The sequence below is a fragment of the Carassius gibelio genome, chromosome A11, assembly GCF_023724105.1.
Source record: "Carassius gibelio isolate Cgi1373 ecotype wild population from Czech Republic chromosome A11, carGib1.2-hapl.c, whole genome shotgun sequence".
NCBI classification, from domain to species: Eukaryota; Metazoa; Chordata; class Actinopteri; order Cypriniformes; family Cyprinidae; genus Carassius; species Carassius gibelio.
In genome coordinates this window covers 22,832,061-22,904,149 of record NC_068381.1, presented here as the reverse complement: position 1 = coordinate 22,904,149, position 72,089 = coordinate 22,832,061, and the positions used below count along the sequence as shown (strand labels likewise).

At 37.9% G+C, this 72,089-nt stretch overlaps 2 protein-coding genes and 1 long non-coding RNA gene across 3 annotated transcripts; all 3 read left to right on the top strand.

Annotated features, from left to right (window-relative positions):
- The first annotated feature begins 22,462 nt into the window (after positions 1-22,462).
- LOC128022699 (uncharacterized) lies at positions 22,463-26,118 on the top strand. Its single transcript, XM_052610496.1, has 8 exons — positions 22,463-22,573; positions 22,732-22,764; positions 22,866-23,331; positions 23,470-23,606; positions 24,673-24,892; positions 24,972-25,036; positions 25,158-25,283; positions 25,387-26,118. Exons 1-8 carry the CDS (start codon positions 22,535-22,537, stop codon positions 25,834-25,836), a joined length of 1,536 nt encoding a protein of 511 aa, XP_052466456.1. The 5' UTR covers positions 22,463-22,534; the 3' UTR covers positions 25,837-26,118.
- A 5,748-nt stretch (positions 26,119-31,866) lies between these two features.
- LOC128022692 (uncharacterized) lies at positions 31,867-45,601 on the top strand. Its single transcript, XM_052610487.1, has 12 exons — positions 31,867-31,994; positions 34,241-34,347; positions 34,712-34,874; positions 35,026-35,107; positions 35,241-35,351; positions 35,443-35,475; positions 35,576-36,041; positions 36,180-36,316; positions 43,517-43,736; positions 43,817-43,881; positions 44,001-44,126; positions 44,230-45,601. Exons 2-12 carry the CDS (start codon positions 34,245-34,247, stop codon positions 44,878-44,880), a joined length of 2,157 nt encoding a protein of 718 aa, XP_052466447.1. The 5' UTR covers positions 31,867-31,994; positions 34,241-34,244; the 3' UTR covers positions 44,881-45,601.
- A 459-nt stretch (positions 45,602-46,060) lies between these two features.
- On the top strand, positions 46,061-49,526 carry LOC128022721 (uncharacterized). The gene is made up of 3 exons (XR_008185977.1): positions 46,061-46,237; positions 48,746-48,864; positions 48,968-49,526. It is a non-coding gene; the product is annotated as an uncharacterized LOC128022721 (long non-coding RNA).
- The last annotated feature ends 22,563 nt before the right edge of the window (positions 49,527-72,089 follow it).

The window sequence follows — 72,089 nt, the reverse complement described above, 5'->3', positions numbered from 1 at the left end:
CCAAAACACAGAAACTGCACTTGTTAAAATTACAAATGACCTGCTCCTTGCGTCAGACCAAGGCTGCATCTCATTTCTAGTCTTACTTGATCTTAGTGCTGCGTTCGACACCATAGATCATGACATACTCATAGATTGATGACAAGCTCTAAGATGGTTTAGATCCTACCTGTCCGATCGCAACCATTTTGTTTATTTAAATAGGGAGTCATCTTATTTATCACCAGTAAAATATGTAGTGCTACAAGGATCCGTCCTAGGTCCCCTTCTATTTTCAATATACATGTTGCCCCTTGGTAATATTATAAGAAAATACGGGATTAGTTTCTACTGTTATGCTGATGATACTAAACTATATATCTCAACGAGACCAGAATCAACTTCTAAATTATCTGTGTTTTAAATTGTGTTAAAAATTTAAAAGATTGGATGACCAATAATTTACGTCTATTAAATTCGGATAAGACAGAGATATTAATTATTGGACCAAAAAACAGTACACAGAATCTAGTACAGTTTGCAGCTTGACGGATGTACTGTTACTTCCTCTACAGTCAGAAATCAAGTTGTTATTTCCCATGTTACAAAGACAGCATTCTTTCATCTTAGAAGCATTGCCAAGCTACGAAACATGTTTGCCTGTTTCTGATCCAGAAACATGCATTCATGACCTCTAGACTGGACTATTGTAATGCACTTCTAGGTGGTTGTCCTGCTTCTTCAATAAACAAGCTACAGGTAGTCCAAAATGCAGCGGTTTGAGTCCTTACCAGGTCAAGAAAATATGATCGTATTACCCCAATTTTACAGTCTCTGCACTGGCTACCTATTAAGTTCTGTATCAGTTAAAAATTATCATTACTTACCTATAAGGCCCTAAATGGTTTAGCTCCAGCGTACCTAACTAGCCTTCTACCACGCTACAACCCATCATGCACCCTAAGGTCACAAAACGCTGGACTTTTGGTCGTTCCTAGGATAGCAAAGTCCACTAAAGGAGGTAGAGCTTTTTCACATTTGGCTCCCAAACTCTGGAATAGCCTTCCTGATAATGTTCGGGGTTCAGACACACTCTCTCTGTTTAAATCTAGATTAAAAACACATCTCTTTCGCCAAGCATTCAAATAATGCACCTCAGATACAACTGTGGCTGTTCTGATCAAATGCACATTCTTATTCTTTAGCTTGGGTTAAACTAAGTCATTTTACTTTGTTGGAACAGCAGCTATATTAATGAAGTCTCTATGTGTTTCTCTGTTTCTGCTGGGATCTTCATCCCATGGTAACTAGGATTTACACAAGCTCCAGTCTGGATCCAGAACACCTGAGAAGAGATGATGCTGACCCTCAGAGGACCTCAGATGATGCTAACCCTGAATCAACAAACAGAACTAACAATTATTGCTACAAGTGTGACTGCATCATATAATAATTGCTGTTAATAATGTTCATCATCTTGTATTCATTTTTCAGAAAATTCCTGGCATATGCACATAAACTGACAGTCACCACTTATAAGCTACTACTAAATATTGTAGAAACATAATTTTCTGTAAAGTTGCTTTGAAATAATTTGTATTGTAAGAAGCGCTATACAAATCAACTTGAATTGAATTGATTTGAACTGAATTGAATTCATGCTTTTGAAAGTTGTCATGTGACTTGAGTGTGAAAGTGCTGGAAGAAGAGTGTCACTGGTGGCGATAAATAAGTGTTGAGTCATGCAGACACCACTGTGGTTTCACCTAGCACCTCACGGGTTAAAGTTTTCTCCAGGAGAATTACAGATACCCTTCATAAGGCCTCACAGGTTAAAAAAAAAGCTTCCTAAAATCGGTTATGAATGAAACAGCAAAATTCAGATCCTCTCTGCTACAAGGACACGCTGGACACGTTTCCATTCAAGTGAATTAATATGACTTTTGTTGAAAGGCAGTCAATGAAAAGTGCAGCCAACTGCTTTAGTGTAGTGATGTGACCGTCCTCAAGGATACCAAATGCTTCATACACTTATATAGCTCCAGAGCTGCAGATGAAGCTGTAAAGCCAGGCCTGTGTTTGCAGCGGCGCTCGACGCCAGCTCTGCACCTACACACGCTTTATTCTTCAGCACTCACACACTGTCTGCTTGTATTCACTGCACGCTCTGAGACTTTGTTCTGTCTGTCCTCAATGCTTTCAGGATGCAGACAAAAACATAATCAAGTGGCTGACGGAGAACGGGCGTCTGGTGAGCTCCAGCTCGTTCAAGCACAGCTACCCTTTCTGCTGGAGGTGAGTGCAGACACACTTTAACTGGCTTCAATCTGCCGCCACACTTACTGTTGGTCTGGGAGATCTTGAAGGAGAAATACAGCCATTTCCATTAAAATTGACCACTGTTTTAAAAACAAAACTATTCATAACATATAATAAACCTGAAATTGTATATTCTGAATATTGTTGGCTCAGTGACGAATTGTTTTTTCTTTTGTTTTAAAGGTAATTTCAGAGGAAAGCGTTGGATAAATGCATAATTGTAAATGAAAGGCATGCAGTCTCAAATCTTGTGTGAGAGTTAAGTTAGTCATGTGCTTTCACCACAGTGACCAACAGAAAGCTGATTGCTTTGAAAGTGACTTCTGTGTGAGCTGTGCTTCATTTTCCTGAAAATGTGCTAATCATGTCCACACCTTTACTTCGGTCACAGCAGCTTAGACACAACCTGAACTAATTATGTATTGTTCTCATGTTTGGTTGTAGTGTACTTTTTTTCTTTTCTTTTCTCCCCCCATAAAATAAGGGTAGTAACTGTATTGAGTTAGAGAGTTTAATTATTATTGTTTGGTGAAAAACTAAAAACATGCCTTGATTAACTAAACATTTTTTTATGTATTTTACAACTGTTTAAATCTACTCGACTACCATCAGCACAATCATTTAACATTTACAGGGGTTGGACAAAATAATGTGAATATCAATTATTATGCGGTAAATATCATTTCTGTAGGTTACAGTGAAAAAACAAACGTTGTGATTGTTTTTTTCATATTTTCATTGTCTGTTTTCTTCATGTTGTATATCTGTAAACTCCGGGATGCCTGTATCTTCACCAAACTAGACTTACGGAGCGCATACAACCTGGTCAGAATTCGGAAGGGAGACGAGTGGAAAACCCCCGCTGGGCACTATGAATATTTGGTAATGCCGTATGGTCTAGTAAACGCCCCTTCAGTATTACAAAGCTTCATGGAAGAGGTTCTCAGTGAGTTCCTGAACCGTTTTGCCCTCGTCTACATAGATGACATACTCATTTACTCTCCCAAAGAAAAGGATCATCAGTGTCACGTCTCCCAAGTGCTTCAACGACTCATCGTAGACCCCTCATCTTCCATGCACACTTCTCCGTAGGAACAGGTCACCCCCGGGTCAATAAAACCCTCGCTTCATTACAACGCAAATACTGGTGGCCAAGAATGCAGGAAGATGTCCAGTAATTCATCCGAGGGTGTGCCCTCTGTGCCATGACAAAAGTTCTGCGACAGCTACCTACTGGGAAACTGATCCCCTTGCCGGTTCCAAATCGCCCTTGGTCCCACATTTGAATGTATTTTGTCATGGATCTCTCAGTTTCAGATGGTATAACCTGTATACTAGTAGCCATAGACCGATTATCTAAAGCATGCAAACTAGTTCCCTTGAGAGCCTTACCCACAGCCTTTGAGGCAGCAGAGCTCCTGTTTGAACATGTGTTCCGTAACTTTGGAATCCCGGAGGACATCGTATCGGATCAAGGACCCCAGTTTATCTCCAGGGTATGGCGTTCGTTCTCTGGACTACTCAAATGTTATCGTAAGTCTCACTTCCGGCTGTCACCCCCAAACAAATGGACAGAGAGAAAAACGATCCAAGATATCAGTCATTTCCTTCAAACCTTTTGCCATCAAAATCAGAACCTCTGGAACCGTTACGTAGTCTGGGCAGAATATGCACAAAGGTCACTCCGACAGTCATCCACCAACCTGACCCCTTTCCAATGTGTTCTGGGCTACCAACCTTCTCTGTTCCCCTGGTCTGGTGAGCCATCCGAGGTCCTCGCTGTGAACACCTGGTTCCAGAACAGTGAGAGGGTTCGGAACCAGGCACATCTCCAGCAGGCTGTAAACCATCACCAATATTTGCCCTTACTTACCGACTCAATACCGGATACACTCCACCTTTCACTTTTCTCTGTTAAAACCCCATCACTTACTTGTCTCTGTTCCCTCTGCAGACCTGACTACAACCCCCCATTACCACCCATTGACGCTGAGCCCATCTACACAGTGAGAGAGATTCTGGACTCCAGACGTCGTGGTGGGCGGCTAAAATACTTGGTGGACTGGGAAGATTATGGACCAGAAGAAAGATGTTGGGTGCCTTGTCAAGATATCCCCGACCCCAATCTGCTCACAGAGTTTCATGCCCGGAAAGACCTGTTCTGCAACCCCGAGGCAGGCCTCCACGACGTCGGAGAGCTAGGACCGCTGGCGCAGACCCTGGAGGGGGGGTAGTGTCAGGGATCAGACAAGCCCGGTCTCAGCCAATCCACAACGCTCACGTTCCCCTGAGTTCTAACCAGCCACACCTGCTTCGCATTAATCATCCAATCAGAGCACTATAAGATACTCACCCCAACTTCAGTTCTCCGTCTCCGTCTCAAGCCTCCAACAGGAGCAGACCCTACACACTTGTCTCCTGAGGTGCTGACACATCACTGCCAACCAGACGTAACGTATACTCACCCTTTTGTACACTAACCTGTGTCCTTGCTCTGCTGCCCCCAGGACCCCGGAACACACTTTCGTTACCTGTGATCCAACGGTCTCTGAAGTCTCCTGTGTTTATCCCGAGCTGGAATTAACTTCGGCATCTGTAAAGGAAGAGAACAAATATGAGCGATCTGTGACTGTGGCTGTGACACTCCTGAATCAAACGTACTCATCTGTCTAAGATCCAGTCCACTATGTTCATCGTACTGCCCACATTTAAAACACAAAGTATTCAACGAGCACTTGAATCACAAATAAACACTGTGTACTGAATTCACCTACCTTTGACAATATCAGTGCAGTATATAGGGCCCTATGAAATGGGTTTGATTTTTATCCAAATGCATTTTCTTTCTGTTTTATTTTTTCTGAATTATGTATTTTTTTCTTAGGCTCTGTTTTAATGGTTAAATTAAATAATGTTAATCAAAAGCATGTTCAATTCATTGGAATCATGAGACCTAAACAATTTGACAGCAATGTATTGAAAGTTTAACAAATCACATTTTAAGGCCCGTTGAGTTTTTTTTTTTTTTTAGTTTTTTTTTTTTTTTTTTTTACAAACTTTTGTGTTTTCCATTAATTTTCTGGATTCCATTTTAATGGTTTCATAAAATGTTAATAATCAGAAGCATCTAAGATTAATTGATAAATTGTATAAAATATAATTTATTATTTGATTTATTTCAGAAATGCTTTGTTGTGTATTTACCTTTTTCTGGTAAATAGATTCTGATAAATGATATTTTTTTGTAAATTTTCCTTAGAAATTATGTTTTAATAATTGTATTAGTAGTAGGAGTACTTTGATTACATTTATGTATTTCTGTCACAGTTTCTTCAAGTTAAACCTAATTTTTATTTTGACACCTGTTGCAGGTTTTCTCAAAGGAAAGGGTCAGATGCTCATGAAGTGACTCTCAGAGCAGTTTCGGGGATGTTTTTCATGTGTTCATGTGCTCATTTAGTGAGACGACACATGCTGAAATCACTGCGAGGGTCACTCACGCTTCAGTACGTGTGTAGTAAACGAAACAGTGGCTCTACACCGTTCATCCACACAGAGACACACTGAACATGCAGGATTCATATTTAAATAGTATTTTTGGCACTTAATGTTTATTGTGTTTTGATTTAAGTCCAGAAGAAGAATACTCTGCAAAAACTGAAAGTGACTGGTAAGGAACGTTGAACACTAAGAAGGAGGATTGTGTTTAAACAGAGATCCAATGCAGAAAGTGACCACAAACCTCAACATTCACCTGTTTCAACAAAAACAGCCACAGAGAGCTTCACAAAGCCAGTCTCTGAAGCAGCTGGAAGATGTTCTGATAGACGACATTCCAAGGTGTTCACTTTATCAGAAATCCAGAGAACTTGACTTTAAAAATATTGAGCCTTCCAAGCCTTTCCAAAACTGGCGCACTCATCTCTGTGACCTCTGCTGTACGAGGAAGAGTTTCAGTTGATATGCTGGTCTACAGAGAGGGGCTTCACGGCGCAGGAGTGTTAGCATGCACTGCTCAACATGCTCCTGAAAGTGGGTCAGAGGTCACAGTCTCATTTACCCCTCTGATGCTTGCGCCATCAATAAATCACTCTCCTATCGACTCTTAAGAGCGCTGCCCATCCCTCCACTGCTGCCCATGAACATTATGGATATTGAAGGGGTTTGTCAGTGTAAATGCTCCGCAGATACTGATGGTCCGAATGCTAATGCTGAGTTTTCCAGAGGTCAGACATGCTCCTCATCTGTAATTGTAGACCGCAGTGTCAGTGAGCTGCCAACAAACCACAACACTGAAATTAGCAGAGAGGTGCGAAGGACCGGTTTAATAAAGGTCAACCAACAAAAGATGCTTTTTCTCATCCTCAATGGTTATCGGGTAAGAGTAATCACCGGAAAAGCAGAAAAAGTCAATTAAAGGTGCTGTATGTAATTTTTTTGGGACTGTACTACAGCATAAAAACACCAGGATGTGTTTCCAGATATTTAGGAAACATGCTAAATTAACATATTTGTTTCTCTGAAAATCAATGCTACAGCCAAGTAATTCTACTTTGAAACGTGTGTCCTGTGTTGGAATGTCTGACTCTGCCCATTGCCACTTTACTCAATAGCATTTCAACTCTCTGGGTTAACAGTTGGCAGAAAACAGCACACATATTAAAAAGAGGAAGAATCAATTTATCTGTTCACAGTGTAAGACTCGTCGCCTCTCAATGTTGAGTCTGAGGAGGAGGGGCAGGAGAAACAACTCGCTCCATTGTTTTGAATTTGGACTGCAGTACCCATTTCAGCCACTAACTCTCAATAGAACAGACTGCACCTTTAAAAGCTGTTGCTTAATCACTGCATTGATGGAAAGAGATGTATAAAGTACTAGAGAACCATACTTGAGTAAAAGTACAAGTGCTCTATCAAAAAAATGACTTGAGTAGAAGTTGAAGTGCTCTTTAAGCACCACACTTAAGTAGAAGTACTAAAGTATTCAACATTTTTTGTACTTAAGTATTGCAAGTAGTCTATTTTAAAATTTACTACTCAAGTACTGAAAGTAAAAGTAGAAGTATTGTGTTATGTAGCTATTAAAGAAAGTAGTCAAAAGTTTGAACATATTGTTTTTACTATTTCAAATGATTAAGCTAAAGGACAATCACAATTCCTTTGACTGTAACTTCTTGTAAACAAAAAACGGTTACTAGGGTTAGCCCAATTTGCAAAATGATGTCATTAATAACTTACCCTCATGTTGTTTCAAACCCGTAAGACATCAGAAGGTCATTTAGAATTTTTTGAAGCATCGAAAATACATTTTGGTCCAAAAATAGCAAAAACTACGACTTTATTCAGCATTGTCTTCTCTTCCGTGTCTGTTGTAAGACAGTTCAAAACAAAGCAGTTTGTGATATCTGGTTCGCGAACGAATCGTTCGATGTAACCGGATCTTTTTGAAACAGTTCACCAAATCAAACTGAATCGTTTTAAACAGTTCGCGTCTCTAATACGCATTAATCCACAGATGAATTAAGCTTAACTTGTTTAATGTGTCTGACACTCCCTCTGAGTTAAAACAAACCAATATCCCGGAGTAATTCATTGACTCAAACAGTAGACTGACTGAACTGATGTGAAGAGAGAACTGAAGATGAACACCGAGCCGAGCCAGATAATGACTCGTTCACGAGTCAAGAACCGTTTCTGTCAGACGCGTCTGATTCGTGAACCGAGGAGCTGATGATACTGCGCATGTGTGATTTAGCGTGAAGCAAACCGACACACAGAGCGTCTGGAACCGAACTGATTCTTTTGGTGATTGATTCTGAACTGATTCTGTGTTAATGTTATGAGCCCATGTGCAGTCAACGCCAATGACGCCATTGCATCGAGCGCAAAAGAATCGGTGAACTGTTTTCTTCAACTGGTTTATTGAATCGAACTGTCAGAAAGAACTAACGTTACTGGTCATCCGAAAACCGATGCAACCGGTTCTTGACTCGTGAACGAGTCATTATCTGGCTCGGCTCGGTGTTCATCTCTCTCTTCACAGCAGTTCAGTCAGCACGCGCATCGCTTGATTCGCTCAATGATGTGCCAGCTTCATCAAACCTCTCATCTACAGTTCTGGCAGTGGTTTGTAATGGAATGATTCGTAACATTATTATAATTGTAACGAGTAACGATGCAGCACATAAAAAAAATATCGGAGTAAAAGTATTAAACTCAGCGAAAATATGTACCGAAGTAAAAGTGGAAGTAGGAGAAAAAAATAATACTCTAGTAAAGTACAGATACCGCCTTTTAGTACTTAAGTACAGTAGTGAAGTAGTTCTACTTCGTTACTATACATCTCTGTTGATGGACAGATAGTCAAAACAGAAAGTACACGTAATAGGTAGGTGCTAATAGAAAGTTGGCATGCATCAATCGGATTCTGAAGTAAACCATTGGCTAGCTAATCAACATGCACTGGTGCGAGTCATGATCATTACTGGACATCTCCCAAAATATCAACTAATGCCCGTTTTAGTTCATGAACAAACAAACAAGCTTACTTTTTCAGCTTCTGACCATTTTAACCCCATTTATTTTCTTCGTAGGCTTTTAGGTAATCAATTTCCCATTAGATACAAAACAAAAATGGAAATGGAAAGAAAAGGTACTGGAAGAATCTACTTTATTCCATCATGAAATAAACTGAAACATTGTGAGTGAAGGAATTGAATCAGCAACTGTGGTTTCATTTGCTTAGTCATTCATTATTTATATTAAAAACAATATTGTGCATTTTGGAAGATGTTCAGAAAGCAAAAGCCATTTGTAATATGTATGCCATCCTTTATTTATAATACAATAGATATTTGAATGCTTTTACTTTTAAAATGATTAATCACATAGAGGTTTCTGCATTATTTTCTATGGGGAAACAATGGCTGATTTTTTACTTCCAGAGCACTTTCCACTTTGCCATCTGTCTTTGTTTGGTAGTGCTGCCATACGAACATGCACTTTAACATCATAAAAGTTCATTTTTGAATACTGAAAGAACCTTTCTTTGGCAGGTTGGACATGCCGCTGATCTATAAAGCAGTGCCCAGCTGGTTTGTGAGGATGGAGCACATGGTGGAGAAACTTCTGGACAATAACAGCAAATAATTCTGTATGTGACCTGCATGCAGATCAGTGCGGACAAAACCTCTCATCGAAGTTCGGTTGGTGTTTCCTTGTGTATTTTAATGGCATATTCCGTCTCGATGATGTGTTACATGGTGCATTGTGGGAGCTTAGTTTCATAGACGCAGTTTCAAAGTCATTTGAGTGACTCATTAAAGAAGGTACTGGAAACCTCTTGCTTTTGTTCTTATTTCTTATTCTTATTCTTATTTAATTTCAGGGTCTTCAGTTTCTGGACAATTGTTCATTTTCTGAAAAAACTACCTTTTTAAAACTAATTCATTGATGTGAGTCCCACATATATTTTTTAATTTTATCCAGGTTTATTTCATATTTTGTTATACAGTTTGTCTGGTCAGAGTATTTCTGTCTGTCACATATTTTGCATTCTAATTAGCCTGTATCTCCTGAGTGCAGAGTTTAGTCTACATTACACTTTGCACTTTCAGGAAAGGTTATTTTGAAGTCACGCACCAAGTTTGATCCAGTTCCGCCTACAGTGGGCACAATAACTGAAATATGTTCATAACTCATGCACATGACGGCAGGGTGCTACAGCGCTCGATTACTGCACTGTCCTCTGACCCTAAACAATGGCACTTCCTCTTGTTTTTAATGTATGCACAAAATCTCCAGCCTCCTGCATGAAGCTGTGTTTAAGTGTGTGTGCAGTAAGTGCTGTCTGTGGTCTCAGCACAGGTGTTTGACAGCTGCTCTGTCTGCTGTAGTGTGACGATGGCTCTCAGATGAACCAGGTGCAGAACACACACACACACACACCACTCCAGAGTCACTGTAAAAGCCCATGTGCTCCAGATAACGGATGACGAGTTCAGCAAGGTGCTCTGGGTTTATGTGGTTTAGTGCATGACAATATTTTTTTAGCAGTGTGATGATGGCTGTCTAGATCTGGTGGTTCAGGGTGATTCTGTATGTCAGGGACTCTCTCTCTCTAGAGGGCTTTCATTCAGATTAATGTCTTATGTTTGTAGATGTTTGCACTCTTATATACTGCTGAAGCTGCTTGGAAGCCAACATATCATAAGATCTGGACTTGTCATAAAAGCATCATAACAGTCATCCATGTGACATGTTTCCTATACATGCCAAGTGTTCCTAATTCATATGGTGTGAGGATCTGAAGGAAACACAAGTCGTTAACAATTGAGAACGCATTTCTTCTGTTGACTTACTGTATAGCTGTGGGAGACGTCCTGCACATTCAACACTCGTCTGGAGGGCATCTAACCTTCCCTTACTGAGGGACGGGTTGTGTTAAAGCTTTCCAAGAAGAAAGAAGATAACAGGAAGTGTGCCATGAAATCAGTTAGTTTTAGTCTAATTGATGGTAAATAGAAATATTCATATGATTTTTCAAATACGAATTATCCTTGGTGTACAGAAATGTATTTTAATTAAACATAACTATTATAATGTAGTCTTATTAGTGAAATGACTTGTAATTTGGAGGCATGTTAATCATTTCTGTTAAGAGGTCAGAGATGGATCCGGGTGTTGGAATGGGGAGGACATTTTAGGTATTTCAGATCTGTGTATTTGTTTGAAAATGGTTTAAAAGTAGGAACCGTCGTTGCCATTGTAGATTCAAAATGTGGATAAAAATAACCAAGGCATGGTTTTCCATACTGCTTTTGAATTAAAAGAAGGATTTATTGATTGATTTAAATAATATATAGAAATAAACAATAGTAATTACCCCAGTATGTTAATATTTTAATTAAAACAATGTGTCATTTTTTGGTAACTTAATTGGGAAATAAATTATCTAGCAAAAAAAAATTTGCTAGAGAGTTGGACAATAAAAAATTATTTGAACAAACATTATTTTGCTATTTACAATATTACTTAGTTTGATATTTAGAGCAAATCATTCATGGAGCAATCCTAGTGAATATTCCTCCCATTAGCTGAAAGCAGTGTGAACATCTGTCTCAGACAGTGGGGATGGTCTTTAACTGCGTGTTTCTCTTAAGAGCTCAACTTGTGGGATGTCAGAATTAAGTTGTTGGTGTATTTGCCTGCTGAAAGGAGCTGTTGGAAAAGAAGGACAGCGACCTGCTTCCTGAAAATAGCATCTAATGAGTGCGTCTCTGGAGTGCCACCGGCTCCCAGAGCGGAGCGGAGCGGGGCCAGAAAGCACAGCTCTCTTGCTCTCTGCCGAGGCGGCCATATCTGGGCCACATTACCTGAGACCAGCCAAAACGAGGACAGCTGCCCAGCCTCACCGCTCACTTTTAGTAACACACTTTACGGTGAACTTCTCTGCATACCTGGTGAAAATCAAGGTTGTCCTGCTTTTCGGCCAGTGTTAAGTTCACATGAAAATGTCCCTGTTGTTATCTGCTGGATGATAAAGCAGGCGAAAATAGAAAATAATCCCACAGACTTTCTTTACAGCAGGACAAATGCCTAGTGCTACTAACTAACCACCTGCACTGATCATCAGCACCAGATCTGCACCCGGTCAAGAACACCTTGTGCTGGTTTCTGCTCGGAGACCGTTCTGGTGGACATTAGGGCATATTCTCTCTCAGCAGTCCATGTGTCGTAGTTCAGCCGGGTTTAGGAGACTGTCAGGCAGACGATGTTCAGTGTTGGTTCTTCATTGGTGTTTAGGTGGTGTGTGTGTGTAGGCTCTGACTGGAGCTACAGTATGGGATCTCCACAGAGACACCGGACCCTCACCTCATCACAGCCTCAGCACTGCAGTGTGTATGTGTGTGTGTGTGTGTGTGGCTGCGTTCACCAACTGACCATCCCGTCCCGCTGTGGGAAGGGGCACCTCAAGAGGGTCTCGGAGGTCTTAGACCGCCCAATCGACTTCATGGCTGAGGGCATCGATCAGACCAGAGGATGGTGAGGAACAATTTAAAGTAAAAAAAAAAAAAAACACTAAATAGAATTAAACTTAGTAAGCTTCTGATGGCAAAATCAGCCAAACAGCCACTTATATCTGATGATGTTATGAGTTACACACATTATCTGTCTTTGTACACAATTTTGACTAATATGTAATTAGTATACTACTTTACCTAAAAGTGACTTAAACTACATTTGAACTGTTCACTGGTAGTGTTAATAGAGTTTTATTTTTACTCCAAAATCTTCTTACAGTGAATGTTGAATGTCAAAGAACTGGTGTTTTAGTGTTATCAACATTGCCATTGCATGCACAGATAGTGAGAATGTGAAATATTGTTGTAACGTTTGATCAGGCTCCAGTCCACCAGAGGGAGCCTTCACCTGAATATTGAACTCTGCCATTTCCTGTTCCTGCCACATAATTTCCTGTCTTGTCATTTCCTGTCACCCAGTACATAAGTAATTTGTTTGCACTGCCATTTTGCGAAGTATTGCCAGTTCACTGCCTTAGTAAGCGTAATTTCATTGTTCCATTGTTGATACTTGTTATGATCTTTGCTTTTGCTCTTTTGACTCACGTTTTTGGATTACTGTTTTGGATTTGTCTGCCAGTGGATTGTTTTGCCTGTGTTTTGACCCAAGCCTGTGACCTGACCACGAGTTGTGAATCTTGTTTGGATTTTATGCTCAGATCCTATAATAAAGACCCGCTTATGGAATCAGTGTAATTAAAATTGTTCTTCACACGTATCACACATAACCCGCAGCATTTCCCAAAAATGAAAACATTCCTTTATCGTGATATTCAAATAATAAATTTTCACAGTTGTTTTGATGTAATTACAGGTTCTTCCATAAGTTCGCTCCAGTCACTTCCGATTATCCGCCATGTTGAATGGATTCTTCTGAACGTCAATTAGAGCAACAATGTGACGTCTACTCAAAGAGTCTACTCAAAACTGTTCAGCCACGCAAAAATAAAACAAAATTCCTCATTCAGAAAATTTAATTGTTATAAGTTGCTACGTTACATCAACGATTTAACAGACTTTTATTGCAGTGTTCTTAATCGTTGTAAGTTAGTAGTACTGTTCAGACCTGTTGATGTGTACGTTTAGCATGTACAGTTTAGTCTGTGTAGGAATGACCGTGCAATAGTGAACAAAAAGGTGACCTAAACATGGAAACATCGAAATCAACTGATTTTGTTCAAGTGAAAAATATTATTGACCATCACTGAACCAAACTCACACTTCAGTTTACACAATTTACACAGCCTACTGTGTTCATAGTGTTTAATTAGCAATATTATTTCTGATATTAAATATTAATATTAAACTTATTTAAAAGAAAAATTGTTTGATATGTGTAGCATATTTTTCTAAATATGCAGCAAAAATGCTTGAAAACAGTCACATTAAAATGACTTAAATTATATTTTACTAACAGTATATGTAGTATATTGTAGATATACTCTGGTGAAATTCATGAAAACTTTAACATTTACTTTTGTTTTTCAGTATCTACAGTGTGTATGATGGTCTTTCCTGGCTGGTGCATTATACAGAAAAAAAAAAAAAAAAAAAAAGATTATTTTTCAAGCTACATAATCTTAGAGCAATTCAATCCCAATCATAGTGACATGTTTTAAAGAGTTTCCACATCCCACAATTCACACATTAGCGTCTGGCGAGTTGATTGTGCCCTCTTCTTATATGCTAATGGCACTAATGCCTCCACATTCAGCACCACTATCACCTGGCCCTTTCCCAGCAAGCAGATACTTGGACATACAAGCAAAGCCCAGAAAAGAAAGCAGGTCCATTTAAGTGTATTTTATAAATTAAATGATACAAATAGTCCTTAATTATACTTATACTTATTAAATTTGGGTTGAAACTCAAAATTGTAATATAGAAGCTGTGTGTATTTAAGGCATTGTATAATATTTGAGTGTAATTTAACTTAAATGTTGATTTATGTAGTTTAGTAAAAAAAAAACGATTATGTATTTTAAGCAAATTTCCAGAATGTGTTAGTTCATGGCCAGTTTAGCAAAGTTTTTTTTTTTTTTTTTTTATCTATCATCCAATAGCATAACAACACTGAACAATTGTACTTATTTGTTCTGTAAATAAATGTGCAGATTTATTTAACTCCAGATTTTTTAAGATTCATCAGTGGGCTTTAGAGGGGTAATGTTAGGCAAAGATTGAACTCACAGTGACCTGCTGTTACCTAAATTCTCTAACTTTAAAATATAAAACGTAAGTTATGAATATAACTATGGATCTGTGAGACCGAAGGATGACCGTCACTATGGTCTAATAGGATGATAATCTTCGTTCCGCCTTCTCTCGAGACCTTATGTAAACAAAGTCATGCCCATGACCCCGGAAGCGAAATATCACGCGCTATAAAAGGCAAGTTAAACTTCCGGCTCGTTCTCTTACCTTGAACGCCCTAGTATTCCGAGCGACAAGGATGGTGACGGTCATCCTTCGGTCTCACAGATCCATAGTTATATTCATAACTTACGATCTGTTTCGACCTCACTCTGACCGCCACTATGGTCTAATAGGATGACTCATATCAACAGGGTTGCGAGGAACTACAGACTAGGAACTATTAAAACCTCGCTGGGCAGCTGACATCAAAACTGCAGTGCTAACAGGCATTGCGCCAGTTACCTCCACCCTGTAAAATTTAGAAAATGTACATGGTGTAGACCATGATGCTGCAGCACAAATCTCCTCCACCGAAACTCCTTTTAGTGCAGCCCATGAAGTGGCTACACTTCTGGTTGAGTGGACCAGTATTCCCATAGGAACTGGTAACCCTCTTCCCGTATAAGCCTGGGAAATAACCAACCAATGCGACAAATGTTGTTTAGAAAACAGCAACCCTAATCTGGCCCTACCATAGCAAACAAAAAGAGTAAAATTTACATAGGTGCGTAATGCCCTTACTGGACAAAGGTTAAGCAAACTCTGCTGATCTGCCTGTGAAGGGGGTTGAAATTGAACTATCTCCAGAACTTGATTTCTGAACTGAGGAATAAGCAATTTTGGTAAAAAGGCAGGGTTGGGCCAGAGCATTACCCCTGTGCCATCTGAAGAAAAGCTGTCTTGAGAGACAAAGCTTTTAAATCTGCCTCCGCCATAGGCTCGTACGGGGGCTTAGTGAGACAGTCTAGTACAAAAGGCAAATCCCAATTGGGTACCCACAAAGTGCGATTAGGACATAACCGACAAGCTCCCTTCAGAAACTGACCTACCAAGGGATGTCGGCCCAATGGCTGGCCATCCACTCCCCCATGGGATGCTGAAATGGCTCAAGCATAAACCCTAATTGTACTGGCTGCCTTTCCTTGATCCAGTTGAGCTTGTAGGAATCTAAGGACAAGTGGCACAGAGCAGATTATTGGATCAACACTCATGCCTAAACACCAGTCTGAAAATATTCTCCACTTTATGGAGTAATTAGCCAGAGTAGATGGAGCTCTGGCATTGTTCAGTTTTTCACATACCGTTTCATCTAGCTGCTGAAGGACGGACTCTGCAGAGGCCATACCCACAATTGCAGTGCCATTGGGTTTGGATGCCATATCTGCCCGTTTATTTGGGATTGGAGATCTCCTCATGTTGGAAGTTGCCACGGAGGACCCTGTATCAGCTGAACTAGGTCCGGGAACCATGGTCTTCCATGAGGGAGTACCATCCCAGGCAATGGTTCGTTTCCCTGGAAGCAAAGAGATCTACCTAAGCTGTCCCGTATCAGGTCCAAATTTGGGCTATTACCTCCGTGTGCAACCGCCACTCTCCTTGGGAGAGGCCCTGTTTCAGGATTACCTTTCTGTGCCGGTGGAGGAACGCATTCCTGACCAGGAGGTAATGAAGGTGATAATGAGTGACAAGCTTCAACTCGATCCATCCTCTGTGCTAAACTCTGAATAGCAGTCAGGATCTGTAGTTGAGTGTCTGTGTTGACATCCTCTGCTGGTGGGGCGGGAGTTGGGCGTTAATCCACTTTAACCACCTTCTCATGGCTTGAGCTGTGCGATTCATGGCAATCACGAGAGTGTCTGGGAGAATGCTTATGATCACGCTTGTCCGATGAGCGTTCCCTCGCCCTACCACGCTCAGGTACAGAACTACATATTCTATTAGCGCGGTGAAGTAGTTCTCCTCTAGGCAGGTCACAAGCCACACTGCAGGGATTATCCACATCCTCTCTTAAATGAGCCATCCCCAGGCATGAAGGGCATTCACTATGCCCATCACGGGGGTCCATTGCCCATCAGTCCCACTGACTGCGCACAGTAGTGAAGGGATTACCCAACTCACGCAAAGGAAAGAAAGGCCTGCACTTGTACGCAAACGTATTTTAGCAGGCCTCTATCGAACACCAACAGCTGCGAACAGTGATATAAAGTTGCACTGTTTTTTTTTTTTTTTTATTTTATGAAGTATATTCACTAGTTACAGGTGGTACTCTGAAATAAAACAGAAATAACCCATAATATTGAATGGCTAGTATGTTAGAAACTAGCCTTAGAAAACCTGAATTAATACAATAACTAACTTCAATTCTTAATTACATATAGCGTGAATTGAGTGTTTGTATTGAAATATTGAATGGTTAGTATGTAGAACCCTCAATATCACAATTATACATTGCAAAAAATAAAAAATAAAATAAAAACACCCCAATTCACAGGCACAAGGCACCTGCACCACTTTTGGGTGATGAATTGAATGGTGAATTAACAATATTAATTTGAATCCTACCTGCACCAGGTCTCTAAGGCGGAAAAGGTAAAGAGAACGAGCCGGAAGTTTAACTCGCCTTTTATAGCACGTGACGTTCCGCTTCCGGAGTCATGGTCATGACTTTGTTAGCATAAGGTCTCGAGAAAAGGTGGAACGAAGGTTATCATCCTATAAGACTGTAGTGACATAAGACTGTAGTGACGGTCAGAGTGAGGTCGAAACAGATCAACTTTTTATCCATTCAGTAATGATGCTCTCAACATTCACAATGCTATAAATGCTAGATAAATAAAATAACATCATAGCATTAAGTCAGTGTAATACTTTTATTAAGTCAGGCATTTGATGAAAACACTACTGGGTATTTTTTATAGGTACTTTAGAAAAAAAACAGGAGACCTTCTTTTCCATAACATGCACCAATCCAGCATCAGGCTTATGGTCTGTGGTCTTTCAGACACTGGATAATATCACTTAAAAAATATAATTTCCCTTAGGGCTTAAATGACCCTCATCATTTAAATATAGCTCAGGCTTGTCAAAGACTATGTGTGGATGATGGACAATGCTCCCATAATTTGAATTGTATGAAGTTTCATAATTGCTGAAAAATGTATGTTTATATGATGTTTATTTAATTGTTAAATTGGCACTCTTTAACATGGACAGACAAAACTCACAGGTTTAAATGTAAAAGCTGGTCCCTGAAATAAAAAGTAAATTGAAAGATATTCATATGAATAAACACTAACACTTAGGGCCCTATCATACACCCGGCTCAATGCAACACAAGTTTGTTTGCTAGTTGCAGTCCGGCGCCATTTGCATTTTCCCGTCCAGTGCCATGTCGTTTAATTAGCAAATGCATTTGCGGTCCTACAGTATTGTTCAAAATAATAGCAGTACAATGTGACTAACCAGAATAATCAAGGTTTTTCGTATATTTTTTTATTGCTACGTGGCAAACAAGTTACCAGTAGGTTCAGTAGATTCTCAGAAAACAAATGAGACCCAGCATTCATGATATGCACGCTCTTAAGGCTGTGCAATTGGGCAATTAGTTGAATTAGTTGAAAGGGGTGTGTTCAAAAAAATAGCAGTGTGGCATTCAATCACAGAGGTCATCAATATTGTGAAGAAACAGGTGTGAATCAGGTGGCCCCTATATAAGGATGAAGCCAACACTTGTTGAACATGCATTTGAAAGCTGAGGAAAATGGGTCGTTCAAGACATTGTTCAGAAGAACAGCGTACTTTGATTAAAAAGTTGATTAGAGAGGGGAAAACCTATAAAGAGGTGCAAAAAATGATAGGCTGTTCAGCTAAAATGATCTCCAATGCCTTAAAATGGAGAGCAAAACCAGAGAGACGTGGAAGAAAACGGAAGACAACCATCAAAATGGATAGAAGAATAACCAGAATGGCAAAGGCTCAGCCAATGATCACCTCCAGGATGATCAAAGACAGTCTGGAGTTACCTGTAAGTACTGTGACAGTTAGAAGACGTCTGTGTGAAGCTAATCTATTTTCAAGAATCCCCCGCAAAGTCCCTCTGTTAAAAAAAAGGCATATGCAGAAGAGGTTACAATTTGCCAAAGAACACATCAACTGGCCTAAAGAGAAATGGAGGCACATTTTGTGGACTGATGAGAGTAAAATTGTTCTTTTTGGGTCCAAGGGCCACAGGCAGTTTGTGAGACGACCCCCAAACTCTGAATTCAAGCCACAGTACACAGTGAAGACAGTGAAGCATGGAGGTGCAAGCATCATGATATGGGCATGTTTCTCCTACTATGGTGTTGGGCCTATTTATCGCATACCAGGGATCATGGATCAGTTTGCATATGTTAAAATACTTGAAGAGGTCATGTTGCCCTATGCTGAAGAGGACATGCCCTTGAAATGGTTGTTTCTAGGGGTGTAACGATACGCGTATTCGTATTGAACCGTTCGGTACGACGCTTTCGGTTCGGTACGCGGTACGCATTATGTATACCGAACGGTTCGTTGGAGTAATTAATTATATTTGAAAAAAAAAAAAAGAGAGAGAGAGAAAGAAATATAATGATATGCGTTCAACAAGGTAGCCCAATAACCCAAACAACGTAACAGGCAACGCCCCTGACACTCCCGAAGAAGAAAAAAACACCATCTTATATGTTTATGTTAGGCTACTCAGCAGGCGCTCGCTCACTCAGTACGCGCTGAAGGCTCGTTGCAAAATAGCCAATGCGTTTAACAGACTAGAAATGAGAAGATCCCCCAATAACCAACAGGTCTGGTGTTTGGGTGCACTTTGGATTCCCTTTAAGCTATAATGGTGATGGCAAGAGAGTGGTGGATAAAAAAACAACGGTATGTCGCATCTGCAACATGACAGGGTACACCAGCGGGAATACAAAAAAAAAAAAAAAAAAAAACCAGCGGGAATATCTGGGATATATGCGTCAGTACTATCTGGGAAAAGACGAAAAAAAGGAGAAACATGCACGCAGCAAACTATCCCTGCAGCATTTAGACACTATAGCTTACAGGGAATCCAACCCAAACACCAGACCTGTTGGTTATTTTAGGATCTTATATTTCTGGTCTGTTAAATGCATTAGACATTTTGCAACGAGCCTTCAGCGCGTGCTGAGTGAGCGAGCGCCTTAGGGGCCGTTCACATATCGCTCCTAAAAACGCGTGGAAAACGCTAAGCACGTCTTTCTCCTCCTTTCCAAAGCGCTCGGGCAGAAGCGCTCATGAGGCGTCTGTCTTTGCTAAGCAACACTGACGTGCTCTCTCCATGAGACGCGGAAATTTTAGCGAAGGATAAATGGATTTGCAGCTCTAAAAATCGCTTGCAGTAGCTCTGCTACTAAATTTATTTCAAAATTGCAATCCATATACAACTATGATCAGCTGTTCCTTCATCTTGGCTGAGCTCTCAACGTTGTTACGGGAAAGGATGAAGCTGATTGGTTGGTTCTTGTCACATGACCCGCGGTGCGCTTGCGGCATTCTGAAAAGTTGAGATGTTTTTACATTTTGCTGTATCTAAAACGTATCGAACCGAACCGAACCGAACCGTGACATCAGTGTATCGTATCGAACCGAACCGTGAATTTTGTGAACCGTTACACCCCTAGTTGTTTCAACAAGACAATGACCCAAAACACACTAGTAAACGGGCAAAGTCTTGGTTCCAAACCAACAAAATTAATGTTATGGAGTGGCCAGCCCAATCTCCAGACCTTAATCCAATTGAGAACTTGTGGGGTGATATCAAAAATGCTGTTTCTGAAGCAAAACCAAGAAATGTGAATGAATTGTGGAATGTTGTTAAAGAATCATGGAGTGGAATAACAGCTGAGAGGTGCCACAAGTTGGTTGACTCCATGCCACACAGATGTCAAGCAGTTTTAAAAAACTGTGGTCATACAACTAAATATTAGTTTAGTGATTCACAGGATTGCTAAATCCCAGAAAAAAAAAAAATGTTTGTACAAAATAGTTTTGAGTTTGTACAGTCAAAGGTAGACACTGCTATTTTTTTGAACACACCCCTTTCAACTAATTGCCCAATTGCACAGCCTTAAGAGCGTGCATATCATGAATGCTGGGTCTTGTTTGTTTTCTGACAATCTACTGAACCTACTGGTAACTTGTTTGCCACGTAGCAATAAAAAATATACTAAAAACCTTGATTATTCTGGTTAGTCACATTGTACTGCTATTATTTTGAACAAAACTGTATGTGCGCCCATGGGCTTGCTGGTCCAAAAAAGAGGTGTGTTCAGGCACATTGCTGGAACATTGCTATTTTAAGGAGCTGAAAATAAAGAGTGTGTTTGTAGATAATGTGCCTCTGGGCGGGTCCATAGTGTTTGCGTTGACTTTGCTTATTACACACAGGAATGCGCATCACACAAACATGCCAAATATTAAAAACAAAAGGATTACAGTGTAAAAGAATATTATTGTGTAGGCTACATACATATAAAAATGCAATGATGGATAGTCATTGCGTGTATTTGAATTAGGCTACCTATTTGCAATTCAGTCTATTCCTACTTATAATGATGAATGAAATCGGCTATTGTACAAACGTGCCAATACACACACACACATATATATTAACTGACTCATCTCGCAGAGCTTTGCTGGATTCCTGCTTGTCCCGCAGATGATCTGTTCGCGAGCTATAACTTCACGCATGAGCAGATTGCTTTCTTCGCTTGAAATGTATTCAGCTTTTCCGCCAACAAATTCCGCCTGTAAATAGTGATCCGCCATGGCACAAGCAAACATTACGCCTATTACTTATTAAGAGAATAGGGACAACCCATTCCAAAAATTTGCCCCGGCGCCCGGACCGTTTTTTCGTCGTTAAAATAGCAAAAGTGGATTTGGACATGCCCTAAGGGCACCTGCGCCGTGCGCTTTACACTTTGTGTTCTGATCATTAAAATAGGGCCCTTAGAGGTTTACTTGTTTTGAAATGAGATCAACAAGAATCATAAACATCATACATTTTTGGGAGTATATATTTTCGTTTTCAAAACATTTTATACTCAAAATTTATTGAGTAGCAACATAGCATTTTTGATGACTGAATTTTCTGATGAAGTGAAATTCTTGTTTAGAGTTAACAATGTGAACTGTTGACTTGACTTTTCTTAAAAAAGGAAAGACAGTTTTGTTAAACATGTTCAAACATAGTTGCAACATTTGTAGAATAACTGATTACAAAATGTAGAACTTTCCTCTTTTGAAGGGAGAACATATCCTACAACATGAGGTAAGTTATACAGACAGCTTCACTTTAAAAAATGAGTGAATGTTCTGTGATTATAAACCAGTTGTTTTGGTTACATCAGGGTGTGATTACTGTCTGTATGACAGCTATCAGTATGAATGTGGTCTGTATGGCCAGTCGTCTGTATGATTAGCATCTGTATGACCAGCCATCAGCATGCTGGCCATTCTCTTATGCATTGCATCTCTACCTGATGAGTCACTCTATGTCTTATGTTTTTACTTAAGTTCTCAATATTTATTATGTTTCATCTGCCACGATTATAAGTTTGTGTTTTGACAGAAAGCAACCAGCAAAAGTGTGTAATTATTTAATGCCATTTGAAATGTTTCCAAGTATATCCAAATTTAAAACCAACCAGTTACCCGTATTGTTAAGCCCCTATTTAATCCTACTGAAATCTGCATGACTGTACAGTAATGGGGCAACAGTAATGGGGCTGACTGAGCCTTATCCAATCATGGTCCAGATCGCTGGGTAGGGTCGTATATATACTCTGGGTTCCTGACAGAATCTACATTGAAATATTTTTATTTCAAAGTATTTATTTGCCCAGAAAAGAGCACATTTGTGTGCATTTGCCACCACAAAAATCACTGCAGGGGAAGAAATTATGTTCGACTGCAGAGATCCTGACTTCCCATGGAGACAGGTAAGTACATTTCTATTTTAATATTTTTTAGTTCATATTTCTAAATTATTTCATGAAGCGAGGAGGAAACCTCATACCCAGTGAGGTTTATTTTAATTATTGATCAAATAATGTTTCCATACTCAACATATTGACATCATGCATGTAATGATTTTCAGAAAACCAGTACTTCCCTGTGCAGAGAGATCAAGGTAAATTTATAGAGATTTCCTTTTTCATTTGACTTTATAAGTGAAAACATGATTGACATGATTAAAATTATATTTACCTAATGCTTTTATGCCTTTTACAGGAATCCCGATGGAAGGATTCATTTGAAAACCTTGACCTAAAGCCTGGCATGATGAAAAATGATGAAATTGTTATTAACACAGAAACAAAGATTGCTGATGGATGCAATGCTGCTGAGATTTTCCCAGGATTCTTTCACAACTGCAAAGTTGCAGTGAAACGAGTTGCCAAACATATTTACAAAAATGAAATGGAAATGGCTAATTTCCTGTGTTCAGAAAATTTTAAAGCAGAACATCTTTTGAAACCCGTTGCGGTGTTGGAAGACACGTACTTTGCCTATTTCATCTCTCCTCTTTGTGAATACAATCTAATGGAGCTGATTGAAAACAAGGATTTTCCTGAAAGAGAAGGGCTAACAGAGCTTCGAAGACTGGAGATCTGTCAGGAGTTATTGCAAGGACTTCAGGAACTGCATTCTTGTGGAATTTTGCACAGAGGCCTGAAGCCTGAAAACATTTTGTTTGGTAAGAACAATCTGTGGATTAGCCATGTATTTGATTACCCTGTAATGTGCACTTAAAATATAAATAAAATACATTTAAAATACATGATAACGTGATTGGAAATGCTACATTTTTACTAATTGTTTTACTTCTTTACAGATATCAACAATAAAATGTACATAGCAGACTTTGGAGCGAGCAGAAAACTGCATCTGACACAAACAACACTTTCTTGGTTAAGTTATGAAGATGTTGGGGGCGTGCAGTACAAATACAAGAGAGAATCAGATATCCAGGTAAGACAGGACTGAAAATGTACAAGTTGTTAACCTTCGAGAAGACCCCAGTGCACCGAATTGTTATTTATTTGTAGTAGATCAAAGTAACTTTGAGTTTTAATGTACAATAATGTAATTAACTTGGCAACCCTATTACAAACAATGTTAAGTACATGGATTACCAGTTAACAGTTGTGAAAAAGTGAATCATTAATTACTACTTTGTTTATTCTTAACTAATGCACAATTCTGGATCCTTAAAATGTTAAGTTAATCATTAATTACTAGTGTGTTCCTGGTTAATTAATGATTAGCTGTGAACAAGAAAATTATTAATCAATGCTTAACTAATGCATTAATCTGGAGCCTTTAAACGTTATCCTCTAAGTTTTATGGGCAACACTTCTCAATAAGTGTCATTTGTTAACATTTAGTTAACGCATTAACAAAGAGCTATACATTTGTTACAATATTAATTCATCTTTGTTAACATTAGTAAACATCTTTCGGTTGCACTTTATTTTACAGTACGTGTACTAACATGTACTTATAGTCTACTTACAGTGTATTTATCTAAGAAAGTTCTGGTAATACAAGGTAACTACATGGGTTAGGGTTAGGTTTAGGGATAGGTTCAGGGTTAGTACCTAGTTATTACATAGTTATTGTAATTACTATAATAAGTGCATAGTATGTGCATGAGGAACAGGACTGTAAAATAAAGTGCTACCCTTTGATTTAGTTCAAAATGAATAAATGTCTTCTTCAGCAGGAATAACTAAGCTTCTAGAGCAAAGACTTTATGAATTGCATCTTTTAATTTGGGTCTGGGTTTGGGTATAAAAGGGGGAGCAAGTCAACAGGTTTAATGTATGCAATGATAATATTTTTGTCTGTAACAACTATGATTAATAAAAGGATTAATTAAAGGATTAAATAAAATACATTTTACAAAAAAGAGCACTTATTGAATTGTCCTTAATGCCGTTTTCAGCGTTCATAACAATATTATTACAATTAATTGTATAAATTCTGTACAGTTTAGTTAGGTGGCATTGTTATAAATGAATCTTCTATTTTATAGGTAGCAGGATGCTTGGTCCATTACATCCTGACGGATGGGCAACACCCTTATCAGACAACTACACCCTACGCCAACGATCCACTTGGTGTATCTCTAAATGTCAGAATGGGTAACTTTAGTCTTCAATGTGATGAAAGACAAAACAATATCTTAAGCAGAATGCTGAGCAAATCAATGGAAGAGCGTCCTACTATTGAGGAATGCCTCCAGGAAGTCAAAAGTATGTGCAAAGACATATTGTTTAGTTTACAATAATCATTAATTATTAACTGGCTATAAATGTTGGTGTGAATTTACAGGTTTCGATCGCCAGTCTGATCAAATTGGAAGCACAAACAGCTACAGCAACAAGAATGGAAATAAAGTAAGTATCCTTAGGCAGTTTATTCTAAGCAATAGGTGTATCATTGCTAAACACGGGTCGGACAAAAGTAGACCTTAATCAGGTGTGTTACATGGATTCATAAACTCTTATTAATTTACAGGACAGAGCCCATACAGAGAATTGCTTTCCTCAAGCACAAGATGAGATGGACATCCCAGAGAATCTGTGCAGTGATGTGACAGATTCATATTCCCACACTAAAGAGGAATTGTCTGCATGTGAAATGGTAATTTGGGGTTTATTTACATAACCAGGGGGTTTGAATAATGCAGAGATTATAGCACTGTTATTCATTGCAAATTGATTTAAGTAATGTTTATGTATTGCAGAGCAACACAGAACAACTGGTATACCCTTTCCTGGAAATGTCAGAGGAAGCAGGAGACAAAGAAGAAGAAGAAATCAAAACAAAACAGGCACAAGGGAAAGTAGCAGAAGAAATAGCCATCCAAGGAAAACCGCTTACAAAGGCTTGGATGGAAATGCAAGGCTGTGCATCTCAACAACTAAATATGATGAAAGTCTCCTCAAACACACCATATCAACGCATCTATAATTTCTGTCTTTACTGTGAGAAGCCTAATACAAAAATCAAAAGACATCTGATACAGAAACATTCTAGAGAGGTTGAAGTTGCAAAGGCACTGTTATTTAAGCCAGGCTCAGCCAAGCGTAATCATTTTTTATTAAAAGTAAGGAACATGGGAAACTACCAGCATAATAATTCAGTCCTATCCTCAGGAAAAGGGGAGATCATTCAAGAAAAAGCATCACTGTAAGATGTAACACAATTTCATTTAAAGACAGTAAATAAATAATACATGCTGCAATGAGATGCGTATTTATTTGAAATAATATTTGCTTAAGAATATTGTCAAACAAATAACATTATTACTAAATAAAGTAAAAAATGACTAAATAGAATTAAACTTAGTAAGCTTCTGATGGCAAAATCAGCCAAACAGCCACTTATATCTGATGATGTTATGAGTTACACACTTTATCTGTCTTTATACACAATTTTGACTAATATGTAATTAGTATACTACTTTACCTAAAAATGACTTAAACTACATTTGAACTGTTCACTGGTAGTGTTAATAGAGTTTTATTTTTACTCCAAAATCTTCTTACAGTGAATGTTGAATGTCAAGAACTGGTGTTTTAGTGTTATCAACATTGCCATTGCATGCACAGATAAATGACATCTATAAAACCTAACAGACATCAATTTATAAAACAAGATTATATAGAATTATAATTTCACAACTCACAAAATGTTACTTTTGCCTTTACAGGTCTTTCTTTTTACTATCCTGATTGCAGTTTAATTTATAATCACTGTAACTGTCCTGTTACAACTGTATTTTGATTGAATGTGTAAACGATAAGATGTGTAAACTCATACTTTTATGAAATAAACTAAACTCTTACCCTTGCTTCCCGTTCTTCATTCGCCATGCTGGATTACTGATGTAAAGGCTTAATTTCCGTTCTAATTAATCCATATTGTGCAAATGGTACGTAGAATCGTGCTCCTTGAATGCACTCAGTGGCTTATGATATGATTGGTTGAATGGTAAGCTCGCATCTGATTGGCTAAAGAGTACGACAGACCCACGTGGGAAGAGAGCTCTGCTAGGAAAGTCTCAAGAACACACACACACAAATCCAAGTGGATTCGTAGTAAATGACGATTCGTACATTCAGACACTCATACATTTTAAACATTGAAAGGTTTTTGTGGACAGTTGTAAATCTACAAATTGTTTTTTTGCATTTGTGAAATGTATTTTATAAATATATAATTTTATTTTGTGCTTGTGAATTGCTGAAATGCTGAAATTGTGAAATGAGCATTGAGTGATACATAAATGATTGGCATAGACAGGTAAAAAAAATTCTGGAAATTATTTAACTGAGATTTTGTTCCAAAGACAATTGACACTGCTGCTTCATGTCTCTCTCTTTCATAGACAACTCAAGATGAAGAATTTTCATTTTGACTTCGTGTTCTTCTTTTAAATATTGTAATTTACGTTCATTGAACTCTATGGCAACTTTCTCATTAATGGTCATGCTTTTCCCTCTTGACCGGCTGTCTGGATTAGAGACTGCTGGATGCTGACTAATACTACTGCAGGAGATGGATGCTGCTGCATGTTGGTGCCGGCTGCTGCTGGATACATTTGAGCATCTTGACTGTTCCCTGCGCCCCCCAAGTCCTGTGTCAAGATCAGGTCATCTTTGTATGGAAAAAAATTTAGCATTACATTCGACTTCAACAATAAAGGTCATTACATAGTTTTTGTTACAAGACATGACTTGCATTTAATTATGTTGGATGGGATATCACGTGTTACTGTAAACGAGACGTGTCCTATCAAATTAGTCTTTGAAAGATTCCTCACCTGAACTGTCCAAATGGTCATCATCTGGAATACCTTCCAGGGGTTGCTGATTTTCAATAATCCCAGACAACAAGTCCCCCAACTCCTCCGTGGAACTGGGAGTCCCCCACCTGTCTTGAAACGCTCTAGACGCGTAGCAGCAGTTATTTTTTTCAGGTTTATTTTTATACAAAAGCAGTTGTTTTTCCACAGGACCTTTACAAGATAATATATACTCTGAAGTAGGAGTTATATATAATATTGTTTTCTTTTTACATTTAATTTATGAAAACATTTATAATTTGTAAGAATGGGGCAACAATAAATCTTACCTGAACTTGTTGGAGTGTCCTTTTGGTTACTTTTTCATTTGAGTTGAATTCATTCAATATGGAAATCCATGCCGCCGCCTTCTTGTTTTCTGTACCTGAATCATGCTGTTTGTTTTCAATTACAGGATTGTTTGATACAATTTGTTTAAAAAGGGTCTTCTCAAATTCTCTTATGTTTTTTTAGCGTTTTCTTCAGCCTTTATCCATTTCTTGGTTAAGTGTAGTGACTCTTGTTCCACACACTCCTTAAGACAAATGAATTACAAGTATTCCATACCAGGTTTTTATAGCAACCTCTCCTTAGCCACATGTGCATGCCATTAATCTAATTGGGTTTCCAAAAGATGATCTCACTGGTCCTTGATTACCTTTATCTGAGACTCTGTAGTCTAGAACTAGTTAATACAAATTTAAGCAACATCTCAGAAAGTAAGTTGTTTAGTGTGGATTAATTTAAGTAGAATTAGCCTAGTCCTGGTTTATTTTAAGCCCTTAACGGGAAACTGGGCCTTAATGTTTAAGAGCAGTGTAATTAAAATAGTTTATCACATGTAAGCTGCAGCCATGTTGAATGGATTCTTCTGAACGCCAATTAGAGCAACAATGTGACGTCTACTCAAAGAGTCTACTCAAAACTGTTCAGCCACGCAAAAATAAAACAAAATTCCTCATTCAGAAAATGTAATTGTTATAAGTTGCTACGTTACATCAACGATTTAACAGACTTTTATTGCAGTTTTCTTAATCGTTGTAAGTTAGTAGTACTGTACTGCAGTACTGCAGATGCTGTAAAAAAAAATGCTTGAAAACAGTCACATTAAAATGACTTAAATTACATTTTAATAACAGTATATGTAATATATTGTAGATATACTCTGAAGAAATTCATGAAAACTTTAACATTTACTTTGTTTTGCTCTGTTAAGTGTCATGTTCAATTATGAATGAATGAATGCAGTGTGTTGGTCCTTCCTGGCTGGTGCATTATACAAAAAAAGATTATTTTTCAAGCTACATAATCTTAGAGCAATTCAATCCCAATCATAGTCACATGTTTTAAAGAGTTTCCACATCCCACAATTCACACATTAGCGTCTGGCGAGTTGATTGTGCCCTCTTCTTATATGCTAATGGCACTAATGCCTCCACATTCAGCACCACTATCACCTGGCCCTTTCCCAGCAAGCAGATACTTGGACATACAAGCAAAGCCCAGAAAAGAAAGCAGGTCCATTTAAGTGTATTTTATAAATTAAATGATACAAATAGTCCTTAATTATACTTGATATTATTTTATCATAAAATTTGGGTTGAAACTCAAAATTGTAATAAAGAAGCTGTTTGTATTTAAGGCATTGTATAATATTTTAGTGTAACTTAACTTAAATGTTGATTTATGTAGTTTAGTAAAACAAAAATGAAGATGTATTTTAAGCAAATTTCCAGACTGTGTTAGTTCATGGCCAGTTTAGCAAAGTTTTTTTTTCTCAAATCTATCATCCAATAGCATATAAAAGAATGAACAATTTGACTTATTTGTTCTGTTAAATAAATGTGCAGATATATTTAACTCCAGCTAAAACTGATGTTTTAAGATTACAACAGTGGGCTTTAGAGGGGTAATGTTAGGGAAAGATTGAACTCACAGTGACCCGCTGTTACCTACATTTTCTAACTTTAAAATACAAAACACGTACTTTTTATCAATTCAGTAATGATGCTCTCAACATTCACAATGCTATAAATGCTAGATAAATAAAATAACATCATAGCATTAAGTCAGTGTAATACTTTTATTAAGTCAGGCATTTGATGAACACACTACTGGGTATTTTTTATAGGTACTTTAGAAAAAAAACAGGAGACCTTCTTTTCCATAACATGCACCAATCCAGCATCAGGCTTATGGTCTGTGGTCTTTCAGACACTGGATAATATCACTTAAAATATATAATATCCCTTAGGGCTTAAATGACCCTCATCATTTAAATATAGCTCAGGCTTGTCAAAGACTATGTGTGGATGATGGACAATGCTCCCATTAACACAGAGAACAAATCACATCGTTCACAGACTTCCTGACTTTGTCCACCTTTCATACAGAAAATTAAATAAAAAAATTATTAATTATGGCTCAAATCTTTGGAAGTTACGTGATTGCTGAAAAATGTATGTTTATATGATGTTTATTTAATTGTTAAATTGGCACTCTTTAACATGGACAGCCAAAACTCACAGGTTTAAATGTAAAAGCTGATCCCTGAAATAAAAAGTAAATTGAAAGATATTCAAATGAATAAACACTAACACTTAGGGCCCTGTCATACACCCGGCTCAATGCAACACAAGTGTGTTTGCTAGTTTCAGTCCAGCTCCATTTGCATTTTCCCGTCCAGTGCCATGTCGTTTAATTAGCAAATGCATTTGCGGTCCTATGTGCGCCCATGGGCTTGCTGGTCTAAAAAAGTAGTGTGTTCAGGCACATTGCTGGAACATAGCTATTTTAAGGAGCTGAAAATAGACTGTGCCATAAACCAACTTAAACCTGGTCTAAATTCTAAAGTAAATGGCGCAATATTTTTTTGTTATTTAAAGAGTGCATTTGTAGATAATGTGCCTCTGGCCGGTCCACAGTGTTTGCGTTGACTTTGCTTATTACACACAGGAATGTGCATCACACAAACAAGCCAAATATTAAAAACAAAAGGATTACAGTGTAAAATAATATTATTGTGTAGGCTACATACATATAAAAATGTAATGATGGATAGTCATTGCGTGTACTTGAATTAGGCTACCTATTTGCAATTCAGCCTATCACTACTTATAATGATGAATGAAATCGGCTATTGTACAAACGTGCCAATACACACACACACACATATATTTTAACTGACTCATCTCGCAGAGCTTTGCTGGATTCCTGCTTGTCCCACAGATGATCTGTTCACGCACTTTAACTTCACACATGAGCAGATTGGTTTCTTCGCTTGAAATGTATTCAGCTTTTCCGCCAACAAATTCCGCCTGTAAATAGTGATCCGCCATGGCACAAGCAAACGTTACGCCTATTACTTATTAAGAGAATAGGGTCAACCCATTCCAAAAATTTGCCCCGGCGCCCGGACCGTTTTTTCGTCGTTAAAATAGCAAAAGTGGATTTGGACATGCCCTAAGGGCACCTGCGCCGTGCGCTTTACACTTTGTGTTCTGATCATTAAAATAGGGCCCTTAGAGGTTTACTTGTTTTGAAATGAGATCAACAAGAATCATAAACATCATACATTTTTGGGAGTATATATTTTCGTATTCAAAACATTTTATACTCAAAATGTATTGAGTAGCAACATAGCATTTTTTGAGGACTGAATTTTCTGATGAAGTGAAATTCTTGTTTAGAGTTAACAATGTGAACTGTTGACTTGACTTTTCTTAAAAAAGGAAAGACAGTTTTGTTAAACATGTTTAAACATAGTTGCAACATTTGTAGAATAACTGATAACTCTTTTGAAGGGAGAACATATCCTACAACATGAGGTAAGTTATACAGACAGAATCACTTTAAAAATGAGTGAATGTTCTGTGATTATAAACCAGTTGTTTTGGTTACATCAGGGTGTGATTACTGTCTGTATGACAGCTATCAGTATGAATATGGTCTGTATGGCCAGTCATCTGTATGATTAGCATCTGTATGACTAGCCATCAGCATGCTGGCCATTCTCTTATGCATTGCATCTCTACCTGACGAGTTTCCCCATGCTTATGTTTTTACTTAAGTTCTCAATATTTATTATGTTTCATCTGCCACAATTATAAGTTTGTGTTTTGACAGAAAGCAACCAACAAAAGTGTGTAATTTTTTAATGCCTTTTAAAATGTTTCCAAGTATAACCAAATTTAAAACCAACCAGTTACCTGTATTGTTAAGCCTCTATTTGATCCTACTGAAATCTGCATGACTGTACCAACAGTAATGGGGCTGACTGAGCCTTATCCAATCACGGTCCAGATCGCTGGGTAGGGTTGTATATATACTCTGGGTTCCTTACAGAATCTACATTGAAATATTCTGGCAAATAAAAGACTACAACTTTGGAGAACAAACTGCTTTTCGAGATTCCTACATTGGAGATTTATCTACCTACAAGAGACCATACAAAAAATCCTACTAAGGCCATTTCTCATCTCTTTTTTCCATTCAAGACTGAAAAGGTAAGTTGCACATTCTGAATTTATATACTGATAATATTGTAGCCTTATAAAATAAATGTCTGCCAAAAATGCAAACATGCATGCAGACTGTTAAAATGTCTATGTAGTCTCTTTGTAAATGTTAGTGCTGTTTAAGTGCTGTTTTATTACATTTTATAACATTTGACCTGTTGTATCCGTTAGCTTAATTTTTTAAGCCCATAGAACCGATTGCGGGAAAGTTGTATAATTTGGCACACTTATAGAGAACAGTCTATAGCAAATTTGAAGTCTGTAACTCCAACTCTCTAGCGCCACCACTTGACCAAAGTTTAAATATTTTTATGCTAATAACTTTTGAACCGTAAGCCAGAAAGTTAAATTTTTTAGCTATTTTCAATTTTTCGAAAAACCTACTGTTTCTAACTCGTCCTAGATGATTAGTATGATTTTCAAGAAAATTGGCTCGGATTATCTTCATACAATGATAGCAAAAAGTTATGGAGTTCATGTTGATTCGTCCAACCGCTCTCGAGTGACACGCGATCAAATTTGACGAAAAGCACGAATGCATGTGAGGCTATATCTCAGCAACGGTTTGGCATATTGAGACCAAACTTGGTGTGTTTTATAACAAGCATGACCTGAGACTACCTGCAGTGTTTTGACGCAGCGCCACCTAGTGGTCAGGAGATATGAAAAATGCATATTTTGGCTTATAACTTCTGAATGGTTTGGCCAAAAATCACACAACTGGTCTTCTAGTCATGTCGAGGTGAATGATATCCAATTTTCCAGTGTTAGCCATTTTAGGCATCGGCCATTTTGAATTATGTCTTAAAATGTTGTATTTTTTTTTTAACATAGCATCGTATCATTACAAAAATAATTACAAAGATCTTCAGCTCCATGCCCTGAAGATACTCAAAAAGTTTGGTGGCAGCGCCACATATTTGCTTTGACATATTTGCACCAAGCTTTGTATGTCACCTCACACTGACCATGCCAGATACAGATACATTTTGTAACAGTGCCACCTATTGTCCAAGAGTAATAAACCATTCATTAACCTTCAATTATGAAATGTACAAAAATGCTAACAACTTTTGATTGCATTAGGCTACTGTAATGAAACTGATCTCAAAATATTCCTTGGGTTGTGCCGACAACAGACATACCAGTTTTTAGTAGGAAATCTGAACTCCCTGTCCGCCATTTTGATTAATGTTGAAAATCTACTTTTTTGAATTCCTTCTAGACCGTTAGTCCGATTCTCACTAAATTTGACGCAGATCATCTTAAGATGCCATTGGCCAAAAGTTATGGATTTCATGTTGATATACGAAATGGTTCTCATTTAGCACATCAATGATTTTGCTTAAAAGGTGCCAAAATGCATTTGAGGCTGTATCTCTGGAAAGCTTTGTCATAATTGCACCAAACTTTGTATCTGTCATTGTCACCTCAGAATGACCATGCCACATAAATTTGGTAACAAGAGTACTAAACCATTCATTAACCATGAATAATTACACGTTTAAAAATGCTAATAACTTTTTAATGCATTAGCCTATTGACATGAAACTGAACTCAAAATATTCCCTGGCTTATGCTGACAACATAGATACCAAACATGTCAGAGTAAGCTGAACTTCCGGTCCGCCATTTTGATTTATGTTGAAAACCGACTTTTTCGAACACCTCATCAACCATAGGTCCAATTTTCACCAAACTTGAATCAGATGATCTTCAGTCTATGCTGACAAAACGTTATGGATTTCGTGTTGATAGACAAAACCATTGTCGCATACCACAGTGACGAATTTTAGGCATGATGCCACAATGACCCTTCAGGCTGTAGCTCTGCAATGCTTTGGCATATTGACACCAAACATTGTGTGTGCCATTGACACCACACACAGAACACCCCAAAATGATTTGATTACAGTGCCACTTGTTGTTCAAAAGTGGTAAGCAATTAAATCATATTACTAGTGGTTGTATTTATGATTTTTTGGCTATATCAATTACAATCATCCTAAAATTGCTGTAATTGCTCATTGTTGCGTTTTGTGTGATGATCCATGCCATGCTTAGCTTCTAAATTTGCCGGTTGAGTGCTTGGCCCCGTAATTGCTGCTTGCAGCTATATATATATTTTTTTACTGTATTTATTTGTTCATTTATTTTTTGTGGTTGTTTCTTAAATATTGTTTTTCATCTTGTCAAATGCAGTGTACCCTAAAAAAATATTGAATATTTCACAGGAAAATGAGACCCAGAAGAGTCTGTCCTGAAAAGGAAGCTTTGAAATTCATCGCATCTGGGAAAGATAAAGACATATTTCAGAAAAAAATTATGAGTCAAGAGAAAGGTAATTTATCATTTAAGATTCTGTCTCTAATACTGTATGACAGCAAATTGTATTTAAATACTTAGCATAGTAGCTTATAAATTTCAAGAAGGGTACTGTGCAGTGTTATTACTTGTTCATAATGTGCTGTATGAAAAAATGGCTGGTCTTGTTTAACAACAGGAATGATAGATAATCAGTGGCTTGAATATTAGTGTTTATTAATTTTGTTGCACAGTTATGAACATTGTAATGTACTGGTAATCATACTTTAATATTGTTTATCATTATAATTGATAATCATTGGAATTCAGAGACAACTGGGACGCATATTAAACTTGTTTCATAAATGTATGTATTCTCATACATATACTCTCTTTGTTAGGTTATGGAGTAATAGCCAGCAGAAACATTGAGGCAGGAGAATTCCTGCTTGAGTATGCTGGAAGACACATGACTGGATCTGAAGGAGATGCTCTGTTCAGAGAGTACTCGGCTGAGGATGCTGTATTTCTCTATTTCTACTCCTTCCAGGGACATTTCTACTGGTAAGACATTTTGTTTATTGTAAAATATATATATATATATATATATATATATATATATATATATATATATATATATATATATATATATATATATATAAATTTTTTTATTTTTTTAGAATTTTTTTTATATATATATATTCTCTCCACACAGTGTTGATGGCAGTAAAAACACAGAAAGATTTGGAAGATTTATAAATGAGGATCACATCAAGCCAAACAGCAAAATCAAAATCGTAAGTCTGACTTTGTATTATTTTCTTATACTAATTTAAACATACAGCCCCATATTAAATAGAGTATTATTTGATATTAGTACAGAATATATGACAATTAAAATTTGTGCATGTGTATGTGTGTTTGTGACAGATTGTTGATGAACAGAAAAGAGCACATTTGTGTGCATTTGCGACCACAAAAATCACTGCAGGAGAAGAAATTATGTTCGACTGCAGAAATCCTGACTTCCCATGGAGACAGGTATGTACACCCAGTGAGGTTTATTTTAATTATTGATCAAATAATGTTTCTATACTCAACATATTGACATCATGCATGTAATGATTTTCAGAAAACCAGTACTTCCCTGTGCAGAGAGATCAAGGTAAATTTATAGAGATTTCCTTCTTAATTTGACTTTATAAGTGAAACATGATTGACATGATTAAAATTATGTTCACATTATGCTTTTATGCCTTTTACAGGAATCCCGATGGAAGGATTCATTTGAAAACCTTGACCTAAAGCCTGGCATGATGAAACTTGATGACCTTGTTATCAACACAGAAACAAAGATTGCTGATGGATGCAAGGCTGCTGAGATTTTCCCAGGACTCTTTCACAACTGCAAAGTTGCAGTGAAACGAGTTGCCAAACATATTTACAAAAATGAAATGGAAATGGCTAATTTCCTGTGTTCAGAAAATTTTAAAGCAGAACATCTTTTGAAACCCGTTGTGGTGTTGGAAGACACGTACTTTGCCTATTTCGTCTCTCCTCTTTGTGAATACAATCTAATGGAGCTGATTGAAAACAAGGATTTTCCTGAAAGAGAAGTGCTAACAGAGCTTCGAAGACTGGAGATCTGTCAGGAGTTATTGCAAGGACTTCAGGAACTGCATTCTTGTGGAATTTTGCACAGAGGCCTGAAGCCTGAAAACATTTTGTTTGGTAAGAACAATCTGTGGATTAGCCATGTATTTGATTACCCTGTAATGTGCACTTAAAATATAAATAAAATACATTTAAAATACATGATAACGTGATTGGAAATGCTACATTTTTACTAATTGTTTTACTTCTTTACAGATATCAACAATAAAATGTACTTAGCAGAAGCAGGAGTAAGCAGAAAACTGCATCTGACACAAACAACACTTTCTTGGTTAAGTTATGAAGATGTTGGGGGCGTGCAGTACAAATACAAGAGAGAATCAGATATCCAGGTAAGACAGGACTGAAAATGTACAAGTTGTTAACCTTCAAGAAGACCCCAGTGCACCGAATTGTTATTTATTGGTAGTAGATCAAAGTAACTTTGAGTTTTAATGTACAATAATGTAATTAACTTGGCAACCCTATTACAAACAATGTTAAGTACATGGATTACCACTCAACTGTTTGGGATCAGTATGATTTTTAAATATTTTTAAAAGGAGAGTTTTCGGGGTTTGTGTAGGGGGATGAGGCAAGGACTCAATGATGCAGAGAGAAGGGCTCTTTAATAGTAATAATAAAATAAACAAATAAAACTACCCCGTAGGGGAAACAGACAAAACTTGACTGGCAAGGCAAGGCAAGGCAAGACACGATGTGCACAGACAAATATTTGACAACGAACTAGCCACCAGACTGCAAACACAAGGACAATAAATAGGGAGCTTATGAGGAGGGTAACGAGGGAACACACGTGGGAAAATTACATCAATAACCAGGTAACAAGATGGGTGGGGTCAAGACTATTGACAAGAGCACATGGCTAATCGGAACTAATACAAAAGCAATGAGCTTAGACAGAGCTGGCATCAGGCCAGGGAGCTTGGGCGGTGCCTGCAGGGCAAGGAGCTTGGGCATGACTGGAATAGCCTCTGGGCCATGTGGGATGGAGGAAGCCTTTCTTCTCCTCCATCTCCGAGAGTTGGGCACTGTATTGCCGTCGGCCACTACTGGGGGCAAAGCAGCCTCATCAGGCACCTCTGGGGGGACTGCAGCCTCATCAGGCACCTCTGGGGGGACTGCAGCCTCATCAGGCACCTCTGGCAGTGGCGGGGCAGAGCCCTTCCTCTTCTTTCCCCTCCTCCGTCTACGAGAGTGAGGTGCTGCAGTCTCTTCGGCCACCTCTAGGGGTTATGCAGTGTCACAAATCGGCTCTGGGTGTACTGCAGCTCCTTCATCCACCATAGTGGGAGCTGCAGCTTTGACGGGCACCACAGGCAGCACTGCAACCTCCTTAGCTGGGGAACGTACCACAAACTCCACAAATTCCCCAAACGACAGGTGGTCCAGCCCCCTCATTCTTCACCACCTGAGAGGCTCAACAAGGGTGTAATTGAAGAGGTCCTTGAGGGCTGCATCATTAAACTCCAATCCCTCTGCAGTACCACTGAACTCCAAGGCAAAATCCCTCACACCAGTCCCTTGTTGATGGAGAGAGATCAAGGTCTTAAACTGGAGCATGCACTGGTAGTGGGGGCTGGAGAGAGTGGAGGCTGGTGGACGGTTCAAACCGTTCTTCCGCTGAGTCCTCATACTGGCTAGTTCGTACTGTCAGGGTTCGGGTAGGGGGATGAGGCAAGGACTCAATAATGCAGAGAGAAGGACTCTTTAATAGTAATAATGAAATAAACAAAAAAAACTACCCCGTAGGGGAAACAGACAAAACTTGACTGGCAAGGCAAGACAAGGCAAGACACAATGTACACAGACAAATATTGACAACGAACTAGCCACCAGACTGCAAACACAAGGACAATAAATAGGGAGCTAACGAGGAGGGAAACGAGGGAACACATGTGGGGGAAATTACATCAATAACCAGGTAACAAGATGGGTGGGGTCAAGAAAATTGACGAGAGCACACCGCACATCGGAACTAAGACAAAAGCCATGTGCTCACACGAAACAAGCACATGGCCAGCAGACCAATTACAAGGCATGTGCTTGAATTAGACACAAACACGCAGCTAATGAGCAAACTCATAAGGCACGTGTTCACACAAGACAGCACGCAGCCAGCGAAGACTAAGCTGCGTGCAACAGCACAAGACAAAATAGAACAAGAAAGCACACAGCCGATAACTCGAGCTGTGTGCAACAATACAAGAAAATTCACAAAACCGAAATTCAGCAAAACATGAGTGCCGGGATCCGGGATTTATTCTTAACTAATGCACAATTCTTGATCCTTAAAATGTTAATTTAATCATTAATTACTATTGCATTCCTGGTAACTTAATGATTAGCTGTGAACAAGAAAATTATTAATCAATGCTTAACTAATGCATTAATCTGGAGCCTTTAAATGTTATCCTCTAAGTTTTATGGGCAACACTTCTCAATAAGTGTCATTTTTTAACATTTAGTTAATGCATTAACAAGGAGCTATACGTTTGTTAAAATATTTTTGTTACAAGCTTTTATTGCCTAAAAATATGGCGCCGTTGTATGTGGCCTGCCATCTTTCGCTTGCTGTGCTGTCTAGTTTGTTTGTTTTGTTTTGCTCTACACTTCAGTTGACACAATGTGCTTCACCAGTATTAATTTATGACCGACTATCTCTTCTAAATTTGCGAGTCCTTTCAAACAAACTATTTAATCAAGCCATAACTGGTTCATATTACGCTCCCCCTCCCTTAATGTCTATACATGACTATTTGCGCCATTGGCCGTGCTCCCTACCGGTGAAAAAGTGCAGGAGACGACGCGGAAGACAGAGTGGCATAGCTGTGAAGTTAAAGCTCTTCTTGGCACTCCATAATGAGTCTCACCTTCCACTAGGGCTCTTTGTGGAGGCTTCTGACCAGAATTGCTTCTTCCGATGGCGCTCTCTGGAGCCAGTACACACTGGTATTATACCCATGACTCCGACTGCGGCGGTTCCGCTTCCTGGTTTCTGTTCTCTTTGCTTCTTCTATGGAGGAGTGTGCACAGACCATCTTCGCACACTACCTAGAGGAAAGCAACCTGATCTATCCTCCGAGCATCGGCGACGGCTAAAAATGGCCTTGATTAACACCATATAGTAGTAGTAGTAGCCCTTTATTGTCACTAGTCAAGTACCAGCGAAATTAGCCATCAACCTGTCCATACATACACACACATACAATATGACAGTGGGGTAGACAGGACAGGAATAAAGGGTATTTGAGGAAAAAATACAGCATACAGGGAAGTGAGGAGAAAAAAACCAACACCCACACTATGCTCCTTATGGGAGCACAGTATGAGAACAGGAAAAACACCTCAGCACAAAAAGCACATAATCAATACACCATGGACACACGACTTTGCAACTGGGTATGGAACTTGGGGTGGTTGAGGTAATCCAGTGCAGGCAAACAGCCATCCGGTCCAGCAGCTTGAAAGTGCTAGTCACAGACCCGCCTGCCAGACTGGTGGAACAAAGCGGCGAAGGCGGGGGATGGGGGTTGGGAGGGTGAATGCATATCTGTATATGTGTAAGAGTTTGTGTATTTGTAGGCCTGGAGAGTTGAGACTCTCTCTAGATGCCTCAGTCCGCAGATTATACAGCGTCACAGCAAGTTGCCATGGAGACGTCCTTGGTCAGGTCCTAGACAGAGTCAACGATCAGCAGGTGTCTGTGGGAGAGGGTAAAGGAATGCAAGAGAAGTCAAGCTGCCCTGCTCGCCTGGGAGATTTTTGTCATCCAGCCAAAGCTGGTAAAGAAAGCCAAAAGAAGATAAGATTCCAGTTGTTTGGTGTTGTAGCCACTTTTTCACGGTCACTATGATTGTTCATTGTCCATTGGTCTCAAAATTCTCCAATTTCTTTTCCAAATCCTTGAGCTTCTTCGTGATGTTATCCATATTGCGATTAGTAGTCTCAGTCTCAATGCTGACCGCTCTGCCCACTACTTCAATCATGACGGGCAGCCTTGTGAGGCTTTGGACAGCTGTTCCCGTCTTCTTAATTTTCCGATAACCCAGGGCAAAGCCTAATCCAATCAGCAGAAGACCTGTTATCATGGTTCCGAATAGGTAGATGTCTTCAATGTCCTCCACGGAAAGAGCCGCCAGACACACGACCCACATATTCGCCCACGCGTCCATCGTGTAGCCAGCTGCAAACGTTCCGGCAGGGCAGTCACGTCAAGAAGATGGTGTCAATTGCGTTGAAAGACCAATTTATCAAATCCATATTCCAGTTTAGGAGAGCAGGGCAGAGAGAGTCTCTCAAGTAGACAGGACAAGAGAAAAAACAAGCGAAGCAAGGAAAGGCAGGCAGGAGAGGAAAGAAATGCGACCGCCTCCGTTGAGAGCAAAGAGAAAGTAGCTCTCCATGATGTTGAGTGGGAAACAAGACTTTCATTGTTAATGATTTCTTCTCTTCTCTGGATCTGGATTTTTTATTTATAACTGAAACTTTCTGCTGGGGATTTAAGTCCTTTCTCTGAGCTGTTACAGTCAAACTGTGTATTTTTTAATTCTCCCCGTTTGACTGGCCGAGGTGGAGGACTAGCCTTCATCTTCAAGGACGTTTTCTCTTGCTGTAATATTGCGTTCAATTAGTATAACAATTCTAATTTATTAAATGCCTTCGATATGGTTCTTCATGTCAACACTCCCACTCATCATCATGGACATATACTTGACTTAGTATTATCTCATGGTTTTTCCATCAGTAATCTTGAAGTGTGTGAGAATGGTTTTTCTGATCCTAAGTCCATTTTATTTTCTATTCCTTTTAGTTTTGCTGCACCTAAATCTATTAATCACGCTCGCCACTCTCTGTGGATTACTAATGCTACTAAAAATGCCTTTTCTTTAGCTTTCCATCATGTTACTATACCAATGGAAGATTGTCTTGGTAATATGAGTGCTCAAGGGCTGTTGTCTATGTTTAATTCTATATGTGAAAATGTCTTAGACATGGTTGCACCACTCAATCACACAATTTTAAACCAAGAAATGAACCCTGGCGAGATGATACAATACGCTCTCTTAAGCAGATTTGTAGGAGAGAGGAGCGTAAATGGAAAAGAGACAAACTTCAGGTCTATTTTGAAATGGTAAGAGATTCTTTATCTCAATATCAGAAATAGCTAAAAGTAGCCAAATCAAGGTATTTTACTGACATTATTAATAAGAACTGTCATAGACCTTAAATTCTTTTAAAAATTATTAACAACACTATTAACCCATCGGTCTGCTCTCTCCCTGATGTGTCTTCATCTATGTGTGAGGACTTTTTAAAGTTTTTTGTAAGTAAGATAAATGATCTAAGATTAGGAATTATTCCATCTCCTTCGGATCCTTCAATTCACCATAGCTGTATGGCTGTTTTTAGTCAATTTAACCTTATTACTGGCACTCAGCTTCAATAAATAGTAGAGCACCTTAGGCCTTCAGGCTCTTCTGCTGATTTGATTCCTCAGTTTTTTTTTCTCAAACAAGTATTTGAAGATGTCCATTCTTTTCTGCTGGTCATATTAAATCATTGTTTAGAAACTGGTATTTTACCTGAACCGTTAAAACATGCATCAGTCTACCCCTTACTTAAAAAACAGAACCTGGACCCCACAGTGTTAGACAATTTTAGACTAATCTCCATTTTTTCATTTATGTCTAAAATTTTGGAGAAAATAGTCCTGCAACAATTACAAAGCTTCCTAACTGATAATGCGATTTTTGAATGCGTTTCAATCTGGGCTTAGAAAACACCATTCGACAGAGACTACATTGCTGAAGTTTTTCAATGACGTACTAATAACCTGTGACTCTGGCGAATATGCAGTTCTTGTGCTTTTAGATCTAACTGCTGCATTTGATACAGTAGATCACTCGGTACTTATTGCCCGATTGGAACAGTGTGCAGGCATTACTGGCAGTACACTGGAATGGTTTATATCTTATTTTACAAATAGAAGCTTCTCAGTGAAGATTGGAGAATATTCCTCTAGTAAGGCTGTGTTATTGTGTGGGGTTCCTCAAGGGTCGATTTTGGCCCCCATTCTTTTTTCTTTATACATGCTTCCACTAGGTTCTATTATTAGAAACACGGGCTGTCATTCCATTTTTACGCTGATGACACTCAAATTTATCTGCCCTTAAAACGTTTGTCAGATAATCTAGAAACTCTTATGACCTGTTTGACTGAAGTAAAGACTTGGTTGTCTTCAAACTTTCTGAATTTTAATGAGAGCAAAACGGAAATGATTTTATTTGGTCCGTCAGACTTCTCTACCATTCCTTAAGTAAATTTTGGTGGTCTGTCTTCTTGTGTGAAACCGTGGGTGAAGAGAGGCAAATAAATTTAGTTGTGAAATCCTGCTTTTTTTCAGCTAAGACTACTATCAAAAGTAAAAACATTTCTTTCTTTTAAAAATTTCGAAAAAGTAATACAAGTATTAATTTCTTCAAGGCTAGACTATTGCAGTTCTCTCTATGTTGGGATTAGTCATGCAGCAATGACGCGATTACAATTAGTACAACATGCGGCAGCTTGACTTTTGATGGGTGCAAAAAAACTGAATCATATCATGCCAATTTTAGGTTCTTTACACTGGTTGCCAGTGCATCATAGAACGGAGTTTAAACATTTACTTTTTGTTTACAAATCTTTAAATGGTCTGCCTCCACCTTGCTTGTCTGCTCTATTGACTGAGCATCATCCATCAGGATCACTCCGGTCATCAAATCAGAGACTCTTGTCTATCCCGAAGTCAAAATTGAAGTGTAGGGGGGACCGTGCCTTCTCTGTAGTTGCCCCTAGACTATGGAATGACCTACCCATTTCAATTAGAGTGGCCTCATCGTTATTTGTTTTTAAGTCCAAGTTAAAAACATATTTGTTTGATAAGGCATTCAACAGATGCAAATTGGTGAAACATTTATTCTATTTTATTTTATTTATTCAAATATTTATTTTATATTTTTAGTCAAATCTATATTGTGCTGTGGTTTTATTGTTGTTAGTTTATGATTTTTTTTTATTAATACTGCAAAGCACATTGGACAATGTAAATTGTATTTAAGTGTGCTTTATAAATAAATTGCCATTGCCATTGCCATATTAAATAATCTTTGTTAACATTAGTTAACATTTTTCTTTAGACTTTGATTTAGTTCAAAATGAATAAATGTCTTCTTCAGCAGGAATAACTAAGCTTCTAGAGGAAAGACTTTATGAATTCCATCTTTTAATTTGGGTCTGGGTTTGAGTATAAAAGGGGGAGCAAGTCAACAGGTTTAATGTATGCAATGATAATATTTTAGTCTGTAACAACTATGATTAATAAAAGGATTGATTAAAAGACTTTAAAATATGTTTTTTTACAAAAACGAGCACTTATTGAATTGTCCTGAATGCCATTATAAGAATTCATAACAATATTATTACAATTATTGTATAAATTCTGTACAGTTTAGTTAGGTGGCATTGTTATAAATGAATCTTCTATTTTATAGGTAGCAGGATGCTTGGTCCATTACATCCTGACGGATGGGCAACACCCTTATCAGACAACTACACCCTACGCCAACGATCCACTTGGTGTATCTCTAAATGTCAGAATGGGTAACTTTAGTCTTCAATGTGATGAAAGACAAAACAATATCTTAAGCAGAATGCTGAGCAAATCAATGGAAGAGCGTCCTACTATTGAGGAATGCCTCCAGGAAGTCAAAAGTATGTGCAAAGAAATATTGTAGAGTTTACAATAATCATTAATTAAGTAACTGGCTATAAATGTTGGTGTGAATTTACAGGTTTCGATCGCCAGTCTGATCAAATTGGAAGCACAAACAGCTACAGCAACAAGAATGGAAATAAAGTAAGTATCCTTAGGCAGTTTATTCTAAGCAATAGGTGTATCATTGCTAAACACGGGTCGGACAAAAGTAGACCTTAATCAGGTGTTACATGGATTCATAAACTCTTATTAATTTACAGGACAGAGCCCATACAGAGAATTGCTTTCCTCAAGCACAAGATGAGATGGACATCCCAGAGAATCTGTGCAGTGATGTGACAGATTCATATTCCCACACTAAAGAGGAATTGTCTGCATGTGAAATGGTAATTTGGGGTTTATTTACATAACCAGGGGGTTTGAATAATGCAGAGATTATAGCACTGTTATTCATTGCAAATTGATTTAAGTAATGTTTATGTATTGCAGAGCAACACAGAACAACTGGTATACCCTTTCCTGGAAATGTCAGAGGAAGCAGGAGACAAAGAAGAAGAAGAAATCAAAACAAAACAGGCACAAGGGAAAGTAGCAGAAGAAATAGCCATCCAAGGAAAACCGCTTACAAAGGCTTGGATGGAAATGGATGAATGTGCCCAAGGCTGTGCATCTCAACAACTAAATATGATCAAAGTGAAAGTCTCCTCAAACACACCATATCAACGCATCTATGACAAAAAGAATTTCTGTATTTACTGTGAGAAGCCTTATGCAAAAATCACAAGACATCTGATACAGAAACATTCTAGAGAGGTTGAAGTTGCAAAGGCACTGTTATTTAAGCAAGGCTCAACCAAGCGTAATCTTTTTTTAACAAAAGTAAGGAACATGGGAAATTACCACCATAATAGTTCAGTCCTATCCTCAGGAAAAGGGGAGATCATTCCAAAAAGACAAGCAACATTTGTGTCAACAGCAACTGACTACGTGGCTTGCAAGTTTTGCTTTGCTATGTATATTAAAACAGCCCTCTGGAGACACCATAAGCGTTGCAAATTACAAGTAAAAGACAATACTCCAGTGATTCGGAAGGTTTCGCAGGAGGGCTCTTTTAGAGAGCTTATGAGATATTCTAGGTGACAAACTTGATATCACTTGGAAAACCATTTCTGTTGTCAGGAGTGCAGCAGAAGAAGTGACAAACCATCAGTTTAGGAGTGTGGACTTTAAACAAAGTTTCATTCAAAATGCTATAGTTAAGTTTCTTTTTCATGTTTGTTTTTTTTAAGAAATTCTTTTCAATGCAGCAAGTCAGATTTTACATTTACATTTAGCATATTCTGCCTATTTCTGAATGTAATGTCAATGTTGGTAATAAAAATGGAGCTCCTAAATTAAGTGCTGCTCTGAAAAATTTAATTGTGTTAAACGACTTAAGTGCCATGGTTAAAAGGTGTTTTATTGACCTCGACTGAAAACTTTTGATGCAGCAAGTTAACATATAATTGTTGTTTCTTGACCTCCAAATTTTTTACAATGTGTCTGTGATGCAAGAAAAGGTGATTCAACAGGCGTCGCACGTCACCATCTAACTGGGGACCAAAGTCATTTTATTGCATTCATTCGTTTATAACAAATGCACTCTTTACTGTCAAAATTATTGACATGCAATTGTTACCTTAAAGAGCTCTTTCTGCTGGTTTTAACCCCAAAAAAAGTGTGAGCAGGGGTGGATAAAGGTTGTCAGGGGTCCCTAGGCTGCTCTTTGTGTGAGGCCCCCCTTAAATTAATTTAGTGGCATACATGGTCCACAAACAAATAGTAAGGTGACCTGGCATACACACACACACTGAGACAGCCAATCCTACAGAATTTTCTCTACATTCACAGTGTCTCCACAGGATTTTGTGAGACTGTGATGGGTTCAAATTGGTTCCTCTAGTTTATTTTGTTCATTTAAAATTTAAATGCATAAATCTGCTTCATTTTGAGAGCAGAGTCTAGTGACTAGATCAATGAAGAATGTGCTCTTTCTTAGTAGTAGTCATTTATTTATTTAGGGAACAATTTACACTATATCAATTCTTAGAAAAAGCTACAAATGTCATTCTGTCAAAAGCAGGGAATTATTTTTCTCCTCGTCTTTTGTTGTTCTGTTATTATTAATGTCCACACTTAACTGAAGCCACAAGACAAGATTTGTACACATAAAAAAAAATAATAATAATCTCAATGACCAAATACATGACTGGAAAATTGTATTGAACTGATCATTGTTACGACCCTTTGCTTCCTCTTCTCGCCTGCTGGTGGCGGGATGACTTGAGGCACGTCCTGATTCTGCCGAGTTCGACGCGTCCCTGGGTCAACAAGGGAGGTGCTTAACGTAAATTTGAGCAACCAATCAGATTACTCACGTCACGTGACATGTGCCCAGCCTCAGCTTGCGCGCCACTATTTGAATTGTGTGCTTTGACGTCGCCTTCATTTTACAAAGGTAAGTGCATATTATTTAAAATGTGCCATTTCAAATGTGTCCATCCCTGCTCAGCATAATATATTATTTTTATTAATATATTATTCATAACTGACGCGAACATTCGCTGAACTGCGCATATATTAAGGTCCAAATCGCCAAACCCCGATCCTATCGGACAGGAAGGTGCCCACGATCGTTTTGCCCCGGTCCGGTGTGGCGTTTCCCCCGTGATCGCGTCGTCAGATCTTTTTGTACGATTATTTATATCACTTTTGTCATGTATTCGTTTAGCAGATGCTGATACTAATCCTTCTGTGAAAGAAAGGCTAAACACTTTTGCGGATGGATGGGGGGTTTGTCGTCCATAAACAACAAGGAAATATATTGTGTTGACCCGGCGACATCATTAACCCGTCCAATATACAGTATGACACACATTTATCAATGACTGTATTTAGATAATAATCATTATTATAATAATACAATATCCAATTTAAAACAATCATTAATCTCTCACTATATTGTAGTAATAATAATACAAATAATAATATCTTGTGTTGACCCAGGGACGTCATATTCTTGTGATGATCCAGGGACGTCATATTCTTGTGATGACCCAGGGACGTCATATTGTTGTGATGACCCAGGGACGTCATATTGTTGTGATGACCCAGGGACGTCATATTCTTGTGTTGACCCAGGGACGTCATATTCTTGTGTTGACCCAGGGACGTCATATTCTTGTGATGACCCAGGGACGTCATATTCTTGTGATGACCCAGGGACGTCATATTCTTGTGTTGACCCAGGGACGTCATATTCTTGTGATGACCCAGGGACGTCATATTGTTGTGATGACCCAGGGACGTCATATTCTTGTGTTGACCCAGGGACGTCATATTCTTGTGATGACCCAGGGACGTCATATTGTTGTGATGACCCAGGGACGTCATATTCTTGTGTTGACCCAGGGACGTCATATTCTTGTGTTGACCCAGACGTCATATTCTTGTGTTGACCCAGGGACGTCATATTCTTGTGATGACCCAGGGACGTCATATTCTTGTGATGACCCAGGGACGTCATATTCTTTTGATGACCCAGGGACGTCATATTCTTGTGTTGACCCAGGGACGTCATATTCTTGTGATGACCCAGGGACGTCATATTCTTTTGATGACCCAGGGACGTCATATTCTTTTGATGACCCAGGGACGTCATATTCTTGTGTTGACCCAGACGTCATATTCTTGTGTTGACCCAGGGACGTCATATTCTTGTATTCATATTCTTGTAATAATAATAACAATATCTTATATAAGGCCAAGAGTAATCTATCACTATGCTGCAATAATAATAATAATAATAATAATGAAATATCTTGTGTTGACCCAGGGACTTCATTCTTAATAGCTCATCTAATATGAGACAAACAGTAATTAATCACTTTATTTTATTATTATTATTAATAATAATAATACAATATCTAATATAAGACCAAGAGTAATCTATCAATATACTGCAATAATAATAATAATAATAATAATAATAATAATAATGAAATATCTTGTGTTGGCCCAGGGACTTCATTCTTAATAGCTCATCTAATATAAGACAAACAGTAATTAATCACTTTATTTTATTATTATTATTAATAATAATAATACAATATCTAATATAAGACCAAGAGTAATCTATCAATATACTGCAATAATAATAATAATAATAATAATAATAATGAAATATCTTGTGTTGACCTAGGGACTTCATTCTTTATAGCTCATCTAATATAAGACAAACAGTAATTAATCACTTTATTTTATTATTATTATTAATAATAATAATAAAACAATATCTAATATAAGACCAAGAGTAATCTATCAATATACTGCAATAATAATAATAATAATGAAATATCTTGTGTTGACCCAGGGACGTCATTCTTTATAGCTCATCTAATATGACAAATTAATTAATCACTTTATTTTAATATTATTATTATTAATAATAATAACAATAATAATACAATATCTAATATAAGACCAAGAGTAATCTATCACTATACTGCAATAATAATAATAATAATAATGATGATGAAATATCTTGTGTTGACCCAGGGACGTCATTCTTTATAGCTCATCTAATATAAGACAAACAGTAATTAATCTCTTCATTTTAATACTAATAACAATAATGATAATAATAATAATGAAATAAAGCATATATTAATGCATTATTCTGCTTGACCTTATTCTACATTCCTAATCCTATCTAATACCTAAACTGAACAAGGAACTTACTAATTGTTAATAAGCAGTTAGGCCTACTTAGGAAGTTTATTGAGTAAAAAGTCATTATTAATACTGAATATGTGTTCCCTATACTAAAGTGTTACCTGTACTGTTACTATTTATATAACTTTTTTAAAGTAAATATTAAATTGGTTAAATTTAACATTAAATCTATTTTTCTTTTTTCATTATAGCTTTAAGATTTTATATCAACTTTCAAATAATTCCTCAACAGGTTTGAAGATTTCTCAGTTCTTTGCTTATATTTCAAGGATCACTGGCTGGTAATAGGACACGCGTGGTCGGACAGTGCTACAACCATGCCAACTCCGATACAAACAATCTTGTTGAAAGGTGATATTTGCAATTAAACGTAAATTAAAACATGTATTGTTTTTCTTTGCTTGTCTAATCAGATTTTTCCATCGCCTAAATATCAGTTTTTGTTTGGCATTAGGAACCTTAGACTGGATCTTATCAGCATTCTCATCAAGAAGACAGATGGATACTTCCAGGTCATTCATGATTTACAGGCAGACAGTTTGAAGAATGAAAAATGCTTCTTTGAAGACTGTTTCTGTAGCTGCCCAATAGGAGTCAGAGGACATCGCTGTAAACACCTTGTACTTGTACTTACTGATCAAGTGAACACGATTCTCAGAAGTTTCCTGATTTGAATTATCAAATAAACGGACGTGCTAGTGTAATTAAGCAAAATAAGCTTTACTCCATTCTGTGCTTTGACAGAAAAGAGGTACATGTAAGTGTGCATATGAGAAATTAAGTGCAAGAGACTTGTTTTTTTTGGTTTTGTTTATTTTACTATGTATTGTTTTAAAACAATGAAAAATTATGTAATCTTTAATTGTAAATTAAGCTAAGTAAACCATGAACATTTAGCATTACTCTGCTGTCTGAATGCGTTCTCTAACAGTGATATATTGTATATTTAAATCAATGAACTGTAACATTACTTAATTGAGATGACAATGTTTGAAACAATTACAATTCATTTGTTATTGTGTTCACTGGATCAGTGTACCTCTACTTAAACTGACTGATTAAAAATGAGATGACAACATCTACAACTTGTGGTCCAAATCTATGGGTCAGCAGACTAAAAGGTGAATCCTCTCCCAGTTTTTTCCCTCAGCAAGCACTGGTGAGTACAGAGTGTATTCCTGCAAACACAAATGGACAGATTTGTAAGCAAGAATCAAGTAAAAAAAAAAAAAATACAAAAAAATCTATAGATAGAGCTACAAATAATGAAGTCCCTGGGTCAACACAAGATATTTCATTATTATTATTATTATTATTATTATTATTATTATTGCAGTATAGTGATAGATTACTCTTGGTCATATATTAGGTATTGTATTATTATTAATAATAATACAATAAAGTGATTAATTACTGTTTGTCTTATATTAGATGAGCTATAAAGAATGACGTCCCTGGGTCAACACAAGATATTTCATTATTATTATTATTATTATTGCAGTATAGTGATAGATTACTCTTGGTCTTATATTATTGTATTATTATTATTAATAATAATAAAATGACGTGATTAATTACTGTTTGTCTTATATTAGATGAGCTATAAAGAATGAAGTCCCTGTGTCAACACAAGATATTTCATTATTATTATTATTATTATTATTATTGCAGTATAGTGATAGATTACTCTTGGTCTTATATTATTGTATTATTATTAATAATAATAATAAAATGACGTGATTAATTACTGTTTGTCTTATATTAGATGAGCTATAAAGAATGAAGTCCCTGGGTCAACACAAGATATTTCATTATTATTATTATTATTATTATTATTATTATTATTATTATTATGCAGTATAGTGATAGATTAATCTTGGTCTTATATTAGATATTGTATTATTATTAAAATGAAGTGATTAATTACTGTTTGTCTTATATTAGATGAGCTATAAAGAATGACGTCCCTGGGTCAACACAAGATATTTCATTATTATTATTATTATTATTATTGCAGTATATTGATAGATTAATCTTGGTCTTATATTAGATATTGTATTATTATTAATAATAACAATAATAAAATGAAGTGATTAATTACTGTTTGTCTCATATTAGATGAGCTATAAAGAATATGACGTCCCTGGGTCATCACAAGAATATGACGTACCTGGGTCATCACAAGAATATGACGTCCCTGGGTCATCACAAGATATTTCATTATTATTATTATTATTATTATTATTGCAGCATAGTGATAGATTACTCTTGGCCTTATATAAGATATTGTTAATATTATTACAAGAATATGAATACAAGAATATGACGTCCCTGGGTCAACACAAGAATATGACGTCCCTGGGTCAACACAAGAATATGACGTCCCTGGGTCAACACAAGAATATGACGTCTGGGTCAACACAAGAATATGACGTCCCTGGGTCAACACAAGAATATGACGTCCCTGGGTCATCACAAGAATATGACGTCCCTGGGTCATCACAAGAATATGACGTCCCTGGGTCATCACAACAATATGACGTCCCTGGGTCATCACAACAATATGACGTCCCTGGGTCATCACAAGAATATGACGTCCCTGGGTCATCACAAGAATATGACGTCCCTGGGTCATCACAAGAATATGACGTCCCTGGGTCATCACAAGAATATGACGTCCCTGGGTCATCACAAGAATATGACGTCCCTGGGTCATCACAAGAATATGACGTCCCTGGGTCAACACAAGAATATGACGTCCCTGGGTCATCACAAGAATATGACGTCCCTGGGTCAACACAAGAATATGACGTCCCTGGGTCATCACAAGAATATGACGTCCCTGGGTCATCACAAGAATATGACGTCCCTGGGTCATCACAAGAATATGACGTCCCTGGGTCAACACAAGATATTTCATTATTATTATTATTATTATTATTGCAGTATAGTGATAGATTACTCTTGGTCTTATATTATTGTATTATTATTATTAATAATAATAAAATGACGTGATTAATTACTGTTTGTCTTATATTAGATGAGCTATAAAGAATGACGTCCCTGGGTCAACACAAGATATTTCATTATTATTATTATTATTATTGCAGTATATTGATAGATTACTCTTGGTCTTATATTAGATATTGTATTATTATTATTAATAATAATAATAAAATAAAGTGATTAATTACTGTTTGTCTTATATTAGATGAGCTATTAAGAATGAAGTCCCTGGGCCAACACAAGATATTTCATTATTATTATTATTATTATTGCAGCATAGTGATAGATTACTCTTGGCCTTATATAAGATATTGTTATTATTATTACAAGAATATGAATACAAGAATATGACGTCCCTGGGTCAACACAAGAATATGACGTCCCTGGGTCATCACAAGAATATGACGTCCCTGGGTCATCACAAGAATATGACGTCCCTGGATCATCACAAGAATATGACGTCCCTGGGTCAACACAAGATATTATTATTTGTATTATTATTACTACAATATAGTGAGAGATTAATGATTGTTTTAAATTGGATATTGTATTATTATAATAATGATTCTTATTTAAATACAGTCATTGATAAATGTGTGTCATACTGTATATTGGACGGGTTAATGATGTCGCCGGGTCAACACAATATATTTCCTTGTTGTTTATGGACGACAAACCCCCCATCCATCCGCAAAAGTGTTTAGCCTTTCTTTCACAGAAGGATTAGTATCAGCATCTGCTAAACGAATACATGACAAAAGTGATATAAATAATCGTACAAAAAGATCTGACGACGCGATCACGGGGGAAACGCCACACCGGACCGGGGCAAAACGATCGTGGGCACCTTCCTGTCCGATAGGATCGGGGTTTGGCGATTTGGACCTTAATATATGCGCAGTTCAGCGAATGTTCGCGTCAGTTATGAATAATATATTAATAAAAATAATATATTATGCTGAGCAGGGATGGACACATTTGAAATGGCACATTTTAAATAATATGCACTTACCTTTGTAAAATGAAGGCGACGTCAAAGCACACAATTCAAATAGTGGCGCGCAAGCTGAGGCTGGACACATGTCACGTGACGTGAGTAATCTGATTGGTTGCTCAAATTTACCTTAAGCACCTCCCTTGTTGACCCAGGGACGCGTCGAACTCGGCAGAATCAGGACGTGCTGACTTGAGAGGGTGTGGAATATTGCACACCCCTGTGGAATAATATCCTCTAATTTTGGAGAGTATAAAGATGGGACTGATTCTCTCAATTTCACTTTCTCCAGGGGATCGGCAGTCCTCAGGAGAAGTCATCGACTCGAACCTTTGTTTTGTTGTAGCCTATCAACATGTCCTTACCATTTGGATTATTATTTAAACCCTAGACATTAAGTTATATTATTTTGATATTGTATTATTTTGAAACTTGAATAAAGAATCTTGCAAGTCAATTGATCTGAACAAGTGCTCCTATTTTTATGTTATGATCGAGAATGAGCTGGGCGTGACATAAATTGGGTGTCTCGTCCCCGATCCTTTGGTGTGGGAATGTTGGTGAGTAGCTATGTGATTATTTTTGTGAATGGTTAAATTTTTAATGAATGAGAACTCTGATTAGTTAAAGTGTATCCAGCTGGGTTGTATATACAATCCTTCTGACGGAATACTGTATTTTTTTTTGTTTGTTTATTATTTTGCCTTTTTTATTTTTAAGGGTTATTCTGGGTGGAGAATTAACTTTCGGTACGCTTTCGGACTTTCAGTTAAACTGATCGTCACAGTTCAGCGTTTAATGCCGCCCCGAGCCCATTATACCTTTGAAGACTAGGTAGGAATTAGTTTTAAAAAAAAAGTAAATCGTGTTAGTGGGTATATCGTGCGTTCTTCTCTTCGTGCTTGCATTGTGTTGTACCTTGCGGTAAGTCTTCTGAAGTTCTTATGAATGAGTATAGGTTGCGTAATACATTGACGTAGTTTTTCTTCAAAGCAGTGCTTTATGGGAGTTGTATTTCTGGTAAACAGTGTCTCACGTTTCTTGACCTGGTTGTTTTGTTTATATTTTCATAGTACACATATGAACAGAATATCTTCGGTGCTCGATTTCTTTGCGTGCCCTTCAGAGTCTTTACTTGAGTTGTACAAAGGAGCAACTGGTGCAAATCGATGGTGAAAGTGATTTAAAATTTCCGGATTTGTCTTTGCAAGAGAAACAATTGTATTTAGATGCCGCGAACATTCGTGCTGAGAGTGACGATCGTGCTATGAAAGCGCGAGTGATGGAAAGAGAATTTGCAGAGAGAAAATAAGATCACCAGTTAGCTGTGCGATGATTGGAGCTTGAGGTAGAGAAGGAACGAGACGAGAGTGTTTCAGTTAAAAAAGTTGGAATTGGAGTTAGCTGTAAAAACAGCAGAAGTTTCGCGAGTAGATTTGCCCCCTGTTTTACCACAGCATTTGGCTGTAGGTGAACCTGTTTTTGATGTTCATGGAAATATGAGATTAGTTCCATTTTCTGAAAAGGAAATTGAGAAATTTCTATCATTTTTAACGTGTAGCTTTATCCATGAAATGGCCAAAAAGCTTTTGGACTTTATTTTTACAGTGTGTTTTCACAGGTACAGCACAGGAAGTATATTCTGCTCTCTCACTGGAACAGAGTGTTGAGTATGATATTGTGAAATCTGCTGTGTTACACGTGTATGAACTCGTACCTTACGCATATTGTCAAAAATTTTGAAACCTGAATAAAACTGATGAAAGTACTCATGTTGAATTTGCGAGAGAAAATACATTTATTTGATCGTTGGTGCACTTCATTGAAAGTTACAACTAAAGAACAGTTAAGAGAACTAGTGCTTTTGGAGCAGTTTAAACATCGTGTTCCTCATGCTGTAGCTACGCATCTCACTGAACACAAAGTGAATACATTATTTGAAGCTGCTATCATGGCTGATGAATTTGTGTTAACCCACCGTGGGTCATTCATTTTAGTCAGCTTTAAAAAGGGATCGGTCTCTAGTTTTGGTGGTAAATCTGTTGATCGGTATGTAACCACTTCTGTTGATTTATACTCCATTTATCACTGAAGGAAATGTGTCATTGCCTGGTTCAAATAAAACTGTGCCAGTGCGTCTTCTTCGAGATACAGGCACTGCACAATCATTTCTTTTAGAAGGAATTGTGTCCTTAACTTCTGAAACTGCTACTGGAACCCATGTACTAGTATGGGGATTTGAGATGGGGTTTGTTGAAGTGCCTTTGCATCGAATCCATCTTTTCTCTGCCATCATATCTGGTGACATTGTAGTTGGTGTCCGTTCTGCACTTCCAGTTCCTGGGATTACATTTATTCTGGTAAATGATTTAGCTGGGGGAAATGTTTGTGGAGGAAGTAGTGGGGCAGCTCCTCCCATAATATTATCTATACCCAGAAAGTCTGATGATAACCATAAAGAATTCCCTGATTTGCTCCCAGCTTGTGCAGTTACTCGATCAATGGCTAAACCACTGTCAGAAAATCAAGTAGTAGAGGTTCCACTTCATGACACTTTCTTTCACACTGTTAATACAGGTGAACAAGGATGCGTCCAAAGATTCTAAACCTCTTAACAGTAAGTTAAGTTGTCTGACCAGGAAGATTCTATGGTACTGCGTGAATTTACTGACACATCTGAGGTTTTGTCCACCCCTGAGAGAACGAATGTTGATCTCTTTGATGTTGATTGCTGTTCTCTGACTTCCTTGTTACAGATCTCTCGAGAGGATTTAATTAGAGCCCAGCGGAGCGATGACAATCTTAAACACTTATTTTCTGCCGTAGGGTCTAAGAGGGTTCTGATCATCTTTCCTCTTCGTACTTTCTTGAAAATGGTCTGCTTTGTCGGATGGGGGTCAAGCATAAAGATGCTTCTCTTGAACCTAAAACTCAAATTGTAATGCCTCTTATAGTAAGAGAATATGTGTTGAATTTGGCTCATCAAGGACTTGCTGGTCATACCGGAGTCCGGAAAACATATGATCATGTTATGAGACAGTTTTATTGGCCTAAGTTAAAGCGAGATGTTGCTAAGCATATACAATCTTGTCATACATGTCAGATTACTGGTAAACCAAATCAAACAGTGCCTGTAGCTCCACTGCAGCCCATTTATGTTGTTTCCACTCCTTTTGAGCATTAGATCATTGACTGTGTTGGCCCTTTGCCCCAGTCTAAGACTGGTCATCCGTATCTTGTCACTGTTATGTGCCAGACTACCCGTTATCCTGCCGCTTTTCCATTGAGGTCTATCACTACAAAGCCTATTTTGAAGGCCCTCGCTAATTTTATGTAGACCTTTTGGAATTCTCAGAGTTTTTCAATCTGATCAGGGTTCAAATTTTATGTCTAAACAGTTCTCAAAAGCTCTGCGTCAGCTTCGAGTAAGCCACAATATTTCTAGTGCTTATCATCCACAGAGTCAAGGAGCTCTTGAAAGGTTTCATCAAACCTTGAAGTCTCTTTTAAGGTCATATTGTGTGGAGCTCGATGCAGATTGGGAAGGTCTACTATGGATGTTACTAGCTATACGTGAGGTAATCCAAGAAAGTCTTGGTTTTAGCCCAAATGAACTGGTGTTTGGACATCTAGTACGAGGGCCTACTGTTGTTCTAGCTGATGAGTGGCGAATGTCTAAACCTTCTGAAAATATTTCAGATTTGGTGAGTGGATTTCTGCGTAGACTGTATGAGGCAAGAGCTATTGCAAGAAAGAAAATGGGTAGGTCTCAAACAAAAATGCAGTAACACTTTGACAGGAAAGCTAAGTTGAGGGAGTTTCAGGTGGGTGATCAGGTATTGGCCTTGCTACCTCTTCCTGCTAACCCATTTAAAGCTAAATTTACAGGACCGTACAGTGTAGCTAAATTCCTTTCGGGTAATAATTATCTGTTGAATACTCTAGGAGAAAAGTGCAAGTTTGTCACCGTAACTTGTTGAAGTCGTGTTATGTAGTGTCTGTTCCTTCTGTCTCTGTTAGTGTGGTAAATACTTGTGACTCTTCTAATCTAAAACAGTCTCATCTCTATTCCAGCATAAGTGGCGATTTTTCAGAGAATGCTGATGAGACTGGGTATCTTTCACGAGAAAAAGTAGATGGGCAACTTAACAACTCCGACATGCTTCCTGACCTGTCCTCTCATCTCTCTTATTTGACAGAGAAGGAGATGAATGATGTCACTGAGTTAGTGATGTCATTTCCTTCTCTTTTCCTTGATGTCCCTGGTCGTACTTCTGCCATTGAACATGACATCGACGTAGGAACTTCATGTCCTGTTAAACAGAATGCCAATAGAGTTAATCCTTTAAAACGAGATTTGCTAAAGCGAGAAGTGAATTATCTGCTTGCTCATAACTTGGCTGAACCTAGTTTAAGTTCATGGAGTTCTCCCTGCCTTATAGTGAATAAATCTGATGGCTCATATCAATTTTGCACTGATTATCGAAAACGTAATGCTGTGACGTAACCAGACTGCTTCCCATTACCTCGTGTTGACGACTGTGTCGATCATGTTGGCTCAGACCGATATGTTAGTAAGTTTGACCTTTTAAAGGGGTACTGGCAGGTGCCTTTAACTACTCGTGCAAAAGAATGATCTGCCTTCGTTATGCCCGATGCTTTCCTGCAGTACACGGTAATGCCTTTTGGGGGTTCGTAATGCACCCGCAACTTTCCAACAACTGGTAAACCGTATACTGTATGGAATGTCTGGATGTGAGGCGTATCTTGATGACGTTGTTCTCTACAATTCCTCCTGGTTTGTGCATGCTGACCAGATAAAATAACTTTTTATCTGGTCCCATCCCCCCACCACTCGTCGTGAATTGCGATGATTTCTTGGCATGTTGGGATATTATAGGAATTTTTGGGAGAATTTTGCTACTGTAGTCTACCCTCTCACCGAGTCCAAAAATGTACTTTCAATGGTCTGAGACATGTCAGGAGGCTTTTGAAAATTGTAAAGGTCTACTGACATGTGCCCCTGCTCTGACAGCCCCGAATTTTGAAAAGTCTTTTAGTCTTGCAATTGATGCTAGTGCTTGCGGTGCAGGTGCAGTTCTCTTGCAAGAGGATTCGAATGGGATTCAACATCCTGTTACTTTTCGATGAAGTTTAACCGGCATCAACAGATCTACTCTACTATTGAGAAGGAAGCCCTTGCCCTAGTTCAGCATTTTGAGCTATATCTGGGGTCAATTGTGGTGCCAATCATCGTTTATATGGATCATAACCCTTTGATTTTCTTGAATCGGATGAGAAATTGAAACCAACGACTTATGCGATGGAGTTTCATTTTACAACCCTTCCATTTAGAAATTAGACTTGTAAGGGGAAAAGATAATGTTATTGCTGACGCCTTTTCCAGAGTGTAACATCGTGATGTCTGTATTGGTTGTTTCTTTCTTTGCATTTCTAGGGCCCAGAGGTGTTAAAGAACGACATGGAGTAGAAGACCTTATATTTGGAGAACTAGAACATTTTATTGTGGTAGTCTCTTTGGTGGTGCTTGACTTTCTGTCCTTTTTAGTTTTTGGATTCGTTGCCAAATCTTTTTGAAGAGGGAGGTGTTACGACCCTTTGCTTCCTCTTCTCTCCTGCTGGTGGTGGGATGACTTGGGAGTGTGTGGAAGATTGCACACCCCTGTTGAATAATATCCTCTAATTGTGGAGAGTATAAAGATGGGACTGATCCTCTCAATTTCACTTTCTCCAGGGGATCGGCAGTCCTCATGAGAAGTCATCGACTCGAACCTTTGTTTTGTTGTAGCCTATCAACATGTCCTCATCATTTGCATTATTATTTAAACCCTAGACATTGTTATATATATATATTTTTTTTTGATATTGTATTTTGATACTTGAATAAAGAATCTTGAAAGTCAATTGATCTGAACAAAAGTGCTCCTATTTTATGTTATGGATCGAGAACGAGCTGGCTGTGACATCTTGTAATAAATATCATTTCAGTTCTACTTTCTGAGTACGAATGACCATATGCAGTAAAAACAACAACACTCAAGCTCTGTAAAAGGTTTTGTTCAACTGGCTGGCTTCTCTCCTGCATGATTTATCTCATGAGTTTCTTCAGACATTGGAACCGTACATTAATTATATTCAAAGTTACAAAAGCTTTTTAATCAAGAGCAGTGAGTGTTTTCTCTTTTGTTCCTGTTTGATTAATATAAAGACTGTCACTTTAAGGATACACTGATCCAGTATTTATCAGTTTATTTAAACTAAATACATAAAAAATATAGTCATGAAAAAATACAAACAAAATTACTCCACTTTTAACAACTACAAAAACAAATTCAAAATATGAACAAAAAACTGTAACCGTATATCAGTCACACTAAAGTACCACTTCATTGTATTGACTTTCATCATATGAAAAATCAAGATGATTTCTCAGAGAAACTCTTTTCATATATGGAAGGAAGAACTGGATTTGAAATGTCATGAGGCTTTCTACTTGCAGGAGTAAATGACATTTGAATCTTAATAGACAAGTGTGTTTCGGTCACAAAAACAGCTTGTGTCCCTAATGCAGTGTAATTACCGAGTAATAACAACATTAAGTATATTTGCTATTGGGTTGAGTTTCCGTGTACTTACTGTGTAATTATCTATGACAAGGATACTAAAGTAAGTGTTGCTCCTAAATATTTGAGATTTACTAGCAGTTTCCACATGTAAATGGACCCACTTTATATTAAGTGGTCTTAACTACTATGTGCTTATATTTTAATTAATAATTTAGTACAATGTACTTATTCTGTACATACATGTTTTTACATTGTACTTATATTAAAAAAAAAAAAAACTACATGTAATTACATCTGTATTTAATTTCTGTAATTACATTTATAATTACACTGTTGACCCATACTTTACACCTTATCCCACCCTTAAACTTACCCATACCTCCAACCCTCTCCCTAACCTTACCCCTATCCCACCTCAATAGCAGCAAAAGTGTTTTACAATACAATATGAACACAATAAGTAAATTGTACTTATTTTTTAATGTAAGTACATAGTAGTTAAGGCCGCCTAATATAAAGTGGGACCGTAAATAGTATTAAATGGTTGATTCTGAATCATGAAAGAATGGATCTTTTGAATCAGATCTCTCCAGTCTGGTCTTGTCTAATTGTATAGAAAGCTGTGAGAATGTATTTCTCAGCTGCATGTTTTGTCTAATGATGCTGCATTAGGGAAGGTTGGAGCGAGTTCAAGTCTGAAAGTCCTGCTGCTGTACAGTTAGTCCTACAGTCCGCAGTGAACCCACTGAGCCCATTACATGAGCAGAATCATTCAGAGAGAGAGAGAGAGAGAGAGAATTCAAATCCATTTATTACAACAAAAAAAACACTGTCCAGTCATTCATCACACTGTTAAAATAAAATCAGAACAGACAAGATACAATTATGTTAAGAGGGATGAAAAATGAAGATTATCATCAATAATTTCACACAAAGCCCCCTTATGGCACCAAATCTGATCAAAAGAAACAAGGTCATTCATAGTTGTAAAATATCGAAAATCTATTAAAATTCTAGATTTCACCGAATTAAAAAACTTGTTTTTCGTTCAATTTTATGTTTCCTGGTATTATATATAGCCATTTTAGCTTGGCCTAGCAAAAAATTCAGAAGTTGACACCGAAAACGGTGTCTCCTAACATACTTAAAACTTCAAATAAAAACTCCAACAGAAAAGGATTCACCAAAACAAACAAATAAATTCTGTAAAACAATAAACAATGATTTTAGTCTAAAACATTGCATAAATGCATGGAACACAGTCTCTCTCATCAAACAAAAAAGGACAACCATGACTAACACCAGGGTTTAAAACTGAAATAAAAGCATTAACTGCCAATATTCTTAGTTAATGGTGACTTGTAAAGAGCTCTCCATTCTGGTTTTGTGCCCTCTCCCATCTGTAGGATGGTACACCAGGGTGTATCTACTTTATTATCTAAAAACCTTTTATTCAAAGATTTGATACAACTTTTATACAAGGCTTTTCCAGAGGCCGGCTCTGAACCCATTAATGACACATTTTCAGAATACAAAAAAACACCTTTGAAATCTTCTAAATTAGGTGATAGAAGCAAATTAGGAAACGGATCCCTGCGGTCCGGAATAATCAGTCCCTTAGAGTAGTCCTCCAGCAGTTTACATTCTTCTGTTGTAAGAGCAGATCTCCACTTTTCAAGGAGTTTAGTCACCACACGTGTGGATCGAATGCCCAGATGTTCACCTACCAAATCAACATTCTTAAAGTTTGTTCCTGCGAGCTCTACTAGATGTCCAATGGTTATCACACCAGAACGGAGTAAAATTCCTTCAAGTGCTGGGAAAGGTCCTTTACTTGATATGTCCAGACGAGAACCATGAATCAAAGGTTCTTGTAACAACCAGTGCAAGGAATCTGTATTACTCAGTCTTTGCACTATAAACAATGACCAAACTTTAAAAAAGTTACGATAAAAAATGGATAACTTGGACAAGTTAATCTTTTCATAATTCAACCAGAACAAAGACTTGTCCAGGACTAATCCTTCAAACTTCTGAAGAACTGCAAAATCCATGGATTTCCAGCTTGAGTCCACTGGTCCAGTTAAAAGTCTCTGTGCAAACTGGAGTCTGAAAGCTGCTGTTCTGCTCTGTAATTTTATGAGTCCATGCACTACTTCTTCTTTTGGCAAATACAAAACAGCTTTTGAAACCCAGTGCAGCTTATCCCCAAAAAAAATAAATTAAAATTGACAGAATTTTTAACAAAAGATCTGGTGGAGGATCAACACAAATGAAGCAATGCCAGAGAGAAGATGCTACCAATTTATTAATAATCAATGTGCGTCCTTATATGACATTTTTGGAAGCAAATATTTCCATTTGTTGAGGCGACTTTTTCTTTTTTCAACAACTCCTTCTCAAAGTTTTTTTTACCATAATCTAACTTCCTAAAAACACTCCAAGGTATTTAAACCCTTCCTTAGTCCAGGTTAAACCCTCTGGGAGGTTTGGTTCTCCACTTAACCATCTCCCACTCAAAAAACCTGAAGAATTCATGTTGAATTAATGCCCTTTTGGCTATTTTTAATTTCAACAGGATTGTGTCATGTTAAACTGACTTAAAACTGTCACTCGTTGGTTTAACATGAAGTTTTCATTTTAAAAGTACATGTTTCAATCACCTAACTCAGTCAAACCATGTAAGTTTTAAAACTTTGCAATTAAGTAATTAATTGATTAACTAGGTGCTAATTGTGAATTAGTAATGAACAGCTGCTGTTAACAAACAGAATCACTGAAGAAAAGAGAAACACAAGAACTACTACAACTGACTTCAGACACAGTCTTAGATGAAATCAACTGAAATAAAATACATGAAATCTCTCAAGATCTGATTAAACAACCCCACAAACAGCATCACCAGCTCCACTTATTAATAACCAGACTGACTTTATTTCTGTCAGACGTCTACAGAAGATCTTATTGAGAATGAACTAAGGTTTAGATGTTGATTTATTGTTTCATTTGAAGTAAGCATGTTAGAGATCAGTGTTTGTATTAGTTGTGCTCTTGACCCTTGACTACTGTCTTTGTGTTTTCTCTGGCTGTTATAACCATGTGTTTTTAAAATATGTTTGTTGTAACTCAGAAAACCAGAGGAAATATTATCAGGCACTGGTTGTTGTGCAGCTTACTGGTGATGACAATCTTCAATTATGGAGCTGTTCAGAGCTCAAAATCTGACTAAATAGATGCTGCATAATTAGTTCAGTTTACTACAATGGAAGCCATTCAAAGAGCCAGTTGTTTTGTTATCAGTTTACATAAAATTACCGAACATTTTATGCACATACATCTTTCTTCGATGGCAGCAATTAGTCACACACAGACATCAATAATCAGAATATGAACCTCTACAATGGTGACAAAAACATGCTGCAATGCATGCTGGGTATTATTATAGTACAAAACAAATCTATGGCTTCCAGCATGCTCTGCTGCATTTTTGAGGTAAATATGCTGATTATTGATGTCTGTGTGTAACTGTTTAACACCACACTATTTGGAAAATCCTTTATATTAACTATTTATCACAGAACCACTGCTTTTTAGAATCGCTTTTACTATTTTATCTAACTAATTACACAACACCCATTTCGTCAAAGGTCACTCTCCGAACAGTTCAATAATTGATTATCATCTTCAATGGGTTAAATTAAAAATGCTAATGGAATTTATCTGGGCTTTCGAGAGACAACAAAAATGTTTCAGAAACATGTGGTTATAACAGCCAAAGAAAACACAAAGACTGAAGTCAAGGGTCAAGAGCCCAACTAAAGCAAACACTGATCTCTAACATGGTTACTTCAAATGAAACAATAAATCAACATCTAAACCTTACCTTAACAGCAGGTGTTCATCACTAATTCACAATTTTCACTCAGTTAATCACTTAATTACTTAATTGCAATGTATAGCTTCTTTTTCTGTACTCAACTAAATCATGTTAAATGAACACAAATATTTCAAGCTGGTTGAACATCATCCATTGTTGTTAAGATAATGTGATGTAATCACGTGGAACCACTGTCCACGATAAAATCATGTTCAACCAATGTGCTATTTTTTTTAGTGCAACCAGTATCGCTTCACTTTTTAACCAATTTACCTTTGCAGAAGAACACTTTTTAAAATCTTTTAATATTTTGATCAACAAATCCACATCTTTCTGACAATTAATCAAAATAACAACATCATCAGCATATGCTGATAATTTATGTACATTTAAACAATTTGAAATATACACTCCATTCAAATCTGTTCTTAACTTGTTTAAAAGAGGCTCTATTGACAAAGCATAGAGCATACCAGACAAGGCACACCCTTGTCTAACACCTCTAAAAACTTTAAAAGGAGCGCATAAGTCACCATTAACTTTCAATATACTTTCAACTTCACAGTACAAAACCTTTATCATAGAAACAATTCAGGTTTAAAACCAAAAGCTGTTAAACATTCAATGGACATTCCATAAATAATTATGCTCAACTTGGTCAAAAGCCTTTTCTTGATCTATTGACACTAGTCCAAAATCTAAATTGAGAATACGAGCGGTGAGCCTTGCGTCTTCACTAAACTTTGTCAGTTGTATTTGTTTTATGATTTGGACATTTAAGCGATTAGATGAAGGGATGTGTATCATTATATCGAGCTCCCATGTTCGCACAGCTGCACTGTGGCATGAACACTCATATAAACAGCTGTGAAGATCGCGCTCACAGAGGAACGCAAAAACTAGTTATCAGTGCTGTTCTGTGATTACTAAAGTAGCTTAGAATCTCAAAACTTATTATAGCATATTTTGCTACTTTTGAAGGAACTAGGCTATTTACAACCCCCAGCCTCACAATAATATAGAGACACAATGACTAATTCACACACGCAATCACTCGTACTGGTACTGTGCTAATTTACCTTTATCTGATCTTTATTTATCTCTTACACCGAGGAATAATCTATAAGAAATGTTACTAACATAGATAAAATAACTGCTGATCCCAAACAGCAATATTGTGTCGGCCCAGATCCGGGCCACAACTGGCAACCGTGGAAACATGATCTGGCCCACATGCAGCATGGAATGATGGCACTTGTGCGGACCACTCCTGTTTGCCAGAATTGAGCCACAAACAGGCCATAGCAATAGCACATGTCAGCCAAGAGTAAAGAAATTAAACAGAACTGGACCTTATCTGAGCCACAAAATATGTGTATATTAAATATGAAGTAATTTCAGCCTTAATAAGCCTGTTAACAAGCAGAATCACTGAAAGAAAGAAGAGAACACAAAAAGAGATAAGCAGAAACACAAGAACTACAACTAACTTCAGCCACAACCTTAGATGAAATCAACTGAAGATAAAAGAAGACATTAAATATCTCAAGATCTCAGCAGAGGAGGATTAAACAACTCCACAAACAGCTTTACCAGCTTCTCTTATTACTAACCAGACTGACTTTATTTCTGTTAGACATCTACAAAAGTTTTTATTGAGAATTAACAGAGGTTTAACAGTAATGTGTTTCACCATAACCGTGATTAGTGTTTTCATTAGTTGCGTTCTTAACTCTTATTATATACTTTTTTTTTTTTGGCTGCTGTGTTTGTTAAACACATTTGCAGCTTCAAGGAAAGCTAGAGTGACATGATATCAAGGGACGGCTGTTTTCTGTTGATGGTTTTATAATCATCATGAAGTACACTGGTTCATTGATGTTTTTTTTTTTTTTTATATATAACAATCATGTTGTTCCAATGAAACATCCGTATTACAAACCCTTGGTTTCTGCCACATTAGATCCAGCGGTATTATAAAAATCAGTTAACAAACATGAGCTCAAAAAAACTTAACCTATGCTGCCACACACATATATAAACAATCAGCACATGAATCTCAATAATGGTGACAATCAAAAATATTTAAAGTGATCAATTCAGAACTTGAAAAGCTACTAAGTCACAACAAAAACAACAGCAAAGAATATAAGCAAATATTTTGAATTAAACAAAATAATAGGCCAATTCAGCTGCATAATTTATTCATGTTGCAATGCATGCTGGGAGTTTTTTTTACTAGGCTAGTACCCAGCATGCATTGCAGCAAGGTACATTTGATTGTCACCATTGTTGAGATTCATGTGCTGACTGTTGATACCTGTGTGTGTCATCATGGATTGGCTTTTTCATGCTTGTTAAATTCTTCGAACTGATTTTTGTAATATTGCTGAATCTCATGCTGCAAAAACACAAGTTTTGCGCTGTGAATATATTAATGAAACAATTTTTAGATTAAAAAAAAAAATAAGCAAACCAGCATGTTTTTTGATGATTATAAAATCATCAACAGATAACCACCATCACCTGATCTCAATTCACTTTGCCTTTTTTTGATGCCGCAAATGTTTTCAACTAACAAACCATCACAGCAGCCAAAAAATACAAAAGATAGAATAAGAGTTAAGAGCGCAACTTATGGAAACACTAATCACGGTTATGGTGAAACACATTACAGTTAAACCTCTGTTAATTCTCAATAAAAACTTTTGTAGATGTCTAACAGAAATAAAGTCAGTCTGGTTAGTAATAAGTGAAGCTGTTAATGCAGTTTGTGGAGTTGTTTAATCCTCCTCTGGTGAGATCTCCAGAGATTTAATGTCTTCTTTTATCTTCAATTGATTTCATCTAAGGTTGTGGCTGAAGTCAGTTGTAGTTCTTGTGTTACTGCTTATCTCTTTTTCTGTTCTCTTCTTTCCTTCAGTGATTCTACTTCATATTTAATATATACACAGATTTTGTGGCTCAGATAAGGTACAGTTCTGGTAAATTTCTTTACTCTTGGCTGACATTTGGCATTGATTTGGCCTGCTTTCGGCTCAAATCTGGCAAACAGGAGCGATCCGCCCAAGTGCCATCATTCCACGCTGCATGTGGGCCAGATCATCTTTCCACATGTGCCAGATGTGGGCCGGATCTGGGCCGACACAATGTTGCTATGTGGGTAGTGAGCTATGATGTCAGATTGCGCTTTCAATAGGAAAAAATATTCCACCTTTAATAGATGTTCAATTCATCGAGGTTTTGCTTTGAGGCCATAATCGTCCAGCCCTACTCCTACCTAAATCCAAAAGAAATGAAAGAAATGTTATCAGAAATTGGTCTACCAGGTACACAATATGTCTGGTCAGGATGGATAACTTGTTCCAAAACTTCACCCAATCTATTAGCCAAAACCTTTGAGAGCAATTTATAAATCACTGCACAGCAAACTCACGGGTCTCCAGTTTTTAATATAATTTAGATCTCCCTTCTTTGGTAACAGAGTGAGAACTGCTCTACGGCAACTTATGGGTAGCCGCCCATTGGCTAAGCTTTCCCCAAGCACCTCCAACAGATCTGGACCCACCTCTGATCAGAAGGACTTGTAGAAGTCGACTGGTAGTCCATCTACTCCAGGTGCTTTTCCACACTCCATACTTTGGAGAGCTCTATCCAACTCCTCCAGACTTAAAGCTTTACTGAGCCCAGCATTAGCTTCTTTGGATAGCTGAGGGAAATTATTAAGAAAGACATTACCATCAGTTTGTTCATGTGTGAGTTCACTTTTGTACAGTTCTTTATAAAAACAAATTGCTCTTCTTCGAATGTCAGAAGGGTCTGACAATAAGTCTCCAGTTTATGAACGTAAGGCATGAATAAACCTTCTCTGTCCATTTTTTTGTGTGTTTTGAAGACATGATCTGACCAGAGCTCCTTGTGTTACTGTGTCTAGAAGTTCAGCTAAAGAATTTGTATTATTATTAAAAATTTCAAAATTAGTCAAATTTCCTGTATCAACACCCCCCTGAAGTTCTATTAATTCATTCGCTATTATTTTCATTGAACTGGTTATGTCTCTCATGAAATTGCAAGTATATTGTTGGCACTGAACTGTTTAATCTGAACTTTTGCAATGTCCCATGTCACGACCGGCTCAAAGCCATGACAAATGGGAAGGAGGACATAGTCAGGTTGGTATGTTGCAACGAAGATATTTATTAATATAAATAAAGAACATAAAATAAGAAATCAACAAACCCAAACACGATTCCTTCAAACAAACGAATGCTCCAAGCATCCAACAGAACCGAGTTAAACTAATCATAACCTCAAAATAGCCAAAGCAAAACCAAACAACCGGGAGTTCAACACTCCACACCAAACAGAGCTGACACTATATAGGGAAGGAACAGGTGTACACAATTCCGTTGACGAGCCTTCCAACCACACCCACTGACCGGTCTTAGTGGAAGTAACGAGGGACTCGTCACACCCACCACTGCTGTAAGGACTTGAAAGAAGATTTTGTAGTTCTAAAATAATTCCAGAATTCTTTAAAAATATCTTTAAAATGGTTATCACATAATAAATTATTATTAAAGTGCCAGTAAGCACTTTTTTTTGGCTTAATGGAGCTCAAAGAGACAACACACTGTATCAAGCTATGATCAGAAAAGCTTACTGGAACAATTGAACAGCTTCTGAAAAAATTAAGCTGGTGCTTGAAACCATAAAACCTATCCAACCTTGCTAAAGAAATTAAGTTATCGTAAGCATGAGTCCATTTATATTGCCTCGTCAACAATCTCATGTGATTTCAATAACTGGATGAGCCGCTTTCGTGAAAGCATATGCGGTTCAACATGATTTCTACCTAAAATGTGCTCAGTGCAATTAAAATCCCCTCGTTATAATAAATCCTCAGAATTGCAATGACATAAAACATCACCCAGTGTCTCTAAAAAAATCATTCTTTCCAATGCATTATTTGGGACATACACACAAATAAAAACAAAATAACGATTTTCAAAGGAAGCTATAACATTTAACAGTCTACCTTTTATAATTTCATCTACCTGATAAGAACAGGGAATAAAATTCTTGGAGAATAAAATGGCAACTCCACCACTGGTTGTGGTCAAATGACTCAATACAGATAAACCATCAAATTCTCTTGCCCAATCAGAAGAATTTAATACATCAGTATGCGTTTCTTGAGCAAACAAAACATCAATTTTCTTTTGTTTTATTATCTCAAATAATTGAAATCTTTTTCTTATATCTCTTGCCCCATTTATATTTAGAGAAGAAAACACAAAATTCTCCCATAAATATATAGAGAAATAACCATAGCAGGTACAACCACAAAACAACACACAGAGAAAGATGATATTTACGCATTATCATTACTAAAAATATGATAACTAACAACAAATATTCTACCTTGTACGATCGGCTGGAAAATCCACTGGCAAACTGCATGAAACACTAGATTCAGAAAAATCGCTTTCACTCTCTGTATCAGTCTGACTCAAGTCACAATCATCAATTTTTTCACCTGTTTACCAACATCATGACATTGTTTTAGTCTTCTCTTTTGAGGCGTTTTAAATGTACAATCTTCTGAATCAATCACGGAACAGCAATCCTCTTTTATACTGGCAAAAAGTTGCTCAACTGCAGCAGCCGAGCCGTCGCTGTTTTGTGACTCATTCACCTGATCTGCTGGAAGATCCCACGCCACGGGCACCGATTCTTCATCTTCCTCCACATCAGCGGCACCTGCACTCTCCCTTGCAGTAGCCTTATCCATCAGTCCAACTTCTGGTACTTTTTCAACGTCTGTCCCTGCTACTGGTTTCTGAGCCATACTTTTTCCAGGCACCTCAGCATCAGTAGGCAATACAGTGGCACCATTCGGCATTTCTTCATCACGAACAACGCTATTTTCCTCAACACTATCGACTGGTGGAGGATTATTATCAGTCTTATTCAATCTTACTGGACACGCAGGGATGAGATGATCTGTTCCACCGCAGCCAAAACATTTCATAGTATTTGTTATGGTGAAAATTACATAATTTGAAATAAAAGGCGGCACATTAGAAAAAGTCACTTTTTTGAAGGAGTAGAAAGAGGGAGCACTTGGGTAAAAATACCATTGAGCTCTACTACAATTTCTACCGACTCGTTAAATCAATTGTCTTCACAAACACAACAATAGCGCTGTTAATGCGAGATGCAGACAGAATGTTCTCAGGCCCAATCACTTCTCCAACAGCCAGGCCAGAGTCTTCTATACTAAGCGCTGAGTCTATTTTTACACCATGACGGTGCGTCAAAAATTCTAATCTTCTGGTACCTGGGCCAGCCATGCTCCCAGTACAAAACCAGCAGCAGACGCCCTAGAGTATTAGACACCTCCTTACCCTCCCAAATAAATGAAAAAAAAAAAAAAAAAAAAAACAATACCTAAATTTGAACCACCATGAAAAATGATACAAAAACATAAAGAAATAGAAAGATAGAAAAAAAGATTACTTGTACCTGACACACACCAAACACCCAGCTCATACTCAAAAGCTCGGCCCACTCACTCAGCACATGCACAGAGAGAGAGCGAGCGAGCGAGAGAGACAGAGACAGAATTTTTAATTTAAATACATCTTTATTTAAAACAATAATCTGTTCACAATAATATTACACACTCACAAAACGAGAACAGCATGTGTGTTCGGTGTATGTGAAATGGTGAACACCTTCCATGGTTCCAGAACTGACTTATAGAAAATAGTCAAATTCACACAGTCCTCATTCTGGAGCTCCATTAAAAACATATGTTTGTCCAAACCCATACCTCTGATCCTCCTGAGAGGAGCATAAGCTTGCTTAAACCATGAAGCATCCGTGTGATACAACAGTCTCGGAGCTGCTTGCAACCTGAAGCCATGATTCTGAATCTGATATCGATCAATCCTTGGCCTCCCTCTTGAACTGGAAGGTATAAAGCAGCAGCACAAATCCAGTGTTGTCCAGACCAAAAAAAAAAAAATCACAATTTGCCTATGAATAGCCTCAATAAGTCCAACAGGTGGCTGTAACACAGTTACTTTATGCCACTGGGCAGAAGCAACCAAATGTGACACGTGTCCCGAGCTCTCGTTAGCGTCGCCCTGGAAACCGAGCAGTCACACCTGCATCTGCTCGTCACGAGCTGAGTGGCCACACCTGCGGCAAATCAAGCACACTTTCTCCACTAGCCCCTCCCATTTTTTCTTTAGCTAAACATTTGCCCCCCCCCCAAAAAAAACAATAATTTAAGTCCCTCTCTGCCCCACTTAAGGTCTCCAGCTAACTTTGTTTATATATACATAGGAGAAAGTTGCACAAAAGCATCTTTAACAATAAGGCTATTTACTATTAAACGATACAGAAAAAAAAATTTCCTTCAAAAAAACAACGACAGTCTGATTCATCCATGAAGCATATACAATGTTCTCATGACCAATTTGATCGCCAGCTGCAATTAACACATCCTCCAATGTGGCATTATCCTCAGGAACACATCTAAAACCATTGCTGAGTGATAATGGTGGCATCTCCTGAAGAAAAACAAGAAAGTTCTCACCCCTCACACAACAGCTCTCACCACCACACTATCCCCAATTCCCACCATGTGAGAGAGAGAGAGCGCTGTAATCAACACATGCCTCTCTGCTCCGTTTATCAGCCTGCCAGCCACAGTCAGATCTGACCGCTTCAGTGAACTCTGTGTGTTTGTGTATCACACATTTCAAATGAGTGTCTATTCATTTCCTTACAATGATCTAACTATCAATTGATACCACTGCTCAAAATGATAAGTAACTGTTACATTACTCTTAATGCATATTTGTATGGAAACAGACAAACAATCTTCCATGTTTACTGTAAATCATGAAAGTTTCAAAATAACGACATTCACTGTCACCAATTAGCATGGAGCATGAACCAATTAGACTACAATATTCATGGATGTATGGACTTCTGAGAGGTGGTCGTGGGCCGCGTTTGGGAGGTGTGGGGGAACGTGGTAGAGGACGGGCACTAATTCTGAGATGCGGTCGTGGGCCTTGTTTGAGAGGTGTGGGTGAACAAGGTAGAGGACAGGCACCCCTTCTGAAAGGTGGTCGTGGGCATCGTTTGGGAGGTATGGGGGAACGTGGTAGAGGACAGGCACCCCTTCTGAAAGGTGGTCGTGGGCCGCGTTTGAGAGTTGTGGGTGAACAAGGTAGAGGACAGGCACCCCTTCTGAAAGTGGTCGTGGGCCTTGTTTGGGAGGTGTGGGGGAACGTGGTAGAGGACAGGCACCCCTTCTGAAAGGTGGTCATGGGCATCGTTTGAGAGGTGTGGGGGAACGTGGTAGAGGACAGGCACCCCTTCTGAAAGTGGTCGTGGGCCTCGTTTGGGAGATGTGGGTGAACGAGGTAGAGGACAGGCACCCCTTCTGAAAGTGGTCGTGGGCCTCGTTTGGGAGATGTGGGTGAACGAGGTAGAGGACAGGTGCACCCCTTCTGAAAGGTGGTCGTGGGCCTCATTTGAGAGGTGTGGGGGAACGTGGTAGAGGACAGGCACCCCTTCTGAAAGTGGTCGTGGGCCTCGTTTGGGAGATGTGGGTGAACGAGGTAGAGGACAGGTGCACCCCTTCTGAAAGGTGGTCGTGGGCATCGTTTGGGAGGTATGGGGGAACGTGGTAGAGGACAGGCACCCCTTCTGAAAGGTGGTCGTGGGCCGCATTTGAGAGTTGTGGGTGAACGAGGTAGAGGACAGGCACCCCTTCTGAAAGGTGGTCGTGGGCATCGTTTGGGAGGTGTGGGGGAACATGGTAGAGGACAGGCACCCCTTCTGAAAGGTGGTCATGGGCCTCATTTGAGAGGTGTGGGGGAACGTGGTAGAGGACAGGCACCCCTTCTAAGAAGTGGTCGTGGGCCTCGTTTGAGAGGTGTGGGGGAATGTGGTAGAGAACAAGCCCACAGACCAAGACAGTGGCAGCAACAGCATAGAGTGTCCAATGAAATTCGACCAATAGTTGTAGACCATGTCATTAATCATGGCATGGCAATTACTGAGGCGGCTACAATGATACAACCAA

Coding starts and splice junctions, on each gene's coding strand:
- LOC128022699 (XM_052610496.1), top strand. CDS start 22,535: ATGTTCGACTGCAGAGATCCTGACTTCCCATGGAGACAG. Junction 22,574..22,731: donor CTGACTTCCCATGGAGACAG/GTAAGTACATTT, acceptor AATGATTTTCAG/AAAACCAGTACTTCCCTGTG. Junction 25,037..25,157: donor GCAACAAGAATGGAAATAAA/GTAAGTATCCTT, acceptor ATTAATTTACAG/GACAGAGCCCATACAGAGAA.
- LOC128022692 (XM_052610487.1), top strand. CDS start 34,245: ATGAGACCCAGAAGAGTCTGTCCTGAAAAGGAAGCTTTGAAATTCATC. Junction 35,476..35,575: donor CCCTGTGCAGAGAGATCAAG/GTAAATTTATAG, acceptor TGCCTTTTACAG/GAATCCCGATGGAAGGATTC. Junction 44,127..44,229: donor AATTGTCTGCATGTGAAATG/GTAATTTGGGGT, acceptor TATGTATTGCAG/AGCAACACAGAACAACTGGT.